The 72,089-nt window shown below is 36.7% G+C and overlaps 1 protein-coding gene across 11 annotated transcripts; it reads right to left on the bottom strand.

Annotated features, from left to right (window-relative positions):
- Window positions 1-37,630: 37,630 nt before the first annotated feature.
- Window positions 37,631-45,425, bottom strand: LOC149822242 (Stress responsive alpha-beta barrel domain protein). Of its 11 annotated transcripts, XR_016425963.1 has the most exons (13): window positions 45,239-45,425; window positions 45,005-45,131; window positions 43,092-43,219; window positions 42,042-42,181; window positions 41,864-41,932; window positions 40,717-40,855; window positions 40,020-40,082; window positions 39,870-39,913; window positions 39,506-39,641; window positions 39,231-39,278; window positions 38,470-38,536; window positions 38,135-38,149; window positions 37,631-38,066 (listed from the first exon to the last, which is right to left on the bottom strand). XR_016425963.1 is itself a non-coding variant. In XM_089980817.1 (10 exons), exons 1-9 carry the CDS (start codon window positions 45,387-45,389, stop codon window positions 39,555-39,557), a joined length of 948 nt encoding a protein of 315 aa, XP_089836943.1. In that variant the 5' UTR covers window positions 45,390-45,425; the 3' UTR covers window positions 37,631-38,066; window positions 39,506-39,554. The 11 variants fall into 11 exon arrangements, 1 of the variants encoding a protein (XP_089836943.1); XR_016425962.1 differs by lacking the exon at window positions 38,135-38,149; XR_016425964.1 differs by lacking the exon at window positions 38,470-38,536.
- Between the last annotated feature and the right edge of the window lie 26,664 nt (window positions 45,426-72,089).

Genomic DNA, 72,089 nt, shown 5'->3' with positions numbered 1-72,089 from the left:
ATTAGGTTTAATTTGTGTTTTATAGTGTTTAAATAGATTCATAAAGTGAATAGTGCACTCAATTAAAAACCTGATTTTTGCCCTGTCGCACAAGCGTTATTTTCTGTGCAAAAATTTCGTTTTTTCCAAAACTTTTTGTTCTATTCACTTTATTGACGTGTTATTTAACTGCAGACCAAATTTCAGCTCTTTCGGAGTTGATTTGGTCTGATTTTTAAGCGTTTTGCGAAAAGCGCTTTTTCTGGATTTCAAATTACAGGACATTCGATATCCTGATTTTTCCCAGATTTGAAACGCTTATATCTGGAGTTCCAGATACTGTTTTTCCATTCTGTAAAAACTGTCAGATTGTTTAATCTGTCAGTTGCAGAACAAAACAAATTTCGGGAAAATCGGACCTCGTTTGCCCTGTCAAACAGTGTTTTTCCGATAATCTATCAGAAATCTATTTTACACTAGTTAGGGGCAGTTTCGTAATTTTCTTAGTTTCGGCATTTTAGACCTGCTTTCAGTAGTTTCTGCATTTTAGGAGTTGCATAATCATCATACAGCATTAGTAGAATTAATTTGGTTAATTTTAGAATTAATTTAGTATTTTATTTAATTTTTGTTTGATAAGTAGCATTTATTTTATTATTTTCGTAAAATTAGAATTAGTTTTAGTTATTGTTTGCATTGGTAGAATAAAATACTAACTTTGTTTTTTTCTGCATTTTTAGGTTGAAAAGCATATTTCTTTTCCAGGGTTATTTTCCATGTGCGAAGAACGAATAATTGGCGAAAAGATGAAAGTACCCTTGGTGTGGAGCAGAAGATTTAATTGCCTTTTCATTTTTACTTTAGTGATTAATTGTAGTTGTATTAACTTTATAATTGTAGATTGATATTTGTAATTAATAAATCAAATTTCCTAGAAATATCTTGATTAATTCCTGTTCCCTGAGGATTCGACCCGAACTTACCACTTGTGGAAAGTCGGTTTTTATATTTTTGGTTGACGATTTTCCAAAGTTTATTGCAAATACTTGTTTTAAAAAGATCATTTCAAAATATCAACCAATGGGACCTGTTTTTGTCTGACTTAAATTGTGCTTGACTTAGTTCAATTATCAAAATTATGTTCACAAAATGTCAGCTCTTTACTTTCTGATATCATGTGAACCTAGGAACCTAGATTCTGACCTAGCTGACATTGACTGCATATAGCTTAGGTATGGTTTGGTAGGACCAGATTGAGGAGAATTTTCATGCTCACATAGACTTAGGTCTAAATACAACTCTCCTCAATTTAGGATCTGAATGCAAACAATGTATGCTTCTTCAAAGTTTTCAAAGTCTATCTCTCTAGGACTTAGAGCCTTCTATTTCTTGCATGTGATCATTTTTTCAAAACCCCCTTACCTATCATTACCCGGTCTTCACGTTGCTGGGCTCTCTTCCAGAACCCTAGTTCGGGACAGAGCCTCACAACTGGGGCAATTATTTGGGTTAACACCCCCCTACTACGTACCGTGGGCCACAGTCCGAAGTATATCGGTAGGCGCTCAAGGATGTTGGAAAACCTTACCTTAGAACCGGAGTTGAAATTATATGCCACGTACCTCGGATTTCGGTTCGGGTATATCGGCATAACTGGATTGGACAAAGATGATCTGAACGTAGAGTTAGGATTAGGGTCCTACAGTTGTTTTCAAAATGATACATTTAGAGTCAGCCTTCTAGGGAATGCTGTATGCGCATAAATGTTTATGCAGGATGTGATTGTTTGTATGCTACCTTCATTTCTCACATGTTTTCCCAAAAATATTTTCAAATACCCGTATTCTCATCTTTTCCCTTTATTTTCTCAAACCCTGGATGATTTTCTCAAATATCTAATTTCTTTCAAAACTCCCGGTGATTTTTCATTCTCCCTTTCCATTGGATCTCGAATTTTCAGCTGCATTTTTGTCCTGCCTGTGATTTTTTCAAAAAACGTATGTTTTCTCTCATTGGATTTTCAATCATTTTGTCTATTTGCAAAATCCTTCATCTTATTTTCCTCGTGCATACCTTGATTATTGCGGTGGAAATTGTTTACCCACTTGCCTTCTCCTTATTCTAAATCCGTTTCTGGATTGTTTTCCATGAGATATCTCTTTCCTTCAAAATGGTGTTTTCCTCGTGGTTGACGACCTCGCCTAGGTAACAAGGCATATTTTCTGGTATTTATTTCTCTTACAAAGAATAACAACACAATTGTCGTGATTTCACCGGCGACTCCATCCCTAGTAATGGGATAATCTTCCAATGGTCTACCATATTTTCTTCAATATTTCCTTCCAAAAATCCAAAAAAAATTGATCCTGTCTTTGCCCTGCAGAGTCCTGCAGAGAAAGAGAAAGAGAGAGAATACAAGAAAGCCTTCACAGCATTTGATGGTTCAGACAAGGTCTGAAAGGAAAACATCATCACAGCGTATCAGCTACTCATCAACATCAGAAGGAGAGATGAATTCGCCAAGGTCAGACAAAGACCAAGAGCAGCCAGAAGATGATGGCATCGACCCTCAGATGTACGCGATGTTTCAAAAAATGATGAAGAGGATGATGAGTGAGCAGGCTGGCACCAGCTCAGAAAAAAATTCATTCAGTCAGAGAATTAGAGATCGTGTGGCAAAGAGGTCAACCAAGTCCTCTGAGAAGAATGTTCAAGATACTTCAGACGAAGATGATACCGAGGAAGAATGCGAGATCATTCCAGCGATCACTCGCAATACAAAAGTTCAAGCAGTGACAGATCATTTGCAAGCGCAGTTCAAAGAAATGGCTAGAGTGGTAAAAGATTTGCAAGCCCGCGACAAGGGCAAGAAAGTCTTTACCAATGAGGACTTTTATGACGGTTTAGAAGGGGATGAAAATCTGGAATACCTGCCTCGTAAATTCATCAAGTTCGATGGTTCTGGCGACCCGAGAGCACATCTTGCCATGTTCTTCGTTGAATGCTCTAGGTTCAAGAGAGACAACAGAGCACTGTTCTTATGCTTTCCTCGCAGCCTGGAAGGAGTCGCGACCAAATGGTACGCGGAACATATCAATCCTATAGAACTGAAAGAGTTCGACAAAGTCATGAATATGTTTGTCGAGCGATTTCTGTTCAATACTGAAGCGCTCCCAACATTGAGTCGTCTCTGCAACCTAAGGCAGAATGAAAATGAAAAGGCAAGGGACTTCATTCGCAGATGGAGAGAGACCTGCAACAAAATGAGGGATCCTATATCAGAAAGGCATGCTCTATCGCTGATCCTCAATAATTTCTCACAGCCTCTAAGAGGATTAATCTCTACCTCACCCTCCAAATCTTTTGTTGAACTCATTGAGCGAGCAGAATGGCTCGAGCTGAGCGTGGAGAATGGAGTCTATGAAGGCTTCACATTTTCCAAGAATAACCCTCAAGATGAACAAAAGAAGAAGTCTCACTTCACTTTTTCAGCCAAATCTTTCAATAATAGCAAGAATGATTATGACAACAGTTTGGAGAGAATCAAAAGGCAAAAAGGGAAGGACATCAACAGTGATAAACCTCTCCAATCTAGCCCTCAGCATCAAAAGAAAGATCAGGAAAAATCAAAGTGCAAAGACTGGAGAACTGATCGAGAATTCACCCCTCTGGATCAGACACTCGAGAGTATCCTCGAGTATATGCTTGCGAAAGACATTGTCCGGTTGCCTAAAGCCGCTGATCCTTCAGCAATTATGGGCAGATTCAAAGAACAGTTTTGCAAGTTTCATCGAGCAATAGGGCACGATACAGAAAACTGCTTCGTCCTTAAAAACATTGTTCAAGACTGCATTGACAAGAAGCTCCTCGTTGAAGATGAAAAGGAGGACTAGTCATCCTGACAAAGATTTTTTCTACAATCATTCAAGAAGATGACAATGCCAACAATTTCCCATTTCCCATCTTGCTTTTTCAAAAGAATAATGTAATCACATTCTCTTTCCTTGATTTTAAAGCATCAATAAAGTCATCAAATTTTTTTCAATAGCTTGGCGCCATCTTATTTACTTCCTCTTCCTTTTCATAATGTCTCTCTTGTGAGGAATGATCTTGAGGACATCTATCAGTCAAGAAGCTTGTCGCCTTATTCATCAATTATCCTTCTTTTACTCAAAATTTTCTCCCTAGTTACACCGGGGCATTTTTTTGGAAAATTTATCTTTACCTCAAAACATCCTGTATGCAGGCAGGATAAATCAATCTCTCATTTTGCATATATATGCACTCATTTGCATCAATTTGCATTCATTTGCACTTCATTTGCATTTCATGTGCATGTGCATTGCATTTGCATTAACTATGCACCCAATTCCATTTCCCATTCAGGATAAGGGATAAATCCTGAGACTATGAATGATTTCCCATCTTAATCTTCAATCTTTGACTCTAGTCTACAATCTCTGGATAGGATCCTCTTTTCAAAAATCCAGTTCCCGCATTGACAATTTGCAAAATTGTGTTCCCATAACCGGGTTCCCCTCTGAATATCTGAAATCCGATTCAGCTTTCTTTCAAACTCCAACTTTCAAGTTGGTCCATATCTTTCTTTTGTTGATCCGAGTTCTGACTCGTGATCTCTACCTTGTTCGAGCTCAGATTCGAGCTTTTCATCTTCTGTTGATCCGAGTTCTGACTCGTGATCTCATTACTTCATTCGAGCTCAGATTCGAGCTCTTCATTTTCTTTTGTTGATCCGGGTTCCGACTCGAGATCGCTTTATTCATTCGAGCTCAGATTCGAGCTCTTCAATTTCTTTTGTTGATCCGGGTTCCGACTTGAGATCTCTACATCATTCGAGCTCAGATTCGAGCTCTTTATCTTCTGTTGATCTGGGTTCCGACTCGAGATCTCTTTATTTACTCGATTCTTGATTCGAGCTCTTCATTTTTCTTTTGTTGATCCGGGTTCCGACTCGAGATCTCTCTATTCATTCGAGCTCTGACCCGAGCTCTTTATTTTCCTTTGTTGATCCAGGTTCTGACTCGTGATCTCTTTACTTTATTTGAGCTCTGACTTGAGCCATTCATTCTTCTGCATTGATCCAAGGGTCAGTCGATTTCTCAAATTTGATATTTTGCCCACCAATTCCAATTCAAATCCTCGGGTCATTCAATTCTTCAATTTCGACCTCCGGGTCACCCAATTTCCAATTTTAAAATTATCAAAATTCTCAATTTCGACTGTCAGGTCATCCAATTTTTATTTCTCATTCAGGATAAGGGGATAATCCTGAAACCATTCATAGAAGCGATTCGACTCTTTATAATGGTCTTCGTTCTTCATTGAACTGATAGTGTTTCAAGCAAACTAATAGTCATTCTTCATTGAACTGATATTGTTCCAAGTGAACTGATAATCGTTCTTCATTGAACTGATAGTGTTCCAAGTGAACTGATAGTCGTTCTTCATTAAACTGATAGTCATTCTACATTGAACTGATAATCGTTCTACATTGAACTGATAGTGTTCCCAAGTGAACTGATAGTTGTTCTTCGTTGAACTGATAGCGTTCCCAAGCGAACTGATAATCGTTCTTCATTGAACTGATAGTCATTCTTTATCGAACTGATAGTCGTTCTTCATTGAACTGATAGTGTTCTAAGTGAACTGATAGTCGTTCTTCATTGAACTGATAGTGTTCCAAGCGAACTGATAGTTGTTTTTCATTGAACTGGTAGTCGTTCTTCATTGAACTGATAGTGTTCCAAGTGAACTGATAGTCGTTCTTCATTGAACTGATAGTGTTTCCAAGTGAACTGATAGTTGTTCTTCATTGAACTGATAGTCGTTCTTCATCGAACTGATAGTAGTTCTTCATCGAACTGATAGTGTTCCAAAGAACTGATAGTCGTTCTTAATTGAACTGATATTATTCCCACCGATGGTCGTTCTTAATTGAACTGATATTGTTCCCAGTGAATCGATGGTCGTTCTTAATTGAACTGATATTGTTCCCAGTGAACCGATGATCGTTCTTAATTGAACTGATATTGTTCCCAGTGAACTGATAGTTGCCTCCTTTAAGGAAAGGAGAGGATAATTTTTGACACGGATGCGTTAAGCTGGACCTCAAGTGCACTCTTTCATCAAGGATTTCAATAACATTTTGTCAATTTATCAATTACCTATTGATTTCAGAATCTTTATTGCACTAATCTTTACCTCAGTCTACCTTCGGCATTACTCCCAAGAGAGTGAAGCTTTTGCGAGAAGAGATTCAAACTTCAGATTCTTTCTATTGGCCAACCCAAAAGGATGAAGGATAAATTCTCGATATGGCCAGAAAAGAAGATTCAATGTCAGTGAAAAGCCATGGATGATTGATATTGATCGCAGTCAATGGCACATCTTTAAAGATTATTCTTGCAAAATGAGGCAGTGGAAATATCCTGAGTGCTAGAAAAGAGAGCATTTATCCAAGCCCTGTCTCCTCCAAATCACATAAGCTGCAATTAAATATCAGCAAAAGGGATCTCTCACATGTCGTCAAGATGAAGGCAAATTAGGCGAGTAGAACCCCAGGGCCAAAGAAGATTTGAAACATCTCCAAGATTACAGAGTTTGTGATGGATCCTTCCAGGGAAAGTCCAAAGCACTGTCGAGATGAAAGCAGATGCGATGAACCTCTCGACAATCCCTAAAAGATATTTAATTTCAGCTATCATCCAAAGATCTTCAAACCCATCGTCCAAGAAGGATCGAAACATCTCCAAGATGAAGGAGCTTGTGACGTACCCTTCCAAAAGAGAGAAAGAGAGAAAAAGTCAGAACATCTCCAAAATGAAGAAGAATATAGCCAAAACACCAGAGAGTCAAAAGAGTGTAGAAAGATTATCATGAGAGAAGCTCCCAGGATATCAAACTGCCAAATCTATCAAGAATCCTCTTTAAATTTGTGAAATTCTATTATCAATATTCTTTCATCAACTGCTTTCATAATATCAAATTCTCTTTCCTGCTCATATCAAGGAAATCGATAGCTTCCTTGAAGAAGACCAATTGCAAGTAATTTGGGTTTTCAATCTCGATTCTACGAAGTGAACCTTGTTTGGAGGTAATGCTTTGGGTAGAAAATAAAGAATATCTCTGCAACAATGTGCAACATTTTCAAAAACTTTGAATCAACAACATTTTGACAATATTTTCTAGCTATCCTGACGTGAAGTGAGAGCTTGATATCTGTCTTTGATGCATCCTGACACCAATTTTAAATCCCTCTTAAGGACTTGATTCCTTCCCTTCTGTGAGAGCATGAACTCTAAGATTTAAACACTTCCCTGTGTCCCCACTGTCCCACCATAGACAGTCCCATTTCGGTTCGAGGTTGAACCACCAATCATTTTCTCGCAAAAGGCAATTTCAAAAGCTGACTTTATTCTCAGCAATGAGATGCCCAAAATCAATCCATTTTCAAGCTTTAGGGACCCCATTTTCCTTCCTTTTGCAAAAAACCTGTTGGATTTATCGTGCAAAATCCGAAGGTTCCATCATGGTCTCCTCCTTCGAGGATTCCATTCCATTTTCTGCCCAATCAGGATAAGGGTACAAACCTGGGCCTCAATCAAAGAGGTATTTCATTTTTTCGCCCGATCAGGTTAAGGGTACAAACTTGAGTCTCATTTCAATGAGATATTCCATTCCCCAATCAGGTTAAGGGTCAAACCTGAGCTTCGTCCCATACGAGGTATTTCTGTCTCATCCAGGATAAGGGCAAAAACCTGAATTTCACTCTCAAAGAGTGAATCTTTCCCCTTCATTCTCCATTTCATATCTACCATCTTCCTCGGGCTAATTTCTTCATACTCAGTCAGATCCTTCTAACTGGGGCATTTTTTTATATATAGCCCAAATTTGGTGTGTTTTCTTTGCCACTAAGCTCGGCCACAAGCCGGCTTAGTAGCAAAAAGGGGCATCTGTAAACACCCCAAATTTTCACTCACCTCCCCAACATTTCCACCAAGCATCAACATCCAGCCTCTGAAATCGTCGGAGGGCAAAATGGTCATTTTCTGAGCCCTGACCTTGCAAAAGTCTAAATTTCATCTGCAACTCTCAAAATTTCTCTATTTTTAGCTCAGATGTTCAAAATTCTACTCCTGACAGAAGACAGGAATCTCCAAGTCTTGGTTCAAGATTCCATTTCATATGACATGTCATTTCATAGCATTGCATGAGCATTTCATATCACTGCATTGCACTGCATGTCATTTCGAGGTCCAGAACTCTTGATTTCAAAATTTTCAATCCAGATTAAAATTTTGACTCTTTTCAAAATTGATTTCAAAACCCTGGGTTTTTAAAATTATCAATTCTTCCCATTTTACCCAAAGGACTCTAAATTTCAAAATAGTTTCTCAAGAAAACAATCTGGATAGTTTTCAATATGGATTTCAATCACTTCACCTCAAATTTTGCCATTTTCAAATATCTTATTTTTACAAAATCACCCCACAGGGGCCAACTCTTTCCAAAAAATTTCTGTTTTACCAATTAGTCCAGATTTTAGAAAATTCCAAAAAGAGGTTTTGTTGTTTTGTCCTTATTTCAATAAAGAAGCAATGTGGGACCCACACTGAGGTGGTGTCACACAGGCTTTTCTTTTAAAAAACCTAAATTTTGAAAAACCCAAAAATATAGGAGCCTTGTCCCCTGGATTGGCGCCACTTGTCTTTTCTCTCTCCTCCCATTTATCTGCCAAGTGTCAGTGTGGGGCTACCTTAAGAAGCCGCCACATGTCATTCCATGCCATGTGTCAGCATCCACCATCTTCACCCTGCGCCATGTGTCATTCCAAAGATCACCCTGAGATGCCAAGTGTCATGTGTTGTCCTGTCCAGAAAAAGCAAAACTTGTCTCCTCTGAGGTGGCGCCACTTGAAGTGTGTCTCCTACAGAGGACACATGGCAATCTTTGCTCTTCTCAGAAAAAGCAAATGCCATGTGTCAATCCCCTACTCTTTTCAGAAAAAGCAGGTGACATGTGTCATTCTCTTCTCTTCTCAGAAAAAGTAGATGCCACGTGTCATTTCCTGCTCTCTTCAGAAAAAGCTAGAATTCAAACATTCAAACCCTTCCAGAGGTGGCGCAAATTCTGAACTTCACCTTTTTCATTCTGTCTGAGATGGTTCCACATGGCTTGGACCTCCTTCTCTTCCCTCTGCCACGTGTCAATCTCTGCTTCTTTCATAAAAAGCAGGATGACACATGTCTTCCCCCTACCATTTCTCAGAAAAGTAGATGACACATGTCATGTCTAGCTTCCTTCAGAAAAAGTAAAGGACACATGTCACTCCTGGCTTTCTTCAGAAAAAGCAACCATTCAAAAATTTTCAGACAAGAGCTAGGTGGCAAAAATCCTGGAGTTCTACCTTTTTCTACTTTGTCTATGAGGGCGCCACATGTTCCTTGCTTTTCCCTCCTGCCACATGGCATTGTAGGAGCCACTCTGAGCAACTGCCACATGTCCATCCTCCATTCCTCCAGAGCCAACCCCCATTTGAAATTCAAATTACCTTCTGAGGTGGCGCCATTTGATAAGGCTTCTCCAGACAGCCGACACTTGTCTGCCACATGTCCAGATCTCTCTGCATCAAAAAAAGTAGAAAAAAATCCCCTCTGAGGTGGCGCATTTTGCTTCTTCCATTCCTGTTCTCCTGCCACATGGCAGTGTGGAGCAACTTGGAGACATGTCAGCCTCTCCTTTCCTGCAGAAAAGTAGAATTTGAATTCCTCTGAGGTGGCCCAGACTGCTTCTTCCACTCCTGTCCTTCTGACATGTGTCAAGAGCTTCCAGAGGTGGCGCCACATGGCATGCTCCTACTGTTTCCAGCTTTACACCTCAAACCTCCTTTTGAGGTGGCGCCAATCTAGAGCCCCACTTGGCTTCATTTCTTTTATTTATTTTATATTTTAATAAAAATAGTCCCATGAGGTGGCGCCACCTGAGGGCTCCCTACAAAAGGAAAATTTTGAATTTCAAACCCCAGGTAGCACCCTCTGAGGTGGCGCCATCTGGAAGCTTCCTGCAGAGAAAATCAAGCAAACCCAATTTTGAAAATTTTCAAATTCTGCTGAGGTGTCTCACCCACAAAATTTCCCATTTTATTTTCTCAAAAAAATCAAAATAGCAGCCCTGAGATGGCGCCATATGGAGGGCTCAGATTGAGCCTGTTTGAAATTCAAAATTTTGAGAGAAATTCTATAAAAACAAGGGCTCACGCCCAGCCTGGGGGAGACCATTTTTTGAGAGATTCTTTTTGGACTTTGAAATTCGACCTAGACTTTCTTCAGAACCCGATTTTGAACTTTGGAATTCACGCCCCCCTTGGGCTCAGTAGAGAAGGTGCAGTGAAGTACCTACATTGCTCGTGTTGTGGCCAATTCGATTCAAGCGTGGGTCGATCTTGGTGAATCATCTGAAGCCCAGAGCGAAGGATGAACGAAGCCCTCGGTAGCAGCCCTTTCAAGAGTTTTAAAGCTGTGTAACGAAGCAAGGTGCACCTCTTTTCCTCTTGATTTCATATCATGATTTGATTCGGGAGTCGTTTGAAGAAAGAGCTCATCCGAGGGATGGATTGAGCTATTCTCATAAAACGACATATATAAAAATACATGATTATGCTTCCTAGATGATTTTTAGCATTCATGCATCTAGATAGATTTAATTTGCATTTTATTTCGTTAATTTAGCATGTTTCATGAGTTAATTAGGATTAATTTAGCATTTATTTCAATTCTGCTCAGTTTCAGTAGTTCTCTGTTTTTGTCAGTCAGTCCACATCTCATTTTATGCATTTATTTTTCATTAAAAATTCTAACAAAATCATGGAATGCGCCCTTAGGTGTCTTTAGAAATGTGCTAAAAATTCGGAGAAATTTGAATTCGTTTACTATGGTAAACGTTCAAAAAGGTGAGTCGAGTTTTATTACCCGGGATGCGTTTTAAAATGTCTTTTCCGACTTGTAAAATCGAGATATCCCTCATGGATGATCCGATTTTCGATCCGAAAGATTTTCTGAACTCGGGAGGATGTCTAGTTTTTAACCTGATTTTTTCAGAGTTTTATGATTTTTGTTTATGTCTGACAAAAATCCAAGAGTGAGGGACACGTGTTAGAGCCTGATTTGGGCCTCTGAGACTTTGGATCGACTTAGGTCTGTGAGTTCTCTTTGGGCATTGCTCCAAATCCGAATTTGTAAAAAGTGCATATTATGTCCGAGATGTCCTCTATTTGCATCTGAAAGCCTGTGATTTTTAGAACAGTCGTGATATATGCTTCGGATTTTTCTTGTCAGTCACCTGTTTGGTCACATTTGTCTGTTCTGTCGATTTAGGAATGAAAAGTTATATTTTTATCCATGTTTATGTTGATCAAATGCCAAAGTCATGAACATGAAAGTTGTCTCTGTAGGTGTCGTGAGTAGCTTTGTTAAATATCAAAAATTGCCATGGCTGTTTTCTATTTTTGTGGCATTTTATATTAGATTAGACTGATTTTACCTCTGTCAGAACCAAATCCCTGTTACCGAATTCACCATGGATCAAATCCTGAAGCTGTAAAAACAAAAAATGTTCAATTTTGGGTCCTTTAGCTGTTTGCAAACTATCAGAAGTTTTCATTGTGTAAATCTAGCATTATCATATTAAGCATTGCATTTGGTTTGGGTCCATAGGCAAAATCTATCCCTTTTAGGGCTTTCTTTAAATTTTAGCATTCAAATCATATCATTTCATGATTTTTAGCATTCTAGGCTGTTTATCAGAGTAGTAAGATGCTTCATACCGAATTTGGTGTAATTTGGAATTCATTTGAGGCTTGATTTAGCTATATCATCAAAAGAGGGCCCCGCGGGACCCCGATCCAAGCGAAAATCAAGCGAAATTTGTTATTTTTGATGAAGGATAGCATGTCAATTTCTGATTTTACAGTACTAATGTGTTTAGCAGCATGTCATAATATCTCAGACTGCATTTTATCATCTTTTGATTCAATTTAAATTACAAAATCTCAATTTTACCAAAATTTCTTTCAAAAACCCTGATTTTAAAGGTATAACTTTAATATTAGGGGTATTGTGGTCGTTTTGACCCCAATTCCGAATTTCAAACTATTTTCTACTAAATTTTCTGCATTTTCATTATTTCAAATATCAAGGAAGCATGAGAATAGGGTTTATATCTAATTAAATCCAATAATTTCATAATATTATTGGAAAATCTTGGAAAAACCCACATATTTGAGCTAACCTTATTTCAAGTTTGGCAAGGATATTCAAAAGAAGGAGCTGAAGCCTGCAATTTTCTTTTATTTCATTTATTTAGTGATGTAATAATGTAAATTTTTGAATAAGATTTTAATTTTTTGCTTAGACTAGGATGCATATCATATAGTTTAAATTCATGCAATATCCTGTTTCTATGATTCATGCATTTTATTTCGAAAGCACTATGAATGTTCACGAATGCCACATGCACCAACTCTTAGGGAGTTGATGAACTCGGTGGAATCCATATTTACAGCCCTAGTCGGAATATGGACGAGACCCAGATCCATCATCTTTCTACTAGTCACATTGAGCCTACACTCTTAGGCTATCTTAAAAATGCACATCATATTTCCTATATTTTTAAAGCATTGTGCATTAAATCAACTAAACTCTGAACATGTTCATGGCCACAGTCAGAATATGTGAAGGATTTATTTTGACTTAATACACATTTTTCCAACAAATTTCTTAGAAAATCTTCCAAAATGCATTCATTCACTCATATCATTTGCATCATGAAATCCTTGGTTTTCCCATGATTTTCTTAAGAAAACTTCATTCTCAAAGAAATCGATTTCTCAAGAAACTATGAGTATTTTCCAAAATCGGTTTTCCCAAGTCAAGTGTTCACAGTTTTCCATGGAAACTAGTCGCTCAAGAAACTTCTAAGTTGGATTTCCAAAATCAAAGTTTTCCCTCGATTTTCCTTGGAAAATGTTATTTTCTTAAGATTTTCAAAAGGAGTTTTTCAACCTTTCTCGAGAATCAAAATCAATTTTCAAAGGAGTTTAAGGCTAAGATTCCCAGGATTTCAATTTCCCAAGTCCAGTTTTTCTTCTCAAATGAGTTTTCCTATAAATTTTCCATCATTTTCCTAAGAAAATTCTCAAAGTCAGAGTTTTCCTGAGAAGTGTTTCCCTTTTTCAAATGTTCATCTTTTCTCAAGAATCACTTCTATTTTCCCGGGATTTTCGACCATTCATGATTTTCCCACAACTTTATGAACTTTCTCGAGATTTCAAATCTTTTCCATCTGAGTTTTCTTGAGAAATTGATTTCTATCATTTGCCTTAGAACTATTTCTAACTCCAAAGCATTTTCCAAGCATGCATCATATTTTTCAACTTACATTTTCCAAAATCTCATAGCACATGCCTGAATTCTCTGTGTATTTAGTATAGAACACAATTTCGATAATTTCACTAAGTCAAGCATAATTTTGGACCTTTGTTCGATTACCCCTGTTAAAGGCGGCAGGAACGGTCGAACCTCGTACCGATAGGTCGAGCCCCATCCCATGGATTTTCCCGCAATTTTCAAAACGGAAGCGAGTATTTCAAAACATTTTCCAAAATCCGGTCAAGTTTGAATTGTGAAAGCATTTCCCTCTCTCTCTTCCGCAAAGAAGGGAAGACGGGAAAAATTTTGCAACGATAACAGTGTGGAAAGGCTTATCTTCCTTGGTCAGGCATGAAATATCATGCTGGAGTTGGTAGAGTCTTGCTAAGTTATTTTGCTCACCATAGACATCTCATAGGGAGTCCCATATGTCTTGGGCAATGTCGAGAAATAAAAAACCTTCAACTATACTTGGGTCCATGGAGTTTAACAACCAGAACATAACAAGGTGATTCCTAAATTCTCATTCTTTGTAGGTAAGGTCCTCAGGTTTTGGGAGAACTGTCTTGCCATTGATATATCCTAACTTGGATTTTCCACTGAGGAAGAGCATGGCAGCTTTCAACCAGGATAAGTAGTTAGATCCATTGAGAGGTATGGTGGTAATCTTGAGGGTTGGATTTTGTTCGTGCATGACCATCCTTGATGCACCATATGCAGGAGAACTTAAATTGCTTTCTCCTTTAGCCATAGTCGATGGTGGTGTGTGTGTGTGTAGCTACTGTCACGAGTTGGATCTGACTTGTTCTGGTACCATGATAAAAAAGAAAATATAAGAATGTGATATTTAACATGGTTTGGCACTTAGCCTACGTTCACTCAAAGAAAGAACGATGCTCATATTATTGATCACACTTCACATATGGCAAACAAGACGATGCTATATAGGGTCATGAGAGGAGGTAGTGCAGGGCATGAAGGACACTACAAGCTTATCAACAACAAGAAGATAGCATGTAGTAGTTAGGGGATAGAGTATTGATCAAAAAAGGAACCTAAAGATAATGGGTTCCTAAAGGGCTACGATGGGGTAAGGACTCCCATCGTAGTCGGTAGTCAATGATTTTAACAAAATACATATTGAATGATGAATGTATGTTTTGCATAATATCCATGATGAAAAGTATGTTATGTAATTATTATTTTATGAAGGCTGGAGCCCCAAATGGGTGTCTCTCAACCATGTGCACAATCAATTAGATCGATATGTATGAGTGCTTCAAATGGGTTGTTGAGAACCTTACAATGGTTTAATTTGAAATCATATGTGCTTTTGTCCGATAGAAGCCATTGATCTTGTATGTCAAGAGAATTAATAATGAAATATATGTATGATAATTTTTTTGTAACTTATAATGAGAGAGTAAGCAATATTTTTGGCTTTGTAGGATTTTGATAAGTACGAAGAGTTTTTTCCTCAGCCATAGAGATAAGAGATAGCTGCCACCAATGTTGTGAATTATTAGTAAAATTATTTTAGTTGAAAGTAAATTTTGATATATCAGGTTAGGGTGGTGGGATATTTCTCTCTATACGGTCATTCCTCACTTAGAACCAAAAAAGATAAACATGGCTAAGGTAATAAACCACAGATTGATTAAATATACCCTCTGGGCGAAGCCTCTTATTCAAATATTGTTTGTGTAATACCCATAAAGTATTATGAAAGAGAAACAAAGGTGTATTGTGTATATAGCTAGTAAAGCATGCCATGCATCATCTAAGAAAGAAAAATACAAATAAAAGAATTATAAGTTATTCATGCATATCATGAACGCTTCACTGATAAGTATGTATGAATTAAATGATCATGCATGAGTAAGATTAATGCATATGTTATTGAACTGTTATGCTATAGTTATTTGACTGCACTGATTACATGAAAAGAATGATATTTCATGTATGCCTATTTCTATACAATTATATTCTGTTATTGTATTCTTACTAGGGGCTTTTAGATATTGATCGCTACAAAATTATAGGTACTCAATGGTTCACTAGAGCGGTTGTGAGAAGCTATGGTAGCATCAAAAGTCAGTCATTTTTCTTTCTCAAAAACTGTATTTTTGAGTACTTGTTAGTACTGAATTTTGTAAAGACTTTAGAGTTTATTTCGGAATGAAAATATTCTAATTTATGGATTTGAATCATTTTAGAAATGAGGATTCAATCTTACTGTTATTGATCGATCTGTAACCCACTTAAGGTTTTCAACCAGAGTTAAAAAGGTTTTTGTTGTTATAAAAAAAGTTTTACATGTTTTTTATATTTAAAATCTTAGGGCATTACAATATTGGTATCAAAGTACAAATATAATTCTTTGGTGATAGCAAGCTACCTTTGCTAAAAACAATATTGGTATTAGAGTAGAGATATGATTCTTTGGGGATAACAAACTGCATTTGATAAAGACAACATTGGTATCATAACAGAGATATGATTTTTTGAGGGTACCAAGTTGCATTACATTGGTATCAGAGCGTGTATATGATTATTTAAAGATACCAAGATACCTTTAATAAAGACAACATTGGTATCAGAGTAGGGTTACGTTTCTTTGGGGATACCAAGCTGCCTTAGGTAAAGAAATATTGATATTATAGCGGAAAGAAAATATTCATTCATGATATTCTCAGTAGACTGACATCTATTTGTAAGTGAGTTATATTTATTATTTATTGAGATTGTGATGTTTAATACTGTAAAGTTTGAAATTTTGCAAATGTGAACCTAGATGATGAAATAGGGACATCTCAAGTATTTATTCAAACTTATATAGATTCTCTATTTCCTTAGATAGCCAAACAACAATTTTACGGTTGGAACACACAAAGAGTCTTCTTGCTACAAGCTCTCGATACTTTGACTCAGACTTTCCAAGACCTTATCAATAATGGGGGTGTGGATCTTTTTTATTTTTGAAAAACAAAAATAACAAAATTTATATAAAAAATTGTTTTAAACATGGGTTCAAAAAACAAAATTCGAATTTGAGAAGATGTGGTTGACGTTCTTTAAGATAAAGAGCCTTTTCTCCTTCGATAACGAGGGATCGACCTAACCAGGAACTCTTGATTATTGTATCTTGCGCGATGATATTTCAACAATTCGTACATTTTTACGAAATCTATAAAAAAGTGAGTTTAGTGGTAAAAGCCACAAAAACTCAAAAAGAACATGAGGTAATCAAAATATGATATGTTAGACAATCCAAAACATAACCAAACATATTAAATAACTGAAATAAATATTAAAACAAGAATCAAAACTCACTTCGGGCTTAGGTAGTGCTTTCTATAGTCGACGAGCACGGGACAACACAGACATCACTTCGACTAGGTGCAAGCTCCAAAAGACGGGCAGGATAGGGATTTGGGTCCTAGCCTAGGCTAGTTGGCTAGGCTAAGTAGGTTGACTAAGCTAGATCAAGTTATGTCTGGATTCTGGCATAGAAACAATATTAAGGGATTTGAAGACTAGATATGCTGAAATAGGGAAGGGTGACTACCTAGTTATAGGTTTTGATGTGGATTTAGATATGTTTTTTGCGTATCCAAGATCTATTTGAATAGACAGTTGGTAAGGGGATATAATTTGAATGGAGGAATGAGATTGAATTCGGGTTTTATTGCTTCAGATGAAGAATCTCATAAAGGAAGGATAAGGGGTCGAGGATGACCTTCCATTTCAGTTTAGAAAAGCTGAGAAGGCAAATCTCGCTCAAGAGGCACGTTGAAAAAGAGTGGTAGAGCAATAATGACAACTGAGCGCTGACGACAACTTGGGTTGTCATTAGTGGTAGGTGCTAACAATAATGCTAGGCTGGGTGGACAATGGTGACAACTGAATGGGAGTTGACCACAACTCAGGTTGTCGTTAGGGGGTGGGTGACATTACCTTCCAAAAAGAGAAGTCTTCCCTAACGATAACTCAAGATTAGTGGTGACAACTAAGAAGTGTTAACGATAATTCTTGAGCTCTGATGACAATGTTTGAAGGGCTGACGACAACTTGGGTTGTCGTTAGGAAGAGTGAATGTCATTTTAACCATAACTTTTCACTTTGATGTCAAATTGAAGTAATTTTTGTTGTATTACAAAACTAAGAATGTCCTCTATAATTTTTATGTTGTCTGAAAAAGACTATTTTGGAGGGCCGAAAATTAGATTGAAGATACTAAGACATGGACTTTTATGAGAAAAATATCTTGATCAAAAATTGGATGTCTACATAAGCCCATCTTTTTTTATTGAGCATGCAAAGCTTGATCGGTAACAAAGAAAGTAGACCTATCGATGCTTGAAGAGAAAAAGATTGGATCTGACAAAGCATTTTTAAAATAAATCTTTGACAAAAGACATATAGACCGCTTGACAGTTGACATAAGCTAAAGATGTGTATGCAACTTAACACGAGGGACTCCCTATTGCGCCTGTCTGTATAAGCAGAGAGGTATGGCTAAGATGCTGGATTGTAGACTAAGCTTAATACATTGTTTCACATGAGGGCTCTTCTTTAAACTCGGTGTTGTGAATAGGAGGTCTTGCTAAAGGAGGTCAGACGAAGACAAGAGAAGAATCTTGTCGCTTAGAATTGCACGAAGACAACTGACGTTTTTGACAAAAGACAAAGACCTCTCTTTATGAAAAAGACAAAGACAAAGGCAAGCTTCTTGGGGCAAAAGTATAAAAAAGATGAAGATATTTTTTATATTTTTGACCTTTTAGATGGGGTAAAATGAAGTAGAATGAAATTGAGTCTTTTTAGGAACATGTCTTTGAGACAGGATTGGGTTCAGAATAGTTTGTGTGCTCATCAATTGGGTTTCAGATTGCTCTTGTAATCTGTGAGACAACTTATAGGCCTAATATCCATCTATCTATATGATGATCCTAAGATAAGACTAAGTAAGCTTTGCCTACTAAGACAGAGGACAAATGGGAGGTGGTGTAAGTTTTATGAAATAGATTTTTAAAACAATATTGTATGTAAAAACAATGAGAAAGCCGAACACTAAATAAATAAAAATTGGCTCACACGAGTGGTGAAGTCTGGGTCGATCTCAGGGACAGGAAAAATACTTTGTATTCCACAAATAACTAAGTTACTCTTTATTGCCAAATAATATAGAAACAATTAATTGATCTAAACAAGAAAGTGTAGCCCTCTGCAGAGGGCTTAAACAAATAAAAATAATAATAAGTGCCTTATTACAAACCCAAATTAATTGAAATAAAATAAAAACCTAAGCTAAAAAAAATAAGAAAGATTCTTTAGTGCTCTGAGCTCTAGTCCCTTATTTAATAGTTGTGATTTTTCTACTTCTCATTTATTAATCCTTGAGAGCTCCCTGAGGGGCCTGGAGGGTCTTTTGAGGGAACCTTTTCGGGACCTCAAAGGGCTCTTTGAGGTCTCATTTTAGGGCTCATCTCACATCTAAACGCTTTTCTATAAAAAGAAAAACACATAACACAAAAATACAAAGAAAAACTATGAGAAAATCAAAGGTTAGTATGATGAAAAATCATAAAAACACTAAACAAGTTATGAAAAAACACTACACTACAAGACAAGATAACATAACTAACTCTATAACTAACATGAACTAACATAAATTAAATTATAAAATAAACTAACTAAAAAGAAAATTAGCATAACAAACTAACTAATTAATAAGAAACAATTTATGGACTTAACTAATAACAAATAACAAGAAACAACTAAACTAATTGACTAACGAGTTAAAAATAAACTAGCAAGCTACTTACTAAAACAAAAACGTGAATCTAAAACAACTAAGCTAGCACAAAACTACTGATGAATTAAACTAAAGTAGAATGACTAATTGGCCTAATGCCTAATCAAATAGCTAATGCTACGTACTACTATAACTAATGAGATATTAAAAGAAGGTATTCTAAACTACTCAACTAAATAATGAATCAACGATAAATAAAAACGGAATTAACGCAACACAACCGTGTTTATAGCAGCCGTAATTTACAAGTCACGCCCTGCTAATCTGTATGCTCCAGATTCGCTTGAAAAAAAATTATCTAACATGAGGAATATTTTGCATGATCATTAGGAACACGCACTATGCTAGTCGCATAAAATATGACTTGCTTCATGTAGTGTTCGAACCGATTAGATGATTCTTGATCTATCACGCGTGATCACGTTGATGTGTATAATACCAGAACATACTGATCCATTGTATCTTGCTAATCAAGCTGCTTAAAGATGACTCGGTCTGCATCTGCAATATTCTTTATACAATGCAGCCAAAGACGTCACGATGGAAATCAAATGCTTCATTGCTTGTAGCCGATATGATCGGATTCGATCCGGCTGACTCCCGACTACCTTATATAAGAATTGAATCTGTCAATGGTGACATATCCACTCTTCCCTTCACGCACCTGATACTGCGAAGCGTAGTTAACCTGTTGTATTTTTAAGCACAACAAAACCCTAATACTTACACTTACCATAAACTACTACAATGACACACTACTCTGATAAATCAAACACAAAGGAATATTATATTATCCTATGCTGAATAGAACTAGCTCACAAGAATTGAATACAAATCAATAGAACTAATATTTATATATATTTTCTTTTTGATGTATAAGTTCTAATCTAATATGCAAAACAAAGAATATAAAAAAAATCAGATTGTGTTTTATGATGATGAGAAAAAATCAAAAAACAATGCATGCCATGATCCTAAAAACTACAAAGAATGGGGAGAAGAAGTATACCTTGCGGCTTACCTCCGACGAAAGGGTTGAGAAGAAGAAGGTGGCTTTTCCATTGCAATCATATGAACTCTGCTCTCTCTCTGACGATAAGGGAAAGAAAAACTAGCGACAATGAGGTTTAAAAGCAAGAACGAGAAAGAAGAAAAGAAGAAGAGAACCGGCTTGAGAAGAGAAAGGGAAATAGAAGAGGAAGAAGAGGTAGAGAGGAGAGAGAAGAGGGGGGGGGGCAGGATCCAAAGGAGGAAAAACGTGTTGATCTGGTTGAAAAAAAGGGTATTTATATTAAGAAAATTAGGTTTACATGATTTTTTCAGAAAACTCCTCTTAATTTTCATAATTTTCAAAATAGTGCTTCTAAAAAACTGTGTTTCACAAAAATATCTTTCCTAAGCCAAATAAAATACTACTTAAACACTTCTAAACTAATTAGAACACTAATTAAAAAGTCTTAAACAAAATTAAACACTGAAAAACACAGGGAAAACTTTGAAATGTACACTTTTCTGATATTTTTCATTTCAATGCGGTTTCTCAAAAATAATGATAAAAATGGGTTTTCAATGCGATTTTTCAATGGATCATGCATAAACTAGTATGAATAAAATGTAAAAATATATGCATGATCAGGGGATTTCTACATCACAAAAGCAGTTAGCAAAAAATGTAACATGCATAAATGCATGAGATGTGCATTAAATATGCATGGATACATGGACAAGATGCACGAAATGCTTGAGAGAATGCACAAAACTTCATGAAAATGATCACTGAAGAGACTTTTAAGGGGAGAGAGTCGTGCTTGATGGGATTCTCCAAACGACAACTTGGCTTGTCATTAAAAATCTACTGACGACAACTAGTTGATGCTAGTGACACTTTTATTGTAAGACCCATAATTTTTTAGTACAAATTATGAATAAAAACTAAGAGATATTTTATATAAAATTATCATTGACCCAGAATATGAAACGAACAAAATTCAAACGAGCCAACTATACTTAGGACATATATATCATAAGGGATATCCGCTCAAACAGTCAAGGAGCCATAACTCTCTCCCTAGATAAAATTAGAAGATTTCAATGAGTCAACCTGCTTCGTCTCGTCGATACGAAAAAAATATTGTACTCATATTTTTTCATGAAAAATATCGACGAAACCCCAAAAATATGCGGGTCCCACAAAAATATCTGACCAATCCCATAAAAATATCTCACCAAAAATATCTTGTGGGCCCCATATGGACATAGATGTTATTTAGTTACTTTGCCACTAAGTTTGGATCTTAGATCAGGTGGGCCATTTGGATCATATCCAGACCCCATGTGCATCTAAGATCCATATTTTTGCTTATAAATAAGAGGAGACCCCCTTTTTAAAAAAAAACAACCCTCTTTCTCTCCTCTTTCTCTCTTCTCTCTTTTGGTTTTAGCCTAGGTTAAGCCTAGTTGACTTAGACCAAAACCACTTGCAGTGAGCATGGACCTACCTAGCCTAGGCTGAGCCCAGTTGGGTCAAGTCAACTTGACTTATAAGGCTAGCTTTTCTTTTTCTTTTCTTGTCTTAGTCTTAGCTTAGGTCAAACCCACTTGACCTAGACTGAGCTTACTTGAGGTGAGCTTAGACCCACCTGACCTAGATCAAACCCAGTTGGGACAAAATCCCTTTGCCCTGACTGCTTGACCTCCTCTACCATTTCTTTAACTAGGTCTAACCCATCTCACCTAGCCTAGCCCACTTGAGGTAGGTTTGAACCTAGTTAGACCTAAACTAGGTCAAATCCAATTTTGGTCTAAAGCTCACTATTTTGCCGCACCATTGAGTTTTGCAAGAGACACTATTAGTTGGAATCGTATCGAACATAAAGGATGTGTCGACAACGACCTAAGAGTGTCTGAAGGCCTTGTTGAGCCACCATTGTCAATCCTTGGTAGGTTTGCACACCAAACAGTGCCAAAGCTCTTACTTTTATCGATAGATGTTTTGCTTATGCATTTGAGATTGTCGTCATGTTGAACGATGCCAAGGCTCCTACTTTCTGTAATATATACGTATTTTCTTATGCATTTGAGATTGCCATCACGTCGAACGGTGCCAAGGCTCCTACTTTTCACAATATATATGTATTTACTTATATATTTGAGATTATCATCGTGTCGAACGATGCCAAGACTCCTGTCTTCCATAATTCATTTATGCACTTTGCTTATGCATTTAATATTGTTGTTGCACCGAATGGTGCCAAGGCTCCTATTTTCTACAAGTTATTTAGTTCGGTTTCACCCACCAAGCTTTACATTACAGACGTTCTATATTGTGTATAGGCTCCTACTTTTACTATATATAGTTGCACATAAGTAAGCGTACAAATAGAGATTTGCTCTTTATCGCCAAAGCAATTTCAAATATCCATCCTTATTCAAGTTATTGTTTGACAAAAAAAACCCTATTAGAAAGGTTTTGTAGTTTGCGCAAAACCGCATTTACGTAAACATCTAAGTCACTTGTAAGGCATGGGTTTCCAATAAACCATGATAGATGCAAAGTATGCACAACGGTGTGCATCTATCCCTAGATAAGCGTAGCACTTTCTTCGTCAATGAGAGGAGGTGCTGCCAAATTTTTTGAAAGAATGCTCAACAAGCTTAAAAGAGCACAGTGCTTTCTCCGTCAAAGAGAAGAGGTGCTGCCAAATTTTTTGAAAAGATGTTCATCGAGCTTAAAAGCACGTGTACTTTCTCCGTCAAACAAAGGAGGTGCTGCCAAAATTTTGACAAGTTACTTTCTACAATAAAAATGAACGTCACGCTTTCTCCGTCAAACAGAGGAAGTGCTGCCGAAATTGTTGGCAAAATACTTGCCTAAGCTAGTATGAATGGCAAGATGATGCCTCTGATATCAAAACCTTGCTTGGATGGCTCGTTCGACTTTTGCCTTCAAGAGAACCATACTCGTAAGGGTCGTTGTGTCAGAGTAGTTGTTGTGCCTTGACTAGGCTAGTGCTCGTTGCAATTACATACATCGAGCAGTCGATCCAAAGCGGTCATTGTCTATGCATACATATGTGAACTATTATTCTACAACAAAACTTGTAAGGGCCGTTATGCCAGATTTGGTTATTCACCTAAAAGGGGTAAAGCGCTCGTTAAGGTTGTAGATGCCGAGAATGAAGTCTTGCATATATATGAATAAAATATAACGGTAGTTCTTGTACCACACGGGCGGCCTACGCTTCAGAAAATTGAGTGGGGTTTGGGGTATATGTTCCCTTGGTGCAGAATGCACTGCATTGCCTATGTGGCATTCAACGCCTTAATAAGAAAGATTATGTCATCGAACCCCTTCAGGACCTGCACTTATTGTGGCATGACGGTGATGGTACCACCTCGAGTAACTTGTATTATGTTATGAACCAAAGAGTTCAAGAGATCTTCCATCACTCAGAGGTTAGGAGGTTGGGTTATCCTTAAGATCTAGGGATTGAACCCCGCTATTATAGTAGAATGATGCATTCGAACCGGCTTGGTGGCAGTCTCCCAGCATGATCTTTGACTGCCGCCCCACTATGGACAGGGTCACTCAAACCTCTAGGGTATACAAAATACATAGCATAACAAACCCTTATATGGCTTCGTTTGATGCCGAAGCTAAGTTCTCTCTCATACCACTAGTGAATGAGTAAATATCAAAACAATGCATTAGTTATAGGTTCAGCGATGAATGAATGAATGTACATTATTATTACTCATGCATAACCATATGAAAGGTATTGATATTGATACACTGCTGGATTGATCGGGCAAAGGACCCAAGTTGTATCCACATGGCTAAGCTAAGCTCGAGAAGCTTTTGCTTTGATTCGTGAAATACCGATACGCTAAGCCATGGAGACTTGAGCTATGATATTCCAACTACGGCCCTTAAGAGGTTTCTTATGTTTATACGCTAAGTCATGGAGACTTGCACTACATTATTCCAACTACGGCCTTGAAGAGGCTTTTCATGTTTATACGCTAAGTCATGAAGACTTGAGCTACATTGTTTCCAACTACGGCATGAAGAGACACCTTGTATTTTCAAGCTTTATACTTGTTAGAATTGGAATGCTTTCCTACCAGACCAGCTATGATTCTATCCTCATTTTATGAAGGATATAGGTATTGAACCTACGATATGATATGCAGAATAGGACAACATCAAGTTCCAGGGTTTCTCTAGACGGTGTTGAACATTTCATTTATAAAACTAGTTTTATAGAATACTGCTTTTTCAAACAGTGATGTTTGTAACAAATGAATCGTTTTGATAAATAGAATACTTTGGTGGTCAATAAGTGTTTGTCCATATACCTGTGACTTGCCCGATATCTTCTAAATCTGCTGACTTATTATCGTTTATTTTCGCTGCTAAAAAACTTTTCTAAATTTTACTATAAAGAAAAAAAATCCATAATTTTTTTACCAAGTTTTGTTTTGAAAATCTAAGGTGTTACATCACTAGAGTTGAATTTTGTTTTTTTCTAATGATGACAACCTGGGTTGTCGTTAAGGGACTTTCTTAAATTGCTGATGACATGTGTTGTCGTTAAGGGACTTTCTTAAATTGCTAATGACAACCTGCGTTGTCATTAAGGGACTTTCTTAAATTGCTAATGATAACCTGTGTTGTTGTTAAAGAACTTTTCCTTTCCCTTGACGACAACTGGACTCTGTGGGCTTTCTTTTGAAAACTTGCCTTGAATGCTAATGATAATCTTTGGACTTGTCGCATCTACTGACGAAAATTGATCCTTTGTTAACGACATCTTGAGTTGACGTAAACTCTTTTTCTGGCAAGATTTTAACCCAAGAGCTTTTGTTTCGCTTTAAACCAACAATGAGTCTTTTCTCAATTGTTTTCATCTGTGATTTTTCTTGAATATGCTTCCATGACCATCATAAAGAAAAATGTCTTCCCACGCATCGATGTCCTCGGATTGACACACGAATTCTATCGCATGGAGGAGAGAGATGTAAGGATATACTTCTTGTTTTTCTCTCTTTTGACTCTGTTCTTGATTCTTTTCCTCTTTTTCTTTGAGCACAGAATTTGAAGGATGTTGTTCCCTCGACCACTCTGCTTGCTTAGTTTATCGAGTGGGTGTTCGTATTTGAACTCTTTCTTGAGAAATTGGTGGCTTTTAACTTGCGGATGACGGCTAAGCTCTGCTCATTCAAAGTCAAAATGTTCCCTCATTTTGGTTCTTGTGGAACGATGGAATCTATGAATGAACATTTTCTGGCTTTTGATGAGGAAGCTTACTATGACACTGGATGAGTGCATCAATATTCTTATACTCACTACTCTCCCACGGGGCAAGATAATGCAGGACCAAAATTTCCTAAATTATCCTCCTAATGATGAATAGACTGCTTTGCAAAATCTGAAAGGAGGGGTGCAATGACTTTGCATGGACCGTGATAGGTGGTCTCTCCGGGAAGTGTTCTGCGGGGTTACTAATTCCAAGACTGTGTCTGGACAGTTTTTGACACGGTTGCATGGGAGCTTCACTTTATACTTGGTCACCTTTTAAAGTTCTAGTTTCGACACCAAAAACACTTCTCACTAGGCATGGAGGCCTTGGATTGCTTGTACAAGGGTCAGAGCTCTTGTGCATGTAAGAGGAACAAGGGCATTGTTGGGAGCAAGGTCCTCTTAGTTCTATGAACATGTTCGTGACTTTCGAGCTTCTCAACTTTTGATCGGGGGAGTACGTCGGAGAAGCATGCGTGCCTTCTTTGGAGACGTCAGTCCTTGAAAGTTTACTGGCGGATGCCTGACAATTTGAAAGAAGAGTCCATTACATGGGATATTTTGTTGACAGATACTTTTGGTCTACCTTTGTTCATGGTGCCGACTTGCAGTAATCCTTTTTGGTTGGTGAGGCCTTATTATGGGACAATATACCGTCCTGATCAATGCATGCGTCAATTCTTGCAGATCCAAGGAGTTACGTGCAAATTGGTACTTTGAGGACAAACTGGAGGAAGAATATCTGAATTTCGAGAAATAAAATTCATTCTTTTATGTGGCCAATTTCTACTTTGCTGACATGGAGCTTCTAAAGGATTCTAAAGCTCCGAGCACCACTTGTTGTTTTGATCGTTGGTGGGAGGAAGTCCGCTCTGAGTTTGATCTTGCTTACTCTACCCGGGGGCTCAGTGATGCAAATTTTCTTTTTTAGCTTTTTCAAATAAAATGGAAGTGAATGCCTTTTTTTTTCTTTTATGAATGCAATGAAATTTTAGGCCTGGACTCGTTAGGTACCAGGTTATATGTGTGGGTTGGGGGCTTCGGCCAGCTCGATGGGCCCGAGTTATTTATTAATTTTTTAATAATATGAATGTATTAAAAATAACTATTGCATACTAACTAGGTAGTTGCATTAGTTGGGTACATGAGAATTTACGAACTTGTTAATTATTACTATTTACAAATGGATTTGAGTCAGGCCGGACCCAGCCTGCTTCACATTGGCCCGTTGGGCAAATGGGTTGGGCCATGGACTGCTCTTCAAACTCGAGCTTGTTAAGAACCGAGCCGCACCCCTATTCGTCGATCGGTCGTGCCCTACGGCCCGCCGAATGGGCGTGCCGGAAGTGTGACAGTTGCAGAGGAAGGTGAAAAAAAAAAAGAAAAAGCAGAAGAAGAAGAAGAATCAGGGAGGGCTCAGTTTTGAAGACGGGAAGCAGGTCCAGGGTGATCCTGATGTGGTCGAAGTTAGAGCCCTTGTTGAGGCAGCCATGGCTCAGGGCAAGGACGAAAGAGATGGAGGCAGAGGAAATCCCTCTACCAGTCGGCAATGCCCTGCGGCCCGCCGAATGGCCGTGTCCAACGACCCTTGCTACCGGAGACAACAGCTACAAATGAAAAAAAAAAAGAGAAAAAAAGAGGAACAACAACAAAGAGGAGAGGGTTGCCTCAGTCAGGCCACCTTGAGTGGCGCTGGAGGGAGGTAGATGCAGTCGAAGTAAGTCCCTGCCTCCATCGGTCAGCCCACCTGACGCCTGCCGGTGCGACAACTACAAGAAGAAGAAGAAGAAGAAGAAGAAGAAGAAGAAGAAGAGAAAGTGGAAAACATGGAGGTTAGGGTTTTCTCAAAAAATCGAGAACACTTTCCCTAAAGTTACAATTTATTATTTTTTATTGAGTCCATGTGTTTTTGTATATTTTGTTTTGGAACCTTTGCATATTTTCAAAACAGAGGCTAGGGTTTTACGAAATTCCAAAAACTGACCTGCTCTCTAGAAAATATCATAGACAAGGTTGCAATTTCTAGTTTTCATAACAACTGTCGAAGATTTTTTGAAATTGCATAAAAGTGGCTAGTATTTTCTATTTAACTCAATAATTTTTGGAAATTTATGTTCAGGGTTCTAGTTTAATGTTTTTTTCCAAAACAGTCCTAAACTTTTTTTATATTGCAGGAAAACTTTTTTGATTTGGTGGATACCTCGCAGGGTTTTAGTTTTGGCAAAAACAAGTTTGGATATGTTTTATTTGAATCTTGACCATTTCATAAATGTGATAATCTCCGTGAGTCAGTTTTTTATAACCCAAAAACTCCAGGTTGGCTTGGTTTTGGATCCAGTTATAATCTGGATTGGATCTATACCCTATATGGGAGAGTTTGGATTTTTTTAGCATGAATCTATATTGGATCTTTAAATATGATGTGTGATTGCATATTGTTTTTAATATGCTTTATTATTCATTTATGTTTTGAATGCTATTAATGTGTAGATCTAGGATGGCCTAGTATTGATCCAATTTTTGTGATGGATTAAGTTAGATTGGATCAAGAAACATTAGATCTGATGTTTGAATCAACTAAGGTGACATGGAACCTGGTTGGATCAAGTTAAGTAATTTTGGATCTGAATGAATATGGATAGATCTGAATAGTTTCAATTGGAATAGTTTGGATCCGGGCAGTGTCATTGTATTAGGTTGAGCTTATTGGACTTGAATGGGGTCGTCTTATGACTTTTAAGGTTATAATTCAATATGGATTAGGTATAAAGATCTAGTTTTGAAATTAATTGACTAAAAAATCACGGCACTGATCGGATCTAGTTATGATCCGGATTAAGGCTCTACTTAAGAAAGGTAAGTCTAGATATATATCATCTTGATGTGATCCGAAATAATTGGTTCACATTTGATTAATACATGTGTTCATTGTGTGGTTTTTGTTTGGATCCTCTGATTTTATAGATCTAGTTTTATGATAGATCTGAAAAAATATAATGCCAGATATGTGGTATGGATCTATTTGATTTTGGAACATAAGAATATGGATGTGGATTACGGTCAAAATCTCTTGTGATGCATGGTCTTGGATGAGTTATTTATGTTTGCATGGAAATCCATTTTTCTCTATGGATCGTATTGGACTTGATGATAACATCTCAAGTCAGTTTTGGATATGGACTCATACAAATTCAATGGATTTGGATATAGATTTTTTTGTATAGATTCGATGATGAATCTGAACTTATATATTGACATGCTTGTGGTTTGATTGTTTATTATCACATTTGATATGATTAAAGCTTTGAAAATTGAATAGGCTTATCATATTTGGCATATCCAAATGGTAATGGACAGAAAGGATAACTTTCATTGATTAGGGATCTGGTGCATATCCAAATTGGATATGAATATGATGACTTATGTTTTACTTTTAATGCATATTGCTTCTAATTTGTGATGTCTTAATACACATATTATTCAATTGTAATACATTAGAAATGTTAGAGAGTTGAATTATGTTTTGCATATGGTTGTGAACATTTATTTGCATATGATGATAAATAACCATCATAAATCATGCTACTTATGGTTTGTTTGTATGAATACACAAATGAATATTTTTATATTTTAGAAGCTTTATACATGGTATGCAATATGGTGGTATTTATATTTTTAGTAATTATATTTGTATCTAAATATATTGATTCAAAATTATTAGGTGGTGATCTGATAAGAGTTAAAGCATGTTGCATGTGACGATGATGCACATGAATAATGGGTGTATTGACTATAGTAAAAAATGAAAAGTAAGAGCATTTGTCATGTTTTGGCAAATCATAATCATAAATCTATAAGTTGATAAAAAATCATGGTACTCTACTAGTTGTAATACCGGTAAGAATTCGAGTGATTTTATACATATCGGACCCAGGATCCGTTACCCGGATCCAAAAGGAAATATATAAATGGGTATTAAAAATATATATGTAATAGTATTGGGTAATTGGGGTTGGACCCAAATGGATCCAATATGTGGGTCCACCATTCCCTTACGACCCGGATCCCTCATTCTTGGCCGACCCAGATCCACGTTAGAGTGGATCCGGCATCATGGGTCGCGGGGCTCGGACCCGGACCCGACCCTCTATTAATAAAGCGTTGATTATAAGAATTGTGCCTAGGGCACGATTCTTGCTAAAGAAAATCAAGAAGGGGAGAGGAGGGGGTTACATAAGGTAACCGACCCCATCGTTCTCGGAGAGAGGGGGGGGTCGCTCGATAAAAAGGGGATTGGAGAGGGTCTCGCCCCTCTTCCTCCCACTATGTCTCTCCCTCTCTGTATCCCATCTCTCTTCTCTCTCTCATTTTCATGCGCGACTGCAAGGCCACCGGAACCGGCTCCATCGCAGTCATCGCACGATCGGGGACAGTCGACGCTACTAAGATCATTGCAGCAACCACCACCTCGCCGGAAAAAGGTGGGTTTACTATCCATTTTCTTGTTGGGAAGGTCATGGGTCTCGCATCTGTGTGGGTCGTCCGGAAACCCCAAATCAATTGAGTTGGGGGGTTTCGGCTTCTGCAAAAACCCGAGTGTTGTAGGATGATGTGCTTTTTTGTGTGGGTTATTGAATGTGCTCGGGTGCGCGTGTGGGCAACCAAAAGGGAAAATCCCCAAATTGGGGGTTTCTGTCAACCCTAAACCGAAAACCCCAAATCTACGATTTGGGGGTTTCATACTGTTATTATAAAGTGAGTTATGGATTTCGAATAGTAGGGGTTCTCTGATTTTATAGTGTGATGTGATTCAAGTAAGTAGTTTTTGTTACGCAGAGTTCAGTTTAGATATGCAGTACAGTTATGCATTTTCCCTATATGCATCTAAAGAAACTAAATGGGCGGATTGCTGCTTGTACATTTTTTAGAAACTTAACCTATTTTGGATAGGGGTTTGCATTTTCACGCTTAACACAGATTTCTAGGTTACAATGCATAAGTGGGTTTATTATTGTCTAGGGTTGGTGAAAATTATTTATTTCTCCAGTTGCAGGGTATGGGGCAGGGTTGTTTTGTTAATCTTGATCATTGATGTGCAGAATCAAAGTTTTCTTTTTGTTTACAACAATGTCTGCAAGTATAATTGGGTTGCTATCACAGAAATCTGCCCCGGTCATTCCTTTACTAATTGTTGTATAACCTGAATTGTATATGTGTCCATATACAGATGGACCTTTAAAACGGGACAATGGGGTGAAGTTCGGTATAACTTGAAATTGGGTCTCATGAAGTATCGTTTGTTCCTAAAAAGAAAGTTCTGGAACTAATTCTTCCAGTAATAGAGTGGTTTGCCATACACAAAGTTGAGGGTGTTTGTCGATTGGTTATTTTATGATAGAATAAACTAAAAAATGAATATCAACACATATTTGGTTTTTGATGGCGGAATGGGTAATACATGTATAGTGGAGTCTATAGGTGCATTCACATGAGTACTTAATGTTACAACAATGAAGTCATACATGATACTTTGAGTACAAAGTTTTGATGATGAGCAAGTGAAATCAACTGCATTTTAGCTAAGGCAATGAAGACATTGAAGAATTCGATGAAGAATCTTTGAAGACTAGTGTGCAAATGTTTAATTCATTAAAAGTCTTAGATTCTTGTAAGAGTCTTACTTAGAGTGCATATTTATATTGCATTTCACCTAAAAAGTCTTTAGAAAAACTTTTCTAAAAGAACTCCTTATGAAAATCTTTTTAGAAAACTCTTTTCTTAAATTTTCGTGTTTATTAGTCGACCAATAGACTCACCAGTCGACTAATCCTTTCGCGCCATATTTTCTAATAAGTCATTTTTGTCAAATTAGTCGACCGAAGGTTTTATCAGTCGACTGGACAGAATGTCTGTTTTTCTGAAAATTAGCAACAGTCGACTAATGGTTTTATCAGTCGACTGAACAGAACATGTGTTTTCTGAAAAAAATTAACAGCAGTCGACTAATGCTTTTATCAGTCGATCGGACAGAATGTATGTTTTTCAGAAAATTTTAGCAGCAGTCGACTGAAAGGTTTTTCAGTCTACTGATGATATTATCAGTCGACTAATTTTATCTCTAGTCGACTAAGTTTCAAAAGTTTAAATTTTCAAACGGCTCGATAAACAGATCAGTCGACCGACGATAACTGTCAGTCTACTAATAACTAACTATTAGTCGACTAACTACTATTTCAGTCGACTAATTTTGTCGTTTTTCCTGAAACTTCAAAAAGGCGTGTCTTTTCATTTTTCAAACGTTTTGATTGTTCAAAATGGATTGTTTTGACACCCTTTCATACCCTCAACGTATGAAAACTTTCAACTATAAATATGAGTGCATTCTACACTTGAATTACTTCTTGCTTTTCACGCATATTCATTCAAGTATTTGTTTTCTCACTCACTTGATATTTTCACTTCAGTTTTTCACTCAAATTCTTTTGAGAGATAGTGAATTCATGAGTAGAATATTTCAACAACCTCAAAAGCCAATTGCATCTCATTTGCATTCAAAAGAATGACTCATAGGTTGTATTGTAAGTTGTTACTTATTTTTTTTGCAAAAGGAAGGACTCCTTGGTTTAAAGGAGTTGTTTGCTTTCAATAGGTGTGTTACTGAAAGTGGGACCGGATTTGGTTTGTTTGATCTTGTAGTTACATAAGGTTGATAGTGGAAATCTCAAACGGGTTTTGCTTGGGGACTGGATGTAGGTCGGGAAAGACCGAACCAGGATAAATTTGGTGTCATTTGTGTGTTTGTTTTTCAAATTGCAAAATACGTTTATATTCCGCAAACAATTTTTAAAAGCACTATTCACCCCCCCCCCCCCTCTAGTGCTCGTTGCCTCGATCCTACTGCACTTTCACTTAAGGTTGTAATAGCATACATGTGCTTAATGAAGCTTGAATATGCATCTTTGAAGTATGGTCCAATATCTACATGCTAAATTAATTGAAAATATGTGTATGCATACACGTTTTGAAAGGGGTACTAAATCTTATATATGTGTCTAGGGCTGCACACTGTCATTCAAAAAAAAAAAAACAACATTTAGTACTTGCATGTTAATTTCAAGGATGGGTTGTGATTATAGTGTAAATTGTTCGTATGCTTTGACTGATTAAGACATGCTTATGTCAAGTGTTATTTCAGTTTGTTGTAGCGCATGTGCATGTAATAAATGTATGTATGCAGCGATGTAATTAAATCTCCAGATTTCTCTAAGTGTGGCGGTTTGATCCTTATGCACGCTAATAATGGAACTTATCACATGCCTATTGATATACCCTGTTGGCTTTCGTTTTAAATGCAAATTGGTTGTCACATGCATACACAACTCCAAAGGTGGAATGTTCCAATATGTGCTTATGTAGGAGTGTGTCTCATGCTTAATAAATAAAAGCATGTACAAGGCATAGTGGGGCCTGAACCTTTAGCCGACGGGGTCGGCAAGGCGATAGGCCTACAAAAAAATTGTGTATTTAACACGTGTTGCTGAATCTGGAATTTGAAAGTAATAAGCATAATGATTTTCAGATTTATCGTATGAATGTATTACATGCTAAAAGTGTAAGATTTCACATGCTTGCACTAATGTGACATGCCTGGACATTATGCTATTATGAAAGTTGGTCCAATGCATGTGCATACATGAAATCGATGTGTGTTTAGCATGTATAATTCTGCATAAATGTTCACATGTACTTGTGAATCATGAATGAATGCATGTGTGCTAAGTGATTTCATGAAAGCTCTTGCACATGGATGGTGAACACATGCATATGGTTGTGGTAGCTCATGAGCATTGTTAAATTGGTTTGAATGGATGTGCATTTAGAAGCATGTTGACCTTATTGCATACATTGCAAGTTGTTATGGCTTTTGCGTATGATGCATAGATAGCATAAATGAATCATCACAGGCCTGGAGAGTCTTGAGCCTTGGTTTGCTTTTTCTTAAATTGCTCAAATGCATCACAAAAATCACATTTTATACCATGATTTTAATTATGTTGTTCATAATGCTAATATTGTTCATCCATGTTAGGTTGACATAGGTGCTTATGTATGAAATTTATAAGTTCTGCCCAGTGATATGTACATGATTGATCTTGCTAAGAAGTGGTTCATCGTCCTGGTTATGCCATCATTATTATGAGCATGTGTTGTCATTTAACTGCCAAGTTATTGATATTGTGCAATTAATGTAAGCATGTATACTCGATAAAAAATATGTAATTTATGTGTACATGCACACACTCGAAGGATATATGCATTGGTGGATACACGTATACGATGGAGGTAGCACACATATTGAGAATGCATATGATTGAAAATAACATGCTTATAATTTGGTTCATTTTTTCATGAGTGCACATGCTTTTGGCACTTTGGCCTAGTGTTATGAATGAAACATTACTTTGGTTTGGTTATGTGATACATCAATGGCCTAAATGGACCATCATCGGCCTAGAGAGCCGTGGGTTGATTCCTTTTCATATATGTTTTGATTGCATCACTTAAACCACACAAATTGGTATGGCACACTACTATACTGTTCTAGTTGTTTACACAGGCTGGAGTCCCGTAAGGGTTCCCGCAAGGGAGGATGCAGGTTTTCACTTTACTTTTGCATATGGTATTGCAAACTTAAAGAATTGACTTTAATAAAAATATAAGAAATAAGAACAGTGTAACATATATTCTAAGATCTCTCATCTGGAGAATGAGGATCTTAGATATCCGGTCTTTGGGAGACTGTGAGGATACAAAAACTTTGTGTGCTTTATTTTTTGTCTTCTGAACCCGATATTGAGGTTCTTTCTCCTGACCATAGTTTTAAAGAGAGTCTGCCACTTTACTTGGGGGTGGTGTGTTTGACACAGTTGTTGTTGCTTTGGTACCAAGGAAGTGACACTTGTGGGCGTGGGGTGTCCTTTGTATCCCTGACATTAGATGTGGAGGTCTAATGTTTCGAAGGTAAATCGGTCGAGGGTTAAGTTTGGAACCCCATAATAAAATACAAATTATGTGTTAAGCTACCCTAGGAACCTAACTTGACCTCGGGGATTGTACTTGTTGGGTGTATATGCGGGCAATGATAATTAAAAAAAGAAACTTAAAGTTGTATACATTAAATAGGGCATGCATATGAAAATGGAAACTTTAATGAAAGATAATGAAATATTCATGCATTTTCCTATTATGCACTAAATCATGCATATTCATGCTATGTATTAGAACATGCATATGTTCTATGTTTCCTTAATTGTTATATGTTTGGTGGATGCATGATGTTTAACTTCTAATGCATGTTAAATGTTCAATTCTACTTGAATTGTAATTCGTGGTATTGACTAATGTTCTTTTGTGCCTAATAGATGTACCGTGTTGTATGAATGCTTATCTAAATTATGTGATTGTCATAATTGCATTCCTCTAAATCATTACATGAATTCATATCTATGGTTATGGGATATTTAAATACAGCTAACGATGTTACCTGTCAGTTAGCTTCTGATACATTATTGACTATCGTAGCATAGACTTATTCTTGTATATGCTGAAAATCATGCTCGGCACCCACACCACATACTTGACACATGATATACCTGCAAGAAAAATTATAGTAATTCCTACTTAGACAGTTGTAGTTTAATTCTTATAAATTTGTCATTTTTTAGGTAATGAATACAGTATATGAGCGGTTGTGGGCTGAGGTTTCGATCGAAATTTTATATTTACTGTTCCAGGGCTGGTTCGAGAAACTTTGATAAGTTTCATTGATATTGAAATGAAATAAATGATTTTGGTTTGTTCTCCACTGTAATGTTCCGGAATGCTTAACCTTATAGTATGACTTGTTTCCGCTGTTTCAAAAAGAAAAAAAAATCCTTAAAATTTTGGGTTAAGATTTTGGGGCGCTACACTAGTATACATGAAAACTTTGTACAAGGTTATTAGCACATGATGATGTCCTATGAAATGATCATGGAAGAGCAATATAAAACTTTGTGGCTAACTAAGAAAGTAAGACCCACAATATGATATATCTATTTAAATATGGTATTGCACGTTAAGGGTTATGATTTAAATTTATGTCATGATGAGAAACTCATATGGTTATGTAAAATGACTGCATGAAAGGATAATGTCATGGCTAAACCTATATTATATGTGAAAAGAATAATTACTCATATAATGATAATAAGACCACATGACTATGTGTGAAATAACCTATAGCATACATGAAAAATATCATACTTGAAAATGAAGAAAAGTGCACATAGTTATGTAAGAAATAACTTATAACATATGTGAAAACCTCATACTTGAATATGAATGATAGAAAGATTCACACAACTTTGTGGGAAATAACACATAGCATGTATGAAAACCTCGTACATGAAAATGGATGATGAAAAACCCATATAACTATGTAGAAAATTAACTCATAGTATGTGAAAAAAACATCATACTAAGATATTGATATAACTCAAAAAATTGTGCAGGTTTATTATCATACTAAGATATTAATATAACTCAAGGAACTATGCAGGTTTATTTTATTATCTTTTGTCATGAAGTGCTATTTTTGATACATGATGCACCGATTATGATATAATATACTTGTTCACCCTCATATGGCAAGTCGGAGATGTTAGATTTGGATATAAGATTCAAATGTGATCATATGATCTCTTGTGCAGGAATCCCAGGAGTTGCAAAATGAAGAGCTCGTAACTAAAGAAAACCCAAAAGGTTTGCAATAAAAACTCTATTAAAATGGGCATTCATATCAGGAAAACGGCTACCTAAGGAATGTGTATTTAACCCTCCTTGACGCAGGTGGTTTCCCGAATCTCTTGTACTCTCAATACATGCACTAGTCTCAATCCAACATTGCCAACGTATGATATTGAGAGATATTATTGTCAAAAACATAATCTCGTCAAGTTAAGCCTGCCAACACCAGTCACCGAGTACGAGGGCATGGCAGAAACTACAACACAACCTCCCATTCGACGCTCCCAAACATAGCGTAAATTGCAATAGAATTTTGGGTGAAGTTTTCAGCCACCGACTGTATTTGCTCGTTAACTTGTTAATGATTTTAAAGAAAGCTACATTGAAGTTGACCATTGAGACAAACGATCAATTTTTTCCAGTGATATTATTTGATTTCTGAAAATCAGCATCTTCCTGCCAACATCCACGTCATTCTATAAGAACAAAAATCACCAACATACTTCGTCATCATCATTTCTATCATAATAAAAGACAACCATGAAACCTAACCTATATAGCCAATTAGAGAAGTCCAAGGCTAAAAGACAACTTTGGCCTTCCAATCTTGTGAAAGGACAGAAATGTCAAAATTCCAATTAAAAAAAAAAAAAAAACCTTTCTTTCATGCAGAGGTGAAAAAACCCAGCAGGCAAACTTTAATTTTACGAGTGCAAGTCCTTGATTCTTCAAAACGACACCATCTAAGATACCATCAAGTTTATGAATTAGAGCTATGCAAGTACATGCTGCCCGTCATTCATGAACACACGTTCACACTTATACGATACCCAACACCGTAAACCTTTACTTGGTAACATTTTTATTTTAATGACGAGAAACTCTTGCCAAGGTCACACCCTGCAAGGTGAACCCCGGCTGTTGTAAACCTTCACCTGGTAACCTTTCCAACCATCCATTTACAATTATCATGGATCCATCCAACCTATGGATGAAATGGGAAGTAGCTCACACGGGGGCAGTTGGCCCAAGAACACAAAAGGCACAGCCATTGCCGGTTTCGACCTAATTTTACAAAAGCAGGACTATAAGGTTATAAACAAACCTACCAATTATTGTTGGATAGGATACTACTGTTTCCATTATTTATATTGTACAGAAAAGGACTTGACTGCCCTCACCCATTATAATTTTGGACTCAAATTTTGCTTCATGTTGGAACAAACAACCTTTAATTCATATTTGTGATTCCGCAGGGTTGTAAAAACCATACAGGGCAATTGGTTGCAAGATAATCTGTTGTGTTCCAAGATGATATTTATACACCATAATTTCACTCCTACAGGCTGCTTATTTTAACAGAATCAAGTATACATGTCCAAGCAGGGTTACATGATACCATTGTTATTATTACTACTACTACTACTATTATTATTATTATTATTATTATTATTATTACAAGGTTTGCTTTCATATTCCAAAGTCAAGACGTGTTTCTTGCAGGTAGCTATCAGACTTCCTATATATTAACGCTCACTTTGTTTTCATCATCCTCATCAAAGCCAACCCCTCAAATATTTATTTCTTGCTTCCATTTCTCTTCGTCCCATTCCAGGAATTTTCTTGCAGATTTCAGTCTCCACCTGCACTTCCAAACCATGAGAGTCATGCTGAATCCCTTCCCATTGTTGCTGCTGCTCATGCTCCTTATCAGCATCAACCGCAGCTACAGCATCTGCAGGAAACCAGCGGTTAATGATATTGAAAGCCAGCGGGAAAGGATGGTCTTGCCTCAAAATTCACCATTTCTTCGACGATCTAGAAATAAGAACATCAAAACAAGGTATGAGGTGTCAAAAATAGTTGTTCCAGGGGGGGCAAACCCACTTCACAACTGAAGGAGCACCCAGTGACATGCTAATGTGGTGAAAATTACAAGAATAGCAAAGTTATTATGTTGTCTTCACAAATTATAACATGGTCAGCATACCCAAAAAGGTATGTCAGTAGAAGCCTATTTTCTGGCTATTCAATTTTGGAATTATTTTACGTGTATGGTTCTTATGAGCCAATAGCTTGTGACACTTGCAACAGAAGAAGTTACTCAGAGAATATCTTCCAAGAATATATATACATACATGATATGAATCTTGGACCCACAAAGGATGTAGCAATTGATTGTTTGATCAGTCTGAATATTTTGTCCTGCATAATATTGAGCTCTTATGATTAGCCAATGCATGCCTCGTTTTCGTCACTTGGCTGATGTATATTTTGTTGATCAATGAAATTATTAAAGTTATCCAGAAATATATTTCCACATCTTTCCTTTTAGCTTCAGAATCTATTCAGACATGTTGGCAGACTAGAAGAAGAGAATTGCAAAATTAAAAAATCAGTTGAAAGGAACAAAAACAAATAAATAGAATATAAAGCATTTCAATTATTGAAAGAACAGGAACAAAATGTTAGAAGGAAAAAACATAAAACTCTGTTTTATTGCATAGAAGAGAAATTAGTTGCACGCGCCAATTCCTTGATCTGGTTTACAGTCATTTGGGCTTGCAGAAACATACTTATTTTATCACAATGACAAAATCCCAAATATTCTGAAAGCTTTCGAAAGCGAAAACACAAAAAACATGAAAAGTAGAGTGAAAAACATATAAGAAGAATAGATGAAGCGTGTGGAAAACATAGAAGTGTGGGAGAATCGAGATTCTCATCAAGTTTCGGAAGCGAGGAGTATTGCGCTTCCGAAGCGAGTTTCCAGGAAGCAGGCTTCCCACCTATCTAAGAAGCTTCCGGTAACTCTGGTACAAACCAAGCTGACTTTCAGTTAAGAACACCTTATTAAGTAGATTATTATGCAAAGTAAATTTTCCAATACGGCAATTACCTCATTACATGTTAGCAAGTAGATGAAATATCACCAACATTTCTGTGCCTGCAGATGTCCCAGTGAACGTCAGAAATAACAACCACTACATGGAATAGGTTTAAAATTTTGTTCTATAGATAATGAATTTGCAAGAAACAGGCTCTTGTCACTCACATTACATGACCTCATAAACAATGCCTTTGAACATGCTCAGTTGACCATTACAGGAAATTAGCACAATAATGAAGAGAAACAAACTAACTCCAAACAGTGAATCCAGCATTTATACTTACAGCAGTTGCCACAGGGAGTCCTTCAACTGGAAAGTACACCCAAATTGGACTATAATATCTCAGTGCCCGTGGGTTCAATAACAAAATGGACAGCTAGTGATTTTTCAGTAATTGGTTTAAATTTCTTCAGCCACATCTGCATTTTATGAATAAAATTTCAGGAGCTAGGTGATAAAACCACGTGTGTATTGTCTTCAGATATATGCATCAACATGTATGCATAAACTCTGAATAACTACATGCATGATTATGCATTTATACATGCATTTATGCATCTATATGTCATGTTAGCATGTGTTTGTAAGTGCACTATGCAATGTACATATGCTACTTAGGGAATTATGTGGTGAGAATGCTTCCATACATCCATGTACTCAGAGCTGCCACAAAATGCCTCCGAGGCCTCAACTGCAAGAGGCCAACATAAATAAATCGATGCATGCAAATAGAGTGTAATATAATCTAGTCTAAATTTCTTCCAATCTATATGCTACATCAACTTAACGGAGCTTACATGATGGAAAGTGTATCACTGCACCATGTGTATATTCTCTATCAATGAAGCTGAAGTTCAAACCTACAAAACAATAAATGAGTTCTAAAAAGTACACATACACACACCAACCAAACAAACATGTGTATGTGTGTAAATTGTCCCCAAGGTCAGAAAGAAACACCAAAAGGTCTGCATAGTGGCATGTGTTTATACATATGCATGCAAGCATCAGTCTGCACACATGCAGATGTGCACATATTCACACAGCACACCATGCCTGTGTGTGCACACATACAGACATAAACATTTATGTTGATAAAATTTGATGTAAGCTGACAAATTCATCGCAGATTTTGCACACTCATTCCTTGTGACCAGTTTTAATTAGTTCTTTTACTGTATATTGCCCAGCTGCAGAAAACATCAATGTGGACTGAGGTCTCGGTGCAAAATATCTCGCAGCGTAACTCTGAAAAATTAGCTAATATTTATGAAGAATCATCTCAAGGATGGACTCACACCATGTTTCAAAATTGCTTGAATTCCTTTTCGGTCCAGCTTGGTTACTTGATTGAGTACTCGTAAGTTCCGAGTTGCTAATGGACCTGACCTATGTTGTCCAAACCCATCACTAACACATCCCAACAATTGCTTCTACAAGTTGGCTTTCCCACATCAAATCTCATGCATATACACAAACATTCTTCAGACACACCTTGAGTGGCCTGTACAATCAAGGAGCTGAAAGCCTCTGTCAGTGTCACAAGGGCACCAAATGCATCTTCCACATCTTCAGCAAGTACATTCCTGAAAACTGATATCAAAAGCACAAACTCCACTCCATATTCAAAGTCCTATCATCAATACAAATGCAAAGCACATTCACAATGTATGATTTGATCAAAACTCAAATATTTGAGAAAAGAAAACTACAAGTGCATTGATAACAAATTTTGCGAACTAAAAACCCCATAAATAACATGGAATATGACAAGGAATGATGAAATGTATGGGCTCCAACCAGAGTTACAGGAAGCTTCTTAGATAGGTGGGAAGCTCGCTTCGGAAGAGTGATGCTCCTCGCTTCTGAAACTTGATGAAAACCTCGATTCCCCCACACTTCTCCTATGCTTTCCACACGCTTCATCTATTCTTCTTATATGTTCTCTTACTCAACTTTTCATGTTTTTTATGTGTTTTCTCTCACTCTTCTCACTCACCTCCATGTGCTTTCTCTAAATTGGTAGTCATCACTTTTAGATTTTGTTAAAAATTTAATTCTTACACTAAGAAATCATGAAATTTAACATTAGTCACTTTTATTTTAGTTTTCATTTGTGTTTCATTTTTATTCCCATTCAATTATTATATTTCTTTTTTTTATTCCTCGCTTCCCACTTTCTATACATTTTAAAATGCAACGCTTCTAGCTTCCGCTTCCTAGTCTGACAACCTTGGTTCCAACATATTCTCAGTGTATCTTTCTCCCATCATTAGTTGTTGATATTATGTACCAAATTACAAAGGTTATTTGATTGATTTTTTTTTCCTGCAAGGAACAATGAAATACATCTGCCCGCCAAACTGGTATTAAAAGTTTTACAAAGATTATTTAATTGATTTATTTTGCTTATTTCTATGCAAAGTGATATTGAAATATTTTGTTCATCAACACATTTCATGACAGAGTGAATAATTTGAGAAAAGAAACAATGGAATCATATAAGTAGTTGCATATTTTCATTTCTACGGATGTGCAGTAGCAGCTCAATCCCCAAAGGATTTAGTCTCTTAATATATTACGAAATCAGCCACAAAACCTTTTTTCCAGCATAATTCTTGTGAATGAGAGACTACCTAACCTCTCCCCGTCGAAATATGGATAGGATATCATCCTCCACCTCTGATTCATAGTCCATAGAAACTAAACCCTGCAAGCAAACCCATTAAAACATAAGTAATTATGTACCCAACCACATAAGTGCATGAAAAGGAAATCATAATGGAAATTATGTTAGAGGTTCATCATGTAAGGCATACGTGGCAGCGAGGTACAACATGTTCTTCAAGAACACTTTTATAGAATGAATGTTGATAAAACTTTGCCAAATCCTCCTTACTCTGGAAACGCATATAAATTCCATGAGTGTAACCATCAGCATTTGAATCTGTAATACGACCTGCAGGAAGGAACAACGATTTATATTCTATATAAGCAGTTGAGCATATGGACATGCAACAATGCAGACTAAACATTATACTATATCACACACATAAATGCTAGAGAAAATGTTTGGATAAGATCAAAACCACAAAGAACTTGAGAACGTCATAGGCATTACGAAGAACGTCAAAGGTTAATATATCTTTAAAGGTACACATATGGAATCAAATGATAGAAATGGATGGTAAGGTCACACTATAATAACTGAGGGGTCTCAGGTTCGATTCCCACGAGGGTTGTTACTTGTTCCATAGCTTGCCTATTAAAAAGACAAAAAAGGTACACACTTATCATCAGAATTCATTTTTAGCAAATGATACTTAAGACTTGAAGTAAATCTTTGGAATCATATGTGACACTATCAATGGAACCTAGGAAATAATGATAGATGCAATTTTTCTTGTAAAAAACCTTTTTCTAAAGGTTCAACTGTAGGCTCTAGAAAAAAATATTCATTTGGTCATCTTTTTGGTTGAAGCCTGCATATGATTGGCAAGCAGGCTTGGACTATGTTGCCGACATGTTCTATCATCCCCCATACCAGAAACACAGGTTCTGTAGATGGGTTTGGATGGCAACAGTGAAGTCATCATATAGCCTACGCTGATTAATGTTTCAATTGTGTATATATGTTAAATGATATCCGTTGGTCAAGACATCACTCCGCCTCCTGAAGAAGCAGTGATCTATTAAACAAATGATTTATATAGCACATTATGGACAACAAACGCAAGAAAGTCTACGTAGCAGAACCACCAGGAAAAAAAAACACAAAGTGAACAAATGGTTAATTAAGTCAAAAAACACCAATCATATGGTTCATGTCTTCTCAGATGGAGCATCAGCAAGAAAGGCTCGAGAGTCACCTAACGATATTGCAATAATGCCCCTCATGTGATACTGTGAGGTATATAAAAAATCAAGCATATCCTTCTCATCATCTTCAGATAGATCTCCTTTTGCTTTTAGAAGAACAATATGCTCTATGACTTTTCTGCCACATTAGCAAAGAAAAAGGTTAAATATGAACTGGTTACAGTTACACAATAAAAACAACTAGAAACCAGATTAAATAGGAAGTTAGAAACTGGCTTATCTTATCAAAGCAACACTAATTTTCTGGACAAGGAACTGTTCTATATGCATTTCTAAGGATAGTTAAATGGTCACAAATAGGTACCCCTGTATAGCACTTTCTGTGAAAATAAAAGCCACTTGTATCATCATTGAATATTATATACATAACCTTTATATCATGCGGTAGAGAGGATATGTTAAGACTCTTTTCACACAACAAACTTTAGATGACAAATCTATTTCAGGAATTCCAGCTCAGATTTGTTAGAGAAGCCCAACCTCTTTTGTGTTTCTTCCTGTCCATTGAAAATTAATAGAAATAAAGGGAAGAGGCAAGACTTGAAAACTTGAAGATAAAGTATTGTTATCCTGAACGATGCTTATGAGGGACCTGGTTGCACCTACAAACCTGAAAATGCATGGCCCCAAGTGCGTCTATATACATGTGATGACTCCCTCTGATCTGATGCATCATGCATCAGTTTTATATAAAAAAAAGGAAAAATTTGACTTCCCTTTCCCAGCATCAGACCAAAAGCTGAAAGTGGGGAATTCTCAAAACGCCCATCTAGGCTGATGGTTATGTCGGCATTCCTCCTGTTAGGGCTGGTAAACGAGCCGAATGAGCCGAGCTTGGGCTGTTCAGTTTTGGCTCGTTAAGGGTACACCCCAGGTCAAGCTTGGCTCGTGAGCTTGTCACGAGCCAATGGCGATCCGATCCGATCACGAGCTGGCTCGTTTTCTTTAAAAAATTTAATATATATAATACATATTATATATAATAAATGTATAAAACACATACATATGTATATTATATATATATATAATATATCTATTAAATATAAAATAAATTATATAATATGTAAAACCAGGTTATAAGAGCCGAGCCTGCCATGTTCATGCTCAGCTCATTTACCTAAACGAGCTGGATCATAGCTCTGCTTGCCAAGCTCAATTTCTGAGCCGAGCCAAACTGCGAGCTGCTCGTCTTGTTTTGCAGTCCTACCTCCAGTTAGATGATGCTTACAGTCACTGACATTTGGTCTTTCCAAGAGAAAATGAAATCACTCTCCCTAATTGTAGTACACCAAAGGTGGATAACTAACTTCTAGTTACTCCCTCAGCCATTCAATTATTCTGGTTACCGGGTACCACAATGATGGTGCCGTCCCTTCATCTTTTAGCCATATAATTCCTCGGTCTCCATTTTATCTTGTTATTTTTACTTTATTTTCTACTTTTTTAATCTTTTCCTCATTGTAATACAACAAACCGTTCACCCTCACACCCTAAAACGTGAACATCTAATATCATGCCTCGAATGGAAAGCTCGTTCCGTGGAAACAGGTGTCATATTCCTTGAATTTTACAAGAAATAACCCTCAAGCTTCGGCAAGCTTTTTGGGCATTCCAGGTATCGGTTTAGAATGTTCTTCCCTTCTTTTGTTTGGCATGTGGTCATCATGGGTCGATACCAGATTCCAATTCCTCGAATAGAATTGACAACAAGAGAATTTCCAAATGAACATCGAAAGAATCAAAATTAACTGCTTCATTTTTCTATCACAAACTAAAGTAAAAAAAAGCCCATGAATGCATCCATAATCCACCGAAATACAATTTCATTGCTAAATAAAAGAAAACAAATGGAAAACCAGTGCATACATATCCCATAAGAACGGATTAAGAAGAAAACGGGAACCTTTTTTTCACGACTCCGGAATCGGCCGGAAGTGCACCGACTTTCCGGCAATCAGAATCGAGAAACGACAATCTCCAGCCTTCCCTCCATCGCAAAAGCTTCCTCAATCTACCAAACAATCGTGGATCTGAACGTGCAGAAGAAGAATAAATCAAGACGGGAACTCGAGGAAGGAAACCGAGAAAACAGCGGTTGGCTGTGAAACGGGAAATTTCTGAGAATTCGGATGCTTACCACACGTTTCGAGAGGCGAATGCCGACGAAGTCGTCGGGAAGGAACAGCGGAAGCCGAACGGAGATCTCGGGTTAGGGCTGCAGGGGGGAGAGAGCGAGATGGGGAGACGAAAGCAACAGGAGAGGGTGACAAGGCGCAGCCGAGAGCCATCGTCTCTCTCTCTCTCTCTCTCTCTCTCTCTCTCTCTCTCTCTCTCTCTCTCTCTCTCTCTCTCATGATATGGGGATTTTAGCGGGAATGTGTGGACCGTGGAGCTCTCTCCCTCTAAATTATGAATAACAGTTAGGAGTTGTTCGGGTCGGGTTTTGGCAGACCCGTTTCAATAACGGGACTAAAAATTGGACCCAAGGATTCATGTCTGGGTAATGCTGAAATTGTAACCATACGGTTGATGTGTTCACGCATAAATGAGACCGGGTACAAACGTGTACGGGTTTTAAATAGACTTGTTCTTAAACATGTTTAAAAGGTAGACCCAATGGCCGAACACAAGAGATTAGTACGAGAAAACATAAGCTCAACTCAATTTGATCTATGTTCAAGCTCAGGTATAGGTATAACTGAAATTGTATACCCATATGAGTTAGGGTTGCACACTAGCCGAGCTTATGCTGGCTTATCTCGGCTCGTTAGGAAAAACAAGGTGTTCAAGATTGCTCAAGCCAAATTTTTTTAATTCAAAAACTTTTTGGAATCGATGTAAAAGGCTATTGAAATCAAATAATCAATCTCACAGTGTTTCGAATGATTATGAAGAGCACAAGATTGTGAGACGTAAAAATAGCATTGACATTATCACATTATAAAATAAGTGTTTTGAGCAATATCTCACAAGATGAAAGATATCTAAGAGAGCTCACTAGCGGCCGATATCATGGATTGGTATTCAGCTTCGGCACTAGGCCTAGAGTGGTATTTTGTTTATCGGTGTTTCAGGAAATACAATTACTTTCAAAGAAAGTACAAAACATGGTTGATGATCTTTTTTTTTTCTGAACAACGTGCCCAATTCGCATCAGAAAAAGCATATAAATCCAATGTGTTTTGAGCTAAAATCTGTAATCCATAATTCATAGCCCCTTTATAAATCAAAGAATTCTTTTAATAATTTGAAAATATCTCATATTAGAAGCATACAATTAATCACTCATTATAAACTATCTAAGGTATGAGCTCATTTAAAGTGATTTTATGTGGTTGGGCCATATGACATCTCATAGAGTATAGTTATAATAATGTGTAGATACCTAATGTGTGCTCATATGTCAATTTTTTATTTTATGATATGTTGAATTAGAAATAAGACAATATGACGGTTACAAATGAGTTATGCTCTCCAAAACCATATATAGTGGTGGGTTTTTTTTCTTCTTCATCAATCAAGAGACCGTTTCTCTCTCATTTGGATTAGAGAAGAAGGAAAAACTACTAATAAAGGTTTTGGAATATCAAAACACCATCAAGATCTATCGACGCAACGGTGGATTTGGGTATGCTTTCGCACTATGTTTATTTTGTTTTTTTTTAATGATTCAACATAAACAAATTAGGGATAAATAAGGATTATTTCTCCAAGTTTTTGGACAATTAATATCAGAGCCCTTGTTCTTGTTGAATCATTAAGATATTTAGAATTTTTTATTACATGAGAACCCTTTTGTTTGGCATGAAGATTTGGTTTTGTCTTGGCTTTGGGTCACCGGAATCTTATCGGATTTGGCCCTCCAATGACTGCTGGCATTAGGGGCTATTAAAAAAAAATAACACTGTCGAGCCGATAGTGCTTTTGAAGGGCAGAGGGACTGATGACTGGAGGGGGAGCACACCCCTTCGGTGGCCCCTAGGCCACCGGACGACGTCAAGCAGCCTGCAGGACATCGTCTGGCTCTGCGCAAGCACAATCCGGTGCCTGCACAGGAAATAGAAGGAGAGGGAGGGCCGGATGGCCCACCCCGGTTACATACCGGAGATAAAAGGTGCCTGACGACCCCCTCCTCCTTCTGGCAGTGGGTAAGATCAACGAAAGGCGTCTGGCTAACCGCCAGACGTCGTCTGGCAGAGCGCAAGCACCATTGGGTGCCTTCACAGTAATGAGGTAGAGGAGGAGGGTCGGACGACCCTCCTCGGTGCATCCCCGGCAATAGGGAGGGTCGAACGGCCCTCTTCAGGTGGCCCTTGTTGGACGTTGTGCTGGCATCTGACGATGGTTGGCTAGGGTCGACCGACCACCCTAGCCACCGTCGGGCGGTTAGGACCCGGCGGTGGGAGACTAGGTCTGGCCTTCGCCCGACCCCGATTCTATCAGGGTCGTGCGAGGTCAGACCTGGGTCAGCTCTAGTCTGACCCGACCCGTTGGGCCTTCCCCGACCTTATAATCGGGTATGCGAGACCCGGGTAGGGTCAGGCTGGGCTCACCTACCCCCTCTTCCTCTTGTTTTAAGATATTCAGCCAGATTTAGATTAGGTCTGGTGCAACCCAATCCACCAGCTTTAGCCCTAGGCTCTTTAAGGCATGAGCTTTGGATCAAGAAAGTTTTTTTTTATCCAAGCCATTAGGTTTGCTATTTTGAGAGCTTGTCAAGGTTATTTTGGGTCATTTTAGTGGGTTGACTTCAGATATTTTTTACCCAATTTAAATATGACCATTTGGATTATGGATTTATGCATTTTTATACATACATATGCATGCATATACATATAAAATTCAAACTTTTAGTATTCTTCTTTGGTATAAATGTCTAATATTCTAAAATACGTTGATTGAAACAAATGTTACCAAAGTAACCTCTTTGTGTAGATTAACTTGTTTGGAATATTAAGATGATTGTATATTTAATATTCATGTGAATAGTGATCGACCCAAAGAAAAATTACTATTTGGCCGAGTTCAAATGTACATTTGGTAATGAATATATGATGATTATCAAGTTTTTCATGTGAACAATGAGTCAGTCTAAAGAATGGCTTGTTGTTTGACAGGACTAATTATTCATGTTTGATTACTGTAATAAGAGTACCACTTACAAGTTGACATTTTTGTCCAAATATTAAATGTCAATGTTGTGATGGGTATCTTGTGATGGGGTTCACCATAATTTGAATTTGTTAATTAAAGTTAATGTGTATGGATATGTATATTGATTGTGAGCTTGTAATGGTGTGTTTGTTTTGTTCTTGATTCAGTAAATGCTTTTACTTCTACAATATTTACAATCATCAATTCAATCTTTTTTTTGAATGGCACAAACTTCAAAAACTGAAAAGAGAACATTGTGATTGTTCTTGGGTGTATAGATTTGGATCTTGCACTTCAAGAGGATCAACCACCTGCTCTCACAGATAAAAGTTTCATTGAGAATAAAAGGAACCATGAGAAGTATGATCGATTTAATCGCATGAGTCTTATGATCATGAAATGTGCAATTTCGGAAACTTTCAGGAGGTGTTATATCTGAAGAGGCTAATGCTAAAAAGTTCCTTGAGAAAATTGAGAAACGTTTTGCTAAAAACAAAAAAGCTGAGACAAGCACTCTCCTTGTGGGTCTTGTTTCAATGAAGTATAAAGGAAAAGGAAACATAAGGGAGTACATTATGGAAATGTTTCATCTTGCTTCAAAACTAAAGGCATTAAAATTAGAGTTGTCCGAGGACTTACTCGTGTATCTGGTTTTGATATCTCTTTTTGCATAATACAGTCAATTTAAGGTCAGTTATAATTGCCAAAATAATAAATGAACTCTAAATGAGCTCATTTCCCATTGTGTGTAATAAGATGAAAGGTTGAAGCAAGAAAAGACTAAAAATACTCACTTGAAAACTATCTCTAAAGACAAGTATAAAAAATGAAAAAGGGTGAAGAAGCTACAGTAGACCCTCTATCACAGAAGAAACATCAGGATGCAAAGTTCAGTTATTTCTTTTGTAAGAGCAAGGGTCACATGAAAAGGGATTGTACCAAATATCATGTTTGGTGTGAAAAGAAATGTACTCTCCTCACTTTGGTTTATCCTTAGGTTAATTTAACTTCTATACCCAAGCACGCTTGGTGGATAGATTCTGGTGCTACCACTCACATAAGTGTGTCTATGCAGGGTCGCCTAAGTTGTCGAATGCTAATTGATGCTGAAAGATTCATCTATGTGGGCGATAACAAATTAGTTCAAGTTGAGGCAATAGGAACTTTTAGGTTATTATTAAAGACTGATTGTCATTTAAATTTGAAAGAAACATACATTGTATCATCATTTAGATGAAATTTGGTTTATGTTTTCATGTTAGACAAATTCAGTTATTCTTGTTTATTTGGAAATAGTCAGTTTAAGTTGTTTCTTGATTCAAATCTTATTGAAACTGGTTCTTTATCTATGATTGATAACATATATTTGCTTAATATTGTTGCATCGTATAATGAAATCTTGCATGCAAGTTCACGTGGTACAAAACATAAATTAGCCAATTAGAATTTTGTTATATTGTGGCACAAGCGCTTTGGTCAAATTTCTAAACAAAGAATAGAACGACTTGTGGCAAGTAGAATTCTTGATTCTCTTGATTTCAGTGACTTTCAGGTTTGTGTTGAGTGCATAAAAGAAAAATGAACATAAGAAAATTAGGTGCCAATAAAAGTACATATGTCTTAGAACTCATTCATACAGATATTTGTGGGTCATTCTCTATAGCTTCCTAGAATGGTCAACAATATTTTATTACGTTCATAGACGATTATTCATGTTATAGCTACCTATATTTGATTCATGAAAAGTCTTAGTCATTGGATGTGTTCAAATCATTTAAGGCTGAAGTTGAAACTCAACTTGGTAAAAGGATTAAAGATGTCAGATTTGACCGTGATGGTGAATATTATGGTAGATATGATAGATCAGGTGAATAACGTTCAGAGCCATTTGCTAAATTCATAGAAGAATGCAGTATTATTCTACAGTATTCCATGTCAGGTTGTTATGGCATGAATGGTGTTGCTGAGAGATAAAACGGGACTTTAAAGGACATGGTAAGGAGTATGATTTGTCATTCTACTTTACCAGAGTCCCTCTGGAGAGAGGCTCTAAAGACTGTAGCTTATATACTGAATAAAGTACCAACTAAAGCAGTAACTAAAACCCTATATGAACTGTGGACAGGCAAGAGGCCTAGTATAAAGTATTTTCATATTTGGGGATGTCTAACTGAGGCAAGGCTATATATGTCACATGAAAGAAAACTGGACTCAAGAACGGTTAGTTGTTATTTTGTTGGATATTCTAAAAGATCTAAGGGTTATAAATTTTATGACCATGTGAATAAGTCTTTTTTTTATACAGGAAATGCTTGGTTCTTTGAGAATGTTGAGTTTGGGAGAGGTGATAAGGTAAGAGACATTGCTTTTGAAGAATAATTTGTTTCTCTTCCTACAGTTGTTAACAATGGTCAGATTTCAATTTTTGACATTGTTTAAACAAATCTGAAACAAAGCAACATTCAAGATCTCCCTATCCAAAATCAAGAGTTTACTCCTAAAGAACAAACTCAACATCCTTAAAAAACACCTCAAGAAACTCAAGAACAAGTGTCATTGAGGAAATCTACTAGAGAGAGAAGGGCAATTCCAGATGATTATATTATTTTTCTTCAAGAACATGAGAGTGACACTGGCTTAAAAGAAGATGATCCAATCAACTTCCATCAAGCTATATAGAGTTTTAACTCTCAAAAGTGGATCGATGTCATGCATAAAGAGTTTAAATCCATGAAAGACAATGACATATGAGATCTTGTCCTATTACCTGAAGGTACGAAACTCATTGGTTGCAAATGGATATTTAAAATCAAGAGAGATTCGAAGGATGATATAAAAAGATATAAGGCTCATCTTGTTGTGAAAGGGTCTACTCAAAGGGAAGGCATTGACTATACATAGACTTTCTCTCCAGTTTCTACGAAAGTCTCTTTTAGAATAATTATGATACTTGTGGCTCATTTTGATTTAGAACTACATCAGATGGATGTAAAGATTGCATTCCTTAATAATGACATTAATGAGACAATATATATGGTGCAACTAGAATATTTTAGCTCAGGCGATGAAAAAAATAGTTTACAAATTAAAGAAATCCATCTATGGACTCAAGTAGGCTTCCCATCAATGGTATTATAAATTTCATCAAGTTGTCCTCTCATTTGATTTTGAGATGAATGTGGTTGATGAATGCATATACTATAAATTCAGTAGGGCTAAATATATTTTCTTGGTTTTATATGTCGATGATATACTACTTGCCAGTAATGATATGGGCTTATTGCACAAAACCAAGAGATTTTTGACAAAAAAAATTAAAATAAAAGATCTTGGTGACATGTCTTTTGTATTAGGGATTCAAATACATCAAGATCGTTCTTGAGGTATTCTTGGATTATCACAAAAGAGCTATATCAAAAAGATTCATGATAGATTTGGCATAAATGATTATAAACCAGGTGACATCCATGTTTCTAAGGGAAAGAAGTTTAGTCTCGTTTAGTGCCTCAAACACCAGTTTGAAGTAGAGGATATGAAAAAGATTCTCTATGCATCAACTATAGGGAGTCTTATGTATGCTCAAGTGTATACACGTCCGGATATTACATACATTGTTGGGATGTTAAGCAGATATTTGAGTAACCCAGGAATGGATCATTGAAAAGCAGCCAAATGAGTTATATAGTACTTACAAAGAACAGAAGATTATATGCTCACATACAGGAAGTTGAATCAGTTAGAGATCATTGGGTATTCTAATTCTGACTTTGTCGGGTGCCAAGACAATTGTAGATCCATATCGGGTTATATTTATCTATTAGCCGAAGGAGCTATTTTTTGGAGGAGTGCTAAGCAGACACTCATTGTTTCTTTCACTATAGCGGTAAAGTTCATATCCTGTTGTGAAGTATCTAATCATGGAATATGGTTGCACAATTTTGTCATTGGGCTGCAGATTTTGGATAACATTGAAAGACTATTGAAGTTGTTTTGTGACAATAAGTCAGCAGTACTATATTTCAACAACAATAACAGGAGCTTGTCAATGTCAAAACATATAGACATCAAGTTCATTGTTGTTAAAAAAAGAGTGCAAAATGGTCAAGTATCTATTGAACATATTGGCACAATGATTGTGGATCCGCTTACCAAAGGTTTACCACCTAAGGTCTTTCACGAGCATACTGCTCGAATGGGTGTTGTATCATTTAATGATATGTTGGTTTAGTAAGAGTTTGTATTTGGATGTTCTGAAATAAAGATAAAGTTTTTTTTACTGTAGTATAAGGTTCAGGTTCCAATTTCACTCTATACTCGTTTATTGTGATCTCACTAAAGAATAAGGCAGGACCAATTGGAAATAGGCATGTTCATATCACACTACATGTAATTTTCATGCTTGATCTATGTCATTGGTTATGTCAATATATGTAATCATTAATGGGTATATTTATGATGAATGTAATGAAAATCACTTTGGTTCTATGTTGACATGATCAATGGACTAGATTGTTAAAGATGTCATTTGGTAAGATAGTGTTATTGAGCTCATAAAGTTATTATATAATGTGTGATTGTATAATAACATATATGGCCCAAGTGGAAGATTGGTAGATATTTTGTGTGGGCCTACATATGTAATTAATCACTCATTATAAACTATCTAAGGTATGGACCCATTTAAAGTGATCTTATGTGGTTGGGTCATATAACATCTCATAGAGTATGGTTATAATAATGTGTAGATACCTAATCAATTTTTTATTTTATGCTGGGCTGAATTGGAAAGAAGACAATGTGGCGTTTACAAATGGGTTATGGTCCCCAAAACCATTTATAGTGGAAGTTTCTTTTCCATCTTCCATCAATCAAGAGACCGTTCCTCTCTCATTTGGATTAGAGAAGAAGGAAAAATGAGGTTTTGGAAGATCAAAACCCCATCAAGATCTGTCGGCGCAAGGATGGATTCGGGTACACTTTTGTACTTGCTTATTTTGGTTTTTTTTTCAATGATTCAACATGAACAAATTAGAGATAAATAAGGATTATTTCTCTAAGTTTTTCGACAGCATTGACTGACTAACTTAATTAACACCCAATGATATTTTGGGTTGAGATATGGTAAGGTACTAAAGGGTTCCGATCAAGTTAAGAGTTGGATTGTCAAACACCACTTCTTCCTTGTCTTTTTTATAAACTTGACTCATTGGTATAGCTTCTTGTTTATGGTCTTGCATGTGACCATGTTTAAGGAGGACACGTGCATCGTTGGCTTGGCACAAGAACAAAACATGTTTATTGTATTAAACTTTTATCTCAAGAAAATAATGTAATTGGCCAAGGTCTTTTAATGGGAAATTCTTTACTAAAATTGAATATAAACTCAAAAATCCATTCTGTTTTTTGGTAAGTATCATGTCATCAACATATACAAGAAAGAATGATAATTTCTTGCTTATTTTGTTTGACAAACATGAAAGTATCAACAGTGCTGCAGAAAAAACCAAAATTGAGAAAAGAATTGCTCAAGTGATTGAATTAGGCTGGCAAGGCTTATTTAAGACCAACATTTTACATACATGTTGATAGTTTTGAAAATCTTCATATAAAGGGAGGGCTGTTTCATAAAACTTTCTCATTCAATAGGTCATGAAAAAGGCATTTTTAAATATTCAACTACATAATTTCTCGATTTTACACAATAGAAACAATAACCACAGTTTATGTACTTTCGGGTTTAATTACTAGAGAATGTCTCGTAACAATCAATGCTTTCTATTTGAGTAAATCTCCCAACTATAGGACGAGCATTGTGACGATCCAAAACTCCATTTGATTTGAGTTGGACTTTGTACACCCATTTTGATCTTACGACATTCATTTTTTCGGCACAAGATCCCAAGTGATCTTGGCTTCTAATGTATATATTTCTTCATCCATGACTACTCTCCATCCAAGATGGGAGAGGGTAGGTAGCCTTGACAGATTTGGGATATTTAGGAACATAATTAGGTCTCATGTAACCCTGCACATCTAGGATCACTCTTTTGGTTGCCATGCAATTCTCAAGATCATTTGACACATTTATGGATCTTTGTTCTAAAGATCCTACCGCATTAACACTCACTGTTTTTCAAAAATGTTTTCAGCACCCTGTTGAATCTGATCACTTTGACTCATTTCTATCAACCCGATTTGAATTGGTGTTACTTTCATTGTTGCTGCCGATCGGTTTTGATTCTCACTTATTCTATAACATCAATATTGCCTGTGACCAATGTTTCTCATGAAGAGACGACCTGCATTTTTTATTCCTGCATTCAAAGAATTAACATCAAGTTTGGAATTCTAATCTGAGTCTGATGTCCCTACACTCATCAGGGTGTCATTAAGAGTATCAACCTTATAAAACTTTCTCAATCAAGAAAATATATAGGTTTTCCTTCAATATTCTCTCTGCTTTGTACAGGTTAGCTGGATAGACATACGGTAGATTTTCTTAATTAAAAACATGATGTGAAAAATAAATCTGACCAGTTATGGGATGCAAACTTCGATATTCTTTGTTTTTCTATGCCATATCTGAGAAAAACATACAGCAATGGTTTTGGGTCAAATTTATCTTTACTATATCCTTGTAAATATGTAAAACAATAATACCCAAAAACCCTTAAACTTGGATAATCAATGTATTTTCCAAAAAGTTTGAAATAAGAAGATTCATTGTTCAAAGAGCTCGATTTATCAAGAAAACTACAATGGTGAAAACTTCAACCCAAAACCTTTTAGATATTTTAGCATGATAAATCATCATGAGGCCCAACTTAATGATACTCCTATGCTTAGGTTCAGAAACTCCATTTTTTTTAGAAGTTTTTGGACATGATATTTGATGTTTAATACCAAGTTCATTGAGATATTTAAGAAAATTTTCTTGAACATACTCACCACCCTCATTCAACTGAAATTTGTTTATTCTTCTCCCAGAATGACAAAAGTGTTTAAAATTGTCAAATAAGCCTTACTTTTGTTTCAAGGAATAAATCCAATAGAAACTGGTATGGTCATCAATTAATACAACATAAAACTTATATTTTTTCCTTGAAGCAATAGGAACTGGTCCTTGACTTACTTTCTGGATCCATAAAAGGCAACCTACACGATTTACCCACTTGACAACTTTGATAAATAAAATTTTTACTTTTTTATGATTAACATGTATTATGTTGCATATGATTAATTGTACTTGTTGACACACAATGACATGTTATTATGATAGAGCGGGGTGGTAGCCCAATCGGATAATACATGGTGGGGTGCATGTTGTGGATGCATGAATCCATTGTATTCTTGTGAAAAGAACGTATAATAATTTAAAATTGTATAAGAGACCTGAATAATGTACTAATAATTTGATTTTTGTGAAGATTAAGTTAAAGTTTATTAAGTTTGATTATGGTTTGAACTAGTTCATTTTAAATTATAGTTTGAAATAAATGGATGGTGTGTTTAAACATGAATATGTGATGTGCCCCATATCCATTGGATGTTTTTCGCATTGAAATAAAAATATTCTATTTCATTTTTTACAAAGAGATCTTGTCTTAGGTGTTTCTTTCACGAACTATTTCTGATAGGTTAATATATGCTAGCGCTTGCACACAAGCGGACCCTCTAGTGCTTAGTCCGGTTAGAGCAAGACCATAGATCTATGTTGGCGTCATTTACTTCATTAAAAAAATCATGTGTTTTAAGGAGTGAATTTGGGGTCTTTACACATTCGTTGAGTACTAATAAATTGCATGCGGTGAAAGGTTAAGCTTCAAATAGACTAATATTAGGGAATAGAGAAAGTTGAAATTATGTTCACATATTGCATTACTTTTATAAACCATAGCGAAGGATGGTGCAATCATGCGTTTAACTCCAGCTTTGTTTCATAATAGCCATGCCTGATTAGCCCTTTCGCCGGTTTTGATTTGATTAACTCAATAGCAAAGAATTATGAAATGTAAACTCTTTTAAAATTAACATGGTTCCATATTCGGATTATATGGGATGGCAGAAGGATCATGAGGATTCCATCTTATTGTATTGCTTACTGCAATAATCTTGCAAGTCTTGAAAGTTGACTCCCATCGCTATACATAATTAATTGACTGGTCATGTCTTCATTTCTTTTCCTCTAGAAGAGCAGTAGTACCTTACATAGAATGGCACTTATTAATAGTTGAAATGAATGGTTTTTTATGATCACAATGACTGTTGGCTGTAATTGTCATTGGGCACTTTTGGTTCGATCACATGAGATTCACTTTTTAATATACTTTAGAAAGTAAATTTCATCTGAACAGTACCCTAAAAGCAATTAAAATATATTCTAGGAGTGCAAGTGGACCAGTGTGGGCTGGATCATGGTTGATCTGAATCTAAACCTAAATTTTAAGATTTAAGTTCTCACACTAAATTTGGCCAGACTAGATGAGCTAAAGTCGAGCCTAAGTCTAAATTCTATTAGATAACATTGAATCATAAAAAGTGAGTTTTCCATTAAAAAGCATCATGTGATTGGATTTATTTTGGGTCCAAACATATATCTGACACAAAATGTTTCAAAATTGGGGACAAAACAGTGTGACAAATATTGTGAGAAATTACCTAAAAGTTTTAAACAGTAATTTCTTGTGATATTGCCAAATTATTGGGGTTTTTTATAAAAACATAAATATTGCATTTTAAACATGATATTTATGCTTTTAACAGCTACTTATCACAAAAAAAAAATCCTGTGTTTTTTATTTTTACTTTTTTTTATTTGTATTTCTTCATAAAATTTAATTTTTTAATATGTTCATTATTACCAATATTTTTTTTCAAAAAAAATCTATTTCTAGCGACTGCTAATATTTTTCCCTTTTAAACTTGTCACTGTGTATCAATTAGGTCTGAGGGTACGTTTGCTTGGCACCTCCACCTGAGAGAAGGATTCACATGAGAATTTGATTCATGAGAGAATGATTCAGACTTCTCAAAATGTGAATCATTCTCACATTTGGGAGGGAATGATTTTCATGGGGGCCAAACAAACAAACGTGTGTTGAATCTGATCCAAATACGCGTTCAAATTATATATTGATATTGATACAAGAAAGTAATGGATTGAATTGAATCCTCACACCCCACTATCAGTAGACCATGATTCCGTATGAAGCAAACTTGCATCTCTACATTTTGTTGCGGTTTTCGCCATGATTCCGTATGAAGCAAACTTGCATCTCTACATTTTGTTGCGGTTTTCGCTTTAAATATTATAGCTGACACTAACATAGTTTTACAAAGTTAAACCCAAAACGACCCTGATTATGATCACATATCTCATTCAACCCCAACATATAATACTTTTTATGGAAGCCGATCCCATAACATATTATCAAAGAACTAATCTCTTTTGGCTCTCGCATTTATTTGCATCATCCTCTTGAGACAGACAAAACCCAGTTACAATCAGTTTTGAGGCCATCTTTCTTTCTTTGGTAAGAAACTTTTCCACTGAAAATGGTGGCTTATGTCTTCAAACCCTAGTATTTGTGCTTCCATATCATGCATGTTTTTAGGCGAATCTCAATAGGAAATGTTGTGAGATTTTTTTTTTTCTAACGAGGAAACTTCGCCAAAGCGAGAGAAAAACCCGAGTGGGGGCCCCACGACCACCCTGCCTTACAAAGCCCCACCTCTGAAAGCTGGGAATGTTGTGAGATTGTTTGATTCCTTGTCCATTACAATAGGAATGACTGCTTATTTTGTTAAGCATTCTATATCATGAGCCCCACGATTAGATGCTTGGAACCTTCTTAATGATGCCAACCATCATTCTTGCCAGAATGGTAATCCTCAGCTGTCAATGGACAGGTCTTCAATCTCGGTTGCGGTTTCTTCATGTAATAAATGAAAAACTCTATAGGATCCTTTATTCATACCAAATCATTATACACCAACCAACTTGGTTAGACCCAAAATATCACCTTAATGTCCTCCATACTACAAATCTGAAATGGTTGCATCACCCGCTATAGGCTGGCAAGAATTCACCCACAGAATCACCATGAAATGGAAGTAAATTGCATGGTGTCATTAATCTTCTCAAGGGCTAAGTTCGTCGTGTTCATCAGCATAAGCTACAAAAGGTTGCCATTGACGTTTGTCAACATGCTTTATTTCACACTAAATTTTTCATATTTATTCTTTTCAACTTGAGAGCATACACTATGAAGTTGCATGAGCATCTTTATGGGCGGCAAGCTGATTCACCATAAAAATAATTTGGACTAATTTTCTTTCTCTCAGATTATTAATTCGGGTTAAAGCTTGTGAAAGGAAAAATCTCTCATTTTTAAGAAAAGGAGTTGATCTCCAGGAAGTCAGTAAGGACAAATCGCTCTGTCATTCATTGAATTTTGGTTGGAACTAGATATTCATTGTTTTTAAGTGCAAGATTAGACATGTTACTCAGCATTCTAGATGGAAAGGCCACATGACATTTAGCTATTTCAGATACAGAATGCAAAACGCTGGAATGCTAAAAAACTACCGTTCAATATTCATTACACCGTGACCCGGCCAAACAGGTTGCATTAGTAAAGGGACAAATGACAGACCATCCACAATGATGATTGACATATTCAGCACTTGTAGCTAGAACAATGAACATAAATGTTAGCTTACGCGAGTGGGTCAGCTAAGATTTTATATATATATATATATATATATATATATATATATATATATATATATATATATATATATATATATATATATATATATATATATATATATATATATATATATATATATATATATATATATATATATATATATATATATATATATATATATATATATATGTTCAAGCCGGTCGTAGCACCTGTCTAGAATGCTAAATATCTCCAAGTGGGACAGCTAGGATTCAGCTACATTACAACTAATATAGCAATAAAACCAACTAGAATGCTGAAGATGGTGTTCACTATTATAATTGGAACATAGAACATAGGGTTTTATAATATTCAACTAAAAAGCTAAACATGGTGATTATTGCTCTCGGCTAGCTAGCCAGTGTTCAGCTATGTTTCAGTGCATCGGATTCCTTGGCTGATTCTCCATAGAGCCTGATTACTCACCAATTTCTCTTTTCTCACTCGTCTCAGTCACAATAGCATCTCAGGCTCATTGATTTTGGTCTAGTCTATTTCATAGCCTGGACCTTCTTGATGACATTGCTATGTAAATAACTGGAACTATAGTACAAGACTTTGGAATGGGATCCATATCTAAATCTCTCACACTCACACTCACACATGCTGATTCACTCAATCTCCTTTTACTTACTCATATCTAGGATTGCAGGAGCAAGTGAATCAGTTGTGGGCCCTACCTGTTCAACTAAAGAAAAAGTTTGTGGGCTGACTTAATACTTGCATAGCTCCCATTAAGATGTCATCAACTAGAAAACATGGGTTTACCCATTACTCATTAAAATCATCTTGGTGATCACATGCGTAAACATCAAACCCATGTTGAAGACATCAGCTGACATGCAACAGGATTGCATTTAAGATCTCATAATTTAACATAATTTATAAGCTCAAATATAAATTTTAATTAAATATTTATATTTAATATGACAAAATTGTGGAAAATATTTAAATATAGGCTGACGTCAACATGGGTCCAGGGCCCATTGACAAGATCTCTATGTGATAAGAAAAAACTTTGAATTTATTTATCTTTAACCTTTAAATTTGAGCAAAGTTCAAGTTAAATTTAGGCAAAATTCAAGAGCAAAATATATCTAAGACCATAGTTAGATCTGTTTCGGAACATAGATCTTGTAGGAGATTTGTTTTATTGATTCGAATATCGGTTGGTTCGCAAATATATTTTTCTAAATCGACCAACCTCTATTTTTTAGTCTTTTCGGTTTGGATCTGACCCGACTTGCTCCATTGGACTGATGTTAATATTAATCTGAACTCAGTACAGGATCCATATTGACTAGTAGCCAGTTTGAGTTGAGATCCAAATGAAATTAAATATAGATTTGGATCATGGGTTCAACTCAGACCCATAATCTATTCATATTAAAAAAAAAAAACTAATATGAATTTAAACTTTAAAAACATAAATATGAATTTAAAGAGAAATGATGAAGTAGAGTTCTACCTCGGATAGAACTCTACCTCACTTAATATATCTAGAAAGGGGTGTCCCCCTTAGTGTAGAATATTCCAAAAGATAAAAATTTAAACAAAAAAAATAAAAATAATAATAAAAGATAATGGTAGTTAGAGGTAGAGTTCTACCATGGGTAGAACTCTACCCCTCTTTATCTAGAAGGGGGTGTCACCCTGTCCCCCCTAGAGGCCTCCTTAACCATAAAAAGGGGAATAAGAGCCTCTCTCTAGAAATTATCCCTTAGAGAGAGAGAAAGAGAAGAAAAAGAAGTCTACTTTCCCTAGATTTATTTTTTTAAGAATCTTCAAATCAAGGTATGAATTTCTCTTTTTTTTTATAAAACAAGGGTTTAGCATGTCTTAAATCATGTGAGTTTAAAGGCAAAACATATTTGAAAATTTTTTTCAGGCATATTTCATGTATTTTTTATGTTCTTGATACTTAAATCCATGTTTTCGCATCCATGAACATGTTTGAAATTTTTTGCATGTATTTTTTATGTTCTTAATGCTTAAATTCATGTTTTCGCATTCATGACCATGTCTTAAAATTTTTGCATGCATGTTTCATGTATTTTTTATGTTCTTGATGCTTTAATTCATGTTTTTGCATGCATGAACATATCCAAAGATTTTTTCATGTATATTCCATGTATTTTTTATGTTCTTGATGTATAAATCAATGTTTTTGCATCCATGAATATGTCTGAAAATTTTTGCATGCATATTTTATGTGTTTTTGATGTTCTTGATGCTTAAATCCATGTTTTTGTATCCATGACCATGTCTAAAAAATTTTGCATGCATATTCCATGTATTTTTGAGGTTCTTGATGCTTTAATCCATGTTTTTGCATCCATGAATATGTCTAAAAAATTTTGCATGCATATGTCGTGTATGTTTTACATTCTTTATGCTTAAATCTAAGATGATGAAGCTCTAATCATTTTGGTAAATTTTCAGCATGTGTGTTGTTTATATTTACGAAGTCTTGATGTTTATAAATATATTTTTTATGCATCTTTAACCATGCTTGTGTTTCAGGTTGTTTATGTTCAAGTTGAGACAACAATCATGATGTCGGCATGATGCTATTCACACTCATGATACGACAACATACATGCTGCCAGCATGTTGTTCACACGTGTGCAATGACTGTAACATGTTGTCAGCATGTTACTGGTCATACAAGTATTGTCCTTTACCTGTTGTGGTTCATGCATGCAGCAGTTATATGTGTTGATCACACACATAATGTTGTGCATTAGATGTTGTGGTTCATGCATATGGTTATTCACTACAACAGAGCAGTAGATTAGCGACGACCACCTTCCGTCGCTAATCCGTCGCTAATCCGTCGCTAACCATGTTAGCGACGGATTAGCGACAACGCGGCGACAGTATGCTTACGTCGCGAATATTTCGACGCTAACTGGCGACGGAATAATTTCGTCGCCAAGTCCGTCGCTAATTGCGACGGAATAACGAGCGCTATATTCCGTCGCCAATCCGCCGGTACTAAACGGCGACCACGGCGTGGCGACGGATTTAATTCCGTCGCTAAGCCATCGCTAGATTAATATGAATAGCGACGGAATCATCCGTCGCTAATCCGTCGCAAAAACGAAAAAAAATAAAAAAAAATTTATTTAAAAATTAATTACGGAGAACTGTATAATTTATATTTCCTGTACAATTTATATTTCCTGTAAATAAAAAACAAACCACACAAAAAAATTCATATAACAAGTATCTATAATAATTAATCGTTCCACCTTAAAACTAAGAAGTTTAATTATTTACAATTCAACAATTACAATTAGGAAAAATAAAAAAAATAGAACTTCTTCAACACAGTCCTCTAATCATCGCCAAGATTTTGTGCATCTTCTTGTTCATTGTCTTTATCTGTCCCTTCAGCTCCACTACCCTGATTATCGCTAGCAGCCTACACAAGAAAAGAACAGTCAGTATTGATAAACAAAATATAATGAAATAAATTACACACTATATGTGATTCTATCATGTGCTCATGTGTGATCTAAGGCAATAAAAAAACTCTATATGTGATTCTATCATGCTCATATGTGTGCTAAGGCAGTCAAAAAATTGAATATGTGATTATAGCATGTTCATATGTGTTCTAAGGCATATAAAAAAACTCTATATGTGATTCTACCATGCTCAGATGTGCTTTAAGGCAGGCAAAAAACTATATATGTGATTCGATCATGCTCGTATGTGTGCTAAGGCAGTAAAAAAATTGAATATGTGAATATAGCATGCTCATATGTGCTCTAAGGCAGGCAAAGCCAAAAATTTTATATGTGATTCTATCATAAATGATATATAACATGTTCATATGTGTTCTAAGGCAGTTAAAAAACTCTATATGTTATTATAGCATGTTCATATGTGTGCTAAGGCAGTCAAAAAACAGAATATGTGATTATAATATGCTCATATGTGTTCTTAGGCAGTAAAAAAACTGAATATGTGATTATAGCATGCTTATGTGTTCTAATGCAATCAAAAAAACTTTATATGTGATTCTATCATGCTCATATGTGCTCTAAGACAGACAAAAAGTTAAATATATATATATATATGTGATTCTATCATGCTCATATGTGTGCTAAGGCAGTAAAAAAATTGAATATGTGATTATAGCATGTTCATATGTGTTCTAAGGCATCTAGAAAAACTCTATATGTGATTCTACCATGCTCAGATGTGCTTTAAGATAGTCAAAAAAACTATATATGTGATTATACCTGAGAGGGACCTGGAATCGAATATCCCCTATCCTGAACAGCGGCCTTGATCTCATTTCGGAGAAAGGGGGCGACGGTGTATTGGAAGTAGTTATTCAGTGATTCATTAATGATCTCGCGTACATCATCACCGGAAAGAATAGTCGGTTGCTTGGAGCTTATGTCGGCGCAAGAAGTTGGTGAGCCGTAACTGGAAGAACCAATAACTGGTGAAGTGTTCATATTACTCCCAAACCCGAACACGCGACCTTTTTTGGGTTCACCTGCTGCAGTCACCCATGCTGTAGGATCAAATGATGGATGCTGAGTAGCGTCTTCACCATATCGCTCTACCATTTGTTGCTCATATGCCTCCTACAAAATAATGTTTAAAGTATTCATTAATAATTAATGATAACATTATGATGACTTGCATATATATTGCAATGATTATTAATAGAATTAATACATACCGTTGTCGTTCTCGCCTTCTCTGATACGAAGACTCCCGTGGTCTTCCGTTTATGTGTTTCTACAAACACATCCTTATATGGTACACTGCCTCCTTTTTCTGTTTCCTGCGAAGTTAAATGACAAAAGATTTAGTACACAAATTTGCAACTATACTTATAAAATTAATATTATATATTGATGAGTTACCATTTTCTTTAGGTGGCTCCCAAATGTCTTAGATCCACCTGTGTGTAGATGGGCTTCGGGCATCTTCGATCGATTTTGTGAAGCCTTCGCAGAGCGATTTTTAAATGCATCTCCCGCCCACATATCGCACATTTCATCCCAGTAATCTCTCCTGATAGTAATAGGACCATGGCCCTTCCACAGTAATGGATCATCTACTACGCCAGATGCTTTTTTTGCTGCAGTCTTCATAGTGTGCAGCATGTCTGCAAATCGATTGGCAGCCACCTTCTGCCACACCTTCCTTGCATCATTTTCTTCCACCGTAGTTGCAAAGCGATTCGAAGCCTACAAATATTTTCAGAAAGTTAGTAGACATTGCTTAAATAAATTAAATATGAAACACATTAACTATGAGGAACAACTGTATACCATGAATGAGGACCACAATCTGTCTAATACCTCCTTTGGGTACTCTTTTCATTGAGCAACTGGTCCTGGTAGATGTTGAAGAAGTGAATTCCTAATCTCCCGTACTACTTCTTGTGGCTCAAACCTTGTGCTGCACATGAATTGTTACACAGTAAATATCAATATAAAATATTTAAAAGATATGCAATAATTGAAAACAAAATACTTACGGTCGATTATCGATATACACTATTCGAATGAGTCTTCTTGTGCCAGCCTGTGAAGACCCTGTTTCCTGTGTTGGTTGTTGACTTGTGCGATCAACTGGTGTAGGTGGGTCGTGTACAGGCGCAACATCATCTGTAAAAAAATACACACCAAGTTCTCAGAATGTGCATTTGAACTAATCAAGCATCTAATTAGTTATATGATATACCTATCACAGGAGCCCGTGAAGATGAAGGTTGAGCCTGGCTACTACTGGATGAGCGACCACTATAACCTCCACGAACCATATTCTAACAAATAACATATGTCAAATAATTCACATCAAGTATTACAATGCATTCAAGTCATTCACATCAAGCATTGCAATGCATTCAAATAATTCAAATCATTGACATCAAGTATTGCACTAATTCAAATCATTCGTTAATTGCATAAATTATAATACATTCAGATAAATTACAATGCATTCGAATCATTCGTATCAAGTATTACAATACATTGAAATAAAATTTTTAATCATTCACACCAAGTATTGCAATACAACTCACATCAAGTATTACAATGCATTTAAATAGAGGTTTGTAGTATAAGATTTTTTTCACTAGCTTGAGAATTCTTCCTCGTCACTAGTTTGACTTTCTTCTTCTTCTTCTTCTTCTTCTTCTTCTTCTTCTTCTTCTTCTTCTTCTTCTTCTTCTTCTTCTTCTTCTTCATTGTTTGCCCATCCACTTGGTACATCATTTGGATCACATTCCTCTATGAAATATCGACAGCTTGTCAGCTACAGTTACTTGTTCTCCATCATCGTTACGGGGCGGGCATGTGTAACGTGTTGAAATATGAGGTTCGAAGTACATAGATGAGAAATTTGAAATCTCTTCTAAAGTGTACGCCTCACAAATAGAGCCTTCTACTCTTGCTTTATTACGAACCTTTTTTTTTAGGTCGAGCATGCATCTGACAAGAATATACATTGCAAATTTTAAATATCTGTCATTAAAGAGACAAATATAAAAAAACATATACCTTTCAAATGGGTACATCCATCGATATTGCACAGGGCCACCAACCCTTAGTTCATATGGCAAATGTATGATCAAATGTTCCATAACATCGAAAAATGCTGGCGTAAATATCTTTTCTAACAGACAAACAGTGGTGATGACAGAGTCCTCGAGATTCTTTACATCTGATACAATGACCTCCGATGCGCACAATGTTCTGAAAAATCCGCTCAACTCAGACAATACCCCCCATATAGGTTTGTCTAACATATCATGGAATGCTAGGGGTATCAATCGTTGCATAAAGATATGACAATCATGGCTCTTCAACCCATATAACTGTCCATCGTCAATCTTCACAGCCCGAGCAATGTTAGAGACATATCCATCTGGAAATCTCAGTTGTCTCAACCATTGACATACATGTTTTATTTGATCAGGTCCGAGCACGTACTTCGCCTTTGGTTTCAGTACTTTGCCATTATACTCTTTGAGTTCCAATTCTGGTCTTTTACATATTAATTTTAAATCCATACGGGCCTTCGGATTATCCTTCGTTTTTCCTTTAATATTCATTACTGTATTGAACACATTATCAAACACATTTTTCTCTACATGCATCACATCCAAATTATGTCGTATCAATAGGGTCGGCCAATACGGTAGTTCCCAAAAAATAGATTTTTTCGTCCAATTGTGTTCCTTCCCAAATCCACGGAAGGGTGTAGGACTGCGGGCATCTGTTAATACATCTGGAAAGTATCGCAATCTTCTTAAAATCTCTATGCCAGACAATCTTGAGGATGGACCTTCCATTTCAGTTGTGCCTGCTGTAAATGCATTCTTTTGACGTCGGAACGGATGATCGCTGGGTAGAAATCGACGATGGCAATCAAACCAGCAAGGCTTCCTTCCATGCCTCAATCTAAAAGCTTTGGAATCCTCCATGCAGTACGGACAAGCCAACCTCCCATGTGTGCTCCAACCAGATAACATACCATATGCAGGGAAGTCACTGATTGTCCATAGAACAGCGGCCTTCATGTTGAAATTTTGTTTTTTGTGGGCATCATACGTGGTAACACCGTCATCCCACAGTACTTTTAATTCATCAATCAATGGCCTTAGATATACATCAAGATTTTGGCCAGGTGAGGTCGGACCAGGGATCAACAGAGACAAGAAAAGATTTGGACGTTTCATACACAAGCTTGGTGGAAGGTTGTATGGAGTTACAAATACTGGCCAGCATGAGTATGGAGTTGATCTACCCCCAAATGGATTAAATCCATCTGTACATAGACCGAGTCTAACATTTCGCACTTCCATTGCGAAGTTCTGATGAGTACGATCAAAGTGCTTCCAAGCTTCAGCGTCAACAGGATGCGTGATCTTGTTTTCATCGTGTCGAACTTTATTTGCATGCCATCTCATGTGTTTAGCTGTCTTTGAAGACATATACAATCGCTGCAATCTAGGAGTGATAGGAAAGTAGCGGAGCGACTTGTATGAAACTTCCTTTGATCTCGTGCTACCATTGCCTCTTGTCTTTGGCTTGAACCGAGGATGCCCACATGACGGGCATGATATGTCGTTTTCCTGCTCCTTGAAATACAACATGCAGTGATTTGGACAAGCATCAATCTTTTTGTAACCCATACCTAGAGCGTTGACCATAACTTTCGCACGATAGAAATTTTGTGGCAATTTCTCATCTTTAGGCAACATACTCTTCACAATCATGCACAAACGGTCAAAACATGATTGACTCAAATTATACTCGGACTTCAAATTCATTAGTTGAAGAACTGCAGACAAGATAGTGTGACTCTCACAACCGTTCCAAAGTGGCTCATCAGCATCTTTAAGTAAATCATAAAATCTACTAGCTGCATCGTTTGGTGATTCTTCATCTACGACAGTTCTTACATCACTAGAACTCATAGCAGAACCCAGTTCTATTCCTGCAGCATCAAATATCAAATTCGTATATGGATTATCGTGCACCACATTCACCCGTGCATCAAAATCGTTTCTAAATTCTTCTCCATGAAACGCCCAGTTCTGATAATCACTCACAAAACCCTTCCTGTATAGGTGATGTCTAACGCCATGAGGTTCTACAAATCGATTATTCTTACAAATCTTGCAGGGACACCTAATCCGACCTGTGGGATCTACCGTACTGACACTCGCCGTTGCAAATTCAATAAAACTATCGACACCATCCATATATTCATGCGATAACTCATTGTCCACTATCCTACGGTACATCCATTCACGGTTTGCAGTCATTCTGTCGTATGATGTTACGAATAGTATCCTAACGAATTAAGAAAAAAACAATCAGAATGCGACGATGAAGAAAATATCAAATTTATCATGCAATATACTATGTCAAACAATAACAAGAATTTTGATGCATGCATTGATAACTTAATATTTTCATGTGCAAACTATTAATGACATGATACAATCATTTGAAGCATGCTTTTATTATAAATTTCACATGGAAGTCAAAATCAAATTGAAAGTAACTACATGCAAGCATGGATACAATTACATCAAACATTGCAATACATCATAATCATTCATATCAAATAAATGGCAAACATGTACCTGCAGCAAACACACTTCAATATCTCACTAACTACTACCATGCTTAGCATGGACTCCGTACTCCAAAAATAAGAACACTTCCATATTTCTACATTAAAATCATGCTCAGCATGATCTCCGAACTCCAACAAAGCAGTCCTAGATATCAACAACTAAGTGAGTGTGTAAACAATAAAGTGCTGCATTCAATAAATTAAATAACATGTGATACGTTTGCATCACTTACTCACCACGGGTATTTACCCGATTTGCATTGTTTTTGTCATTTACTTACCACAGGTGGCCGAGCAAGAGTTGGTTCCGTTGAAAAATCTGCACAAAAACAAAACAAATTAAGTAACAAACTAACTAATCAAGAAAACAAATTGAAGTAAAACTAACTACCAGTAGACATTAACAAACTAACAAATTGAACAACATGGACAACTTGTATATATACATTACAAAAAAAATTTCAACTTAAAATCCATATGGACAACATATATGCAAACTACACTTAAAACCATATGGACATCTTATATACACATATTACAATTTTTTTTTCAAGCTAATCACATGGACAACATAGGGATCACATAATAACTTTTTTTTTTTTTAAAAAGAGATCACATGGGCAGCATAGGTATCCATAACAAAAATTCTTTTCAAAACAGATCACATAGGCAACGTAGGTATCTCATAACAAATTTTTGTTAAACCCAGCCGAGTGGAAGAGAAAGAGATAGACTAAGAAGGTTGGAGGCCTTGTGCTCAGCCAAGCTCCCTTCCACAGCCCCTTTTCGCGTTTTTCTCTCAAGGTACGGGTATTTTCTTATGTGAAACGTTTGAGAAATCGGGTAGAGGTAGGATTTCCATGCATGTTTTGATGGAAATCCATGGCGAATCAGTGGATCTACGAATCCACTATGTTATATTGATATTTTTCCTTGTTTTTCATTTTTTTTTTCAAAAAGAAATCCATGGCACGATCGATGTGGTATGGGTGTCGGCTGACAGACCAGCCGAAGTCAAGCCGTGAACCCTCGTTGTTGGCCCAACCGAGTGATCGGCTGGGTATGATCCCTTTATTTCAAAAAAAAAAATCTTTTTATTCACGTTGGTGGCTGTTGGCTGGCTGGCAGCCAGCCGAGTAGCACTCGGCTGACTGCCAGCATGCTGGCAGGTGCGCCAGGCCCAGCACCCAGTCGGCTGGGTGCTAGGCGAGCCTATGACAGGGCCATAGCCGGCCCAGCCGGCCCAGCCGACAAAAATTCTTTTCAAAACAGGGAAGGGGGTTAAACCCCCTGCCGGAAAGGCAGTTCCGGCATGGGGGGTTGACCCCCTGCCGTGCCTTTACGGCAGGGGGGTCGACCCCCCATGCGTTTCCGGCAGGGGGTCGACCCCCCATGCGTTTCCGGCAGGGGGTCGACCCCCCTTGCCGGAAACGCAGGGGGTCGACCCCCCCTGCCGGAAAGCACGGCAGGGGGTTAAACCCCCTCCGTTTCCGGCAGGGAAGGGGCGTACCCCCTGCGTTTAGAAGAAGAAGAAGAAGAAGAAGAAGAAGAAGAAGAAGAAGAAGAAGAAGAAGAAGAAGAAGAAGAAGAAGAAGAAGAAGAAGAAGAAGAAGAATATTACCTGCGCTTCGCCGGACGGTGGCAAAAGGTTGACGGGGAGCGGCAGCTGGCGAGCGCCGGCTGGCGAGCGGTGGACGGGGAGCGGCGGCTGGCGAGCGGCGGTGGCCGGACGGTGGCGAGAGCCGACGGGCGGCGGGAGGGAGCAATACAGCGAAACAGGGAAAAGAGAAAGAGGGATGGGATTAGGGATTTACGCGACATTTAGCGACGGCTTAGCGACGGCAAAATTCCGTCGCGAAGCCGTCGCGAAACCCAAATACCAAAAAAGCGACGGAAAATATTTTGTCGCTACTCCGTCGCTAATTAGCGACGGAGTAGCGACGACAGAGTTCCCTCTCTAAATCCGTCGCTAAAATGGTGTTCTTGTAATCAAAAGTAGCGACAAAAACATGCAGTCACTAATCCGTCGCTAAGTAGCGACAGATTAGCGATAAAAATTGTTTCCTCGCTAATCCGTCGCAAATTAGCGACAGATTCTATCTCTAGCTAATCTGTCGCTAAGTAGCGACGGGAAAAATCCGTCGCTAATTTCCGTCGCTAATTAACAATTTTCTTGTAGTGATTTTTACATACATAATGTTGTTTGTACATGCAACTGATTATGCATAGTGTTGTTTATACCTATTGTTGATCATGCACAATATTGTTTATACCTATTATTGTTCATGCATATCGCTCTGCATGCATATTATCGATTATTCATGCGGTTGTTCACACCTATTATTGTTCGCAATGGTTCTGTGACAGCAATCATGTTGCCAACATGATATTGTCCACAGTTGTGATGTACATCAAACATGCTATCAGCACGTTGCTGGTCACGCCCATGTTGTGACAACAAACATGTTGTCAGCATGTTGTTGTCCACACTTTCTTGGTATACTAATAACTATAGTTGAGTCAATAACACCACTCTCAGGCAAAATTGCTGAAAGTTCTTTAAAATTATGATAAAAAATAAGAACCTCACATCGGGTTGTTGGGGACAACAATTGCATATAGAGTTTTAGTATTCTCATGGTATAGATGTTGGTCCATCCCCTAATGTCGATTGATGACATTCAAACATGTTGTCAACATATAGAGTTTTAGTAATCTTACGATTGATGTAATTACATCAAGGACATCAACATCCGTTGATGTCACTTTCTTGGTATACCAATAACTATAGTTGATGTACCGACATTAGGGGATGATGTCTAATGTTTCGATGAATGGTGTTGATGTCAAATATCGGTCGGAAAATAAGTGTGGAACCCAGTAATTAAAATACAAATTATGTGTTAAGCTATAACTGAGAACTACCATGAACCTCAAGAACTTTACCCATTTTGAGTATCTACAGGTTTGTAAGGAAAGTGAAAATTAAATTTGTGTACATTTAACAGGGACATGCATGCAAAATCAACTCTGATAATTTACTTAAGAAGTTATTCATGTATATGCATTGAATGGCAAGTTAATTGTGATAAATTATTGCCAGTGATTTCCTCTTAAATTTGTGCCTGATTTAATTTATGCTACTTCCTTACTATTAGATTTTTAGATGAATTCGTAAAAGGACTTCAGTTCTTATCTGTTTTCTAAATATGTTTTTCAAGCACAGAGGCTCAATGAAAAGAGAGACTGGTTGGCTGGAAGACTCGAAGTTTTTTGACTTGGTGGCTTAGATCTGATGTGCATGGAATGAATAGAGTTGATTTTTGAACTCTAAACTTTCTTGACTTATTTGATTACATAAATGAAGTTTAATTCATTGTTTTAAATTGACATTGTATTTGGAATGGTTGATGGAATGAGTATATTAAATATGTGATGCACCCCTGGTCCTTGAGAGGTTTTTCATAATTGTTTAAAAAAAAATCCACTATCTTATGAAATTTGATTCCTTACTATCCTAAAATTTGAAAATTTATACTTTTGACCATATGGATAGTTATATTTAAATCAATGTTTCATAATTTAAAATTGTGTGCTTGATATGATTGTGTTATTGTACTGTGATCAATTCTAAATGGTAGGCTTGATCTAGGGGTGCAAAGTTTACTGATAAATTCTTGTTGAATTTTTTTAGAGATGTATACTCATGGTCGTAATAACACTCCCGCGAACTGGTAAGAGCAGAAGGACTTCTTAACGGATGCCCTCAACAATCTAGCTGAGACTCTATCTGTAACAACCGTGAAAAAAAATCGTGTCTGACTCGTGTCAGACACGTGCTCGGCACGTGTTGGACACGAGTCAGGGTCTGAACCCCTGTGTCGGGCCCGGATCCGGGCTGGACCCGAGCTCGAGCCGACCCGCGCCCCGGCTTCTCGAATTCTCGAGAAGTCGGTG

Source organism: Nuphar pumila, chromosome 11 (genome assembly GCF_984573655.1).
Source record: "Nuphar pumila chromosome 11, dmNupPumi1.hap1.1, whole genome shotgun sequence".
In the NCBI taxonomy this organism is placed as follows: Eukaryota; Viridiplantae; Streptophyta; class Magnoliopsida; order Nymphaeales; family Nymphaeaceae; genus Nuphar; species Nuphar pumila.
The sequence above is the reverse complement of the archived record's forward strand: the minus strand, read 5'-3'. Positions and strand labels throughout refer to the sequence as shown.

Excerpts from the sequence above, each read along its gene's own strand:
- LOC149822242 (XM_089980817.1), bottom strand. The coding sequence starts at position 45,389 with ATGGCTCTCGGCTGCGCCTTGTCACCCTCTCCTGTTGCTTTCGTCTCC. Across the intron at positions 43,220-45,004 it reads TCCGGAGTCGTGAAAAAAAG|AAAAGTCATAGAGCATATTG; the intron begins GTTCCCGTTTTC and ends CTAATGTGGCAG. Across the intron at positions 40,083-40,716 it reads GATTGTACAGGCCACTCAAG|GTTTGAACTTCAGCTTCATT; the intron begins GTGTGTCTGAAG and ends ATTGTTTTGTAG.